The sequence below is a fragment of the Furipterus horrens genome, unplaced genomic scaffold (genome assembly GCF_987537825.1).
Source record: "Furipterus horrens unplaced genomic scaffold, mFurHor1.1.pri manual_scaffold_17, whole genome shotgun sequence".
NCBI lineage: Eukaryota > Metazoa > Chordata > Mammalia > Chiroptera > Furipteridae > Furipterus > Furipterus horrens.
Window position 1 is genome coordinate 22,791,272 of NW_028327187.1, and position 72,089 is coordinate 22,863,360.

Below are 72,089 nucleotides of genomic sequence, written 5' to 3' on the forward strand. Positions count from 1 at the left end.
CAGAGACAAGCCTATTTCTGTAATTAAGGGGTTAAACAGTAGCAGCTAGTCCCTGGGAGGGTGCTGGGAGTGTAGAGTGTCCCCTTGTTCCTGCTTTGGAGATAGAGAAAGAGAAACAGTTTTTATTTTGGTGATTATTGCATTCTTTTAATGTGCTTAAAAGTGAACTTTTTATTATTTAGAAACCTTGAAAGTTTACACAGAGGCTAGAGAAGGCAGGGGAGATAGCAAGGTTGGTACGGATTGTTCCTGGGACTGCAGCATCTAGGTTTAAAATGTACAGTGTTTTAAAGACTTATATGCTTACTTTTCCTTCTTATTGTTTTTACTTCCATTTCTATTCTTGAGGTACCCACTCAAATGTCCTTTCTTTCCATGCCATACACAATCTCTTTTCTTTATGCTTTCATTTTTTTTCAACTTGCACAGACCATCTATGACTTACTCAGACTTTCTGCAACATTCATAATTCTTTTGACCCAACATTCTACAAGAAACACAATAAATTTTTTTAAACTTAAGTCTAATTAGGTTGCTAAATTAGTTAGATTCTTTGGCGAGGACTTCATACTCCCCCTTTTTTGTTTTTTTTTAAGAAAAAATTTAAAGATATGATGGGCTATGTAGCCTTGTTTATTAGCAGTTTTTATTTGCTGTGGTTGACCTAAGAAATTAAATGTCTCGAGTTAATGTGCCTGAATATGCTTGGCCAATTTTCCTGCAAGAGCGGAGGCATGCAACACCTTAGAGTAAATATTTATTGATATATGTAGATATTTAAAATTTTTAAAGGGGGGTAATGAGTGATATTTGCTTGTCAAATTACTTGGTGGGCAATCCTTGAGGGTTGGTCCCACTGCTGGGTGATGCTGAACCCAGCATTTGGCAGTTTGTGCATTCCCGGGTAATTTGTTTAGCTTGAGAACAGGGAATGCCAAATTTTTTGAGAAGTGCTTGAGAATTTTGGTGGTAAAATTGATGAGAGGCAACTGCTGTTTGGAAAGTAGTTAATATACTGACTAAGGCATCAGTGCATTTTTTGCCTTTTGCCATAGGGCCTGGAAAGCCTGAATGAGAGCAAATATGGGTGAGATACAGGATGTACTTAGTTGCTGGAGTAATGTAAATGTGATAACCCTGATCCCATTGTTTCATGGGTAGTGGGTGGGTCCCTTTTCGTTGGTTTTGGTTTTGCCCCTTTCTTCTACCTCCTGTTTAAAGTGGACCAGTGATTTTCCTAATTTTAAACTAGGGATTAATTAGTGTAGTGGGTCAGAGTATGCTGCTTGTGAGGAGGGCTCCCAAGGGTGTCACGCCTTGGTTATCCCTACCTCTCTTACGTGCCTCAGTTTCTCTCCCAGTTGTCCAAAACAACTGGAAGGGCTTGGAGTGCTGAATGATCAGTTCTTATTTTGCATGTCCCCAGATGAGCCAAGAATTATATTACTGTGAGGGGAATATTCTACGAGGCCCCTACAAGTCTTGGGGATTGACCCCAGACACCTCTGCTAGGTCCCAACTCATGTAGGGACACCCGAGAATTTGGGCCAGAGGAAGGAAGTGCCTCTTGTCTTCAGAGCTCGATCATCACCAGAGACCTCATACAAATCCTATTTCTGGCCTAAAGTTTCTCTTGCTTTCATAAAATCCTATTTGGGGGGAGATGCCACGGGGTTGGGCAGTGAGTGCTTGTGACTGTGTTCCTGGTGTTGCACACACTTTGACTTGTAGCTGGCGGGAGCCTAGTGCTCTAACCCGGTCCGTGTACCAGCTTATCCTGTCATGGAAGACTTACAGCGGCAAGCGCCTTATCGGCTTTTAAGTGCTCGACCCATGCCCGCAGTTTTGTGGTGATTTATTGAATGAGAGAAGTAAAAATGGCCCTTCAGTGAGTGAGAGGAGACAAAGGTGAAACCAAAACCCCTGCCAGAGAGTGGCAGAAAGGAGAAAAATCCTCACTCTTCTATCTTAACCACACAGGTAGCCTTTTCCAGAAAGAGCCTGGGGCTGCACGCCCTTACCATGGGCAGAGGGCCAAAATTCCCATCCGTGCAGTGTGGTTGTCCGTGGTCAGGCTCCTGGCCCCACAGCCACTCTAGGTGTCACTTCTTTTGAATGCCCCTTGCCCAGGCACCAGATGAGGCCCCATGTTCAAGCACCAACTGAGGCTGACCTGCCCCATGTTTGGGCACCAGATGAGGTGGAATTGCCTCCAACGCCCTAGGCTCGGATGGAAACTACTCTGTCCAGCAGAGGTTTCACGACCACAGAGGAACAAATCTATCGAGGACACTGTATTTTGTCTGGGGGGTAAGGGAGGCGGCTGTTCCCTCTAGTGGAGAAAGCGCAAGACCTCCGTTCCTCATGCCTTTTACTGAGGAGGGTGTGCATGGGAGATACAAGGTCGAAATTCATGAATCATCAATAGCTTTTAGGCGCCTGGATTACAGTTGACAATAACAGATTACAAGCACCAGTTCAGAGGGCACAGTGACCACTCTGTGTCAGGGTCTATTAAACATCTTGATGCCACACTGGCATTCAGTGCAAGGTTTCATACATTCCTTGCTAGAGATTGCTTATACTTAACTAAGAGATAAGAAAAGCAGAGCAAGTTCTAAAGCATAATAAGCATTCTTTAAATCCAATTCCTATGGAAATCCTCTGAGTGGTTTTCAGTTATGTGTCCCGTGCAGCCTTGTTGAGACTTAAAGACAAGCCAGAGGGGTGGCAAGTTAGGCTCAGGCTGGGGCTACAATTCCCTAAACCACAAGGAGCGGTTCCCCACACTGGAGCATGGACAATACTTCCACTATTTAAAGAATAAAACAAATTAATTCACACATGGTGTTGACATCTAGCAGGCAATTCAAAAAATGGTTTTGACTGTTAAGTTAGTAACTTATAGTTATAATATATATAGTGCAGTATAGGAGGAAAAAGTACAGAACAATTTTTCTGTGTTCATTCAATAAATTTGTGTCGCTGGTTCGATCTTCCAGTCAGGGCACATCAGAGAAGGAAAACTCTGACTCCAAAAAACCTCCGCTGCCTTGCGGCATACCTCTTCAGGGGAAAGGCTAAGGGAGTAAACCCCGACAGAAAATCCGGAGCCGGAGTCCCTAAGGCGGTTTGACGTTGTAGTCAACACCGGCAACTCCTGCGGCGCACCTGAAACCAAGCTGTATTGACTCCGTCTTTCCCTTGGACCCTTCAGCTGCGAAGAGAGGGGGGGTCTGCTGCTTGGGCAACAGCAGACCCTCCATATCACCCTGCCCAGGCTCTGTAGCTTCAGCTTCACTGGAGAGGACACTCCAGCGTCATCACAGGATGTCGATTCAACACGGGAGGAGACAGATACCGTGTCACTCCCGAGTCGGACTGCACAGCCATTCTCGGCGGTGCAGATAGACTCTTAAGAAGCTACACCATCGTCTCTCGAGACGGACGGCTGCCGACGATTCAATAAGTTTGGGCTGGGAATCAAAGCAATAAAAGTCTATTTCCAAGACCATGAATAGAAATTTCTGACCAGACCTGCCACAGACTCATTGTAGTCCAGCAACCTCATTGTACAGGTGGGTGAATTTTGAGGCCCCCAATTCACAATGGTCATACAGCTAGTTAGTGGTACAATGGAAATCACTTCCTACTTTTGCAAAAAAAGTAAGTACTGTAGGCAATTAAAACTGCCTTCCCCCCCAAAACTGCCTCCTTTGTCTGTTCTGCCACCTGCAATTATTATTGCTATTACTTAATTTTTTTCCAAAATGGTAAGAATAGAGAGGAGAGAGGCTCTGGGCAAAGGCTTCCTAAATGGTATAGCAATGCCATATGTCTGAACAGTCTATACATCATACACAATGCCCTGTCTTGGAGATGCAAGGGTAGATAAAATAAGACGAAGTCCAGTCCTCATCATTTCAAAGACTAATGGGAAAATGATGATGACATAGTGTTTAACTGCTGTGAAAGAGGTCTTCCAAGAAAGCTGGGAGAACACTAAAGAAAGGGATCTAAAGCGAGTGTTGGTCTTTAAACCTAGGAAGTCATCAATTGGACTGAGGCAGTAAAGGCCCCTGTTTAACACTTCACCTGATATTTCAGATTGGCTGCAAGCCATAAAGTCTCAAGTGAGTTTCTGAGAGCTTAGGACAAGGACAAAGAAATCGAAGGGGAAGGTTTTGTCTATACTAGTTGTAGGTACAATTGTTGACTAAAGATTTTCCGCCCTCCTGGAGCCTTCTCTCAAGTTCTGTTCCATTTTTTAATTTTTCATCTTATTTGAAAGGCCTTTTCCAGAATGAATCCTAAACTAATTCTTCCTGATATGTGAATAACTGGTAATAGCATTGTCTTCCAGACTTGTTTGAGGATATGAATCACCTGGTGTCATTCTTATTTGTACTGTTGACCTTGTTTTTCTTCTGCTGTGACATTGTGATTTATAATAAATATATATTTGGTCTTATTCCTGTTCCTGGCACCTAAAACCCTCGGAATTTCCTAAGTGATGAAAGCAGATAAAGATGTCTGGATATTTTTTTAATTTAATGTTTATTGTATTTTTTCCATTACCATTTAGTCCCCTTATACTCCCTTTCCCCCAGCAATCACCACACTGTTGTCCATGTCCATGAGTCCTTTTTCCTTTTTGCTCAGTCCCCACCCCCCAATAGCTGTCATCCTGCTCTCCATCTATGAATCTGTTCCAATTTTCCTTGTTAGTGTTACTGAACAGCAAGTGGGGTCCTGCTGCCCACCGCCACCCTCTAGGCAAAATTCTGGAGGCAAAGGTTTGGTGATAAAGGAAAGGAGTCTTTATTCAGAAACTACACAATTTTGGAATAATGGCTTTCCACATGCATTAGTCACTTAAGCCTATCAATTAAGGCTAAACTCTTTAACTCTTTAGTTATAGCTTTAACACCTGAGTTCTCCTAGCATTTCCCCCCCCATTAGTTTTTAATTATCATATTTCTATAGGGTTAGTTTACAAATTACAACAACCTAAGATACAAAAGCTACACAATGGAAGAACGGCAGGCTTCTGCATCAGCGCTTGTTCCCTCTAGAGCACACAAAGAAGAATAACCTTGCCACCCTCTGCCAGGCCAACTGATCCTAGGCTGCACCTGGAGTTCCTTCCCATCCCAAATACCATCCATTAGAAAACACAGGAAGCTGCAGCACTAGCATCCAGGCATCCTTGAGAAAGAGGGACCAAGAGAGCATATCTCTGCTCTCTTTTATTTTCCTAGCTTTGTTTATTAATTAATTAATTAATTAATTAATTTATAGAAAGAGGGGAAGGGAGGGAGAAAGAGAGGGAGAGAAACATCAATGTGTGGTTGCCTCTCGCATATCCCCAACTGGGGACCTGGCCTGCAACCCAGGCATGTGCCCTGACTGGGAATCAAATCAGTGGCCCTTTGGTTCACAGGCCGGCACTCAGTCTACCGAGCCACACCAGCCAGGGCTGCCCTCCTTTTTTATTTTTATTTATTTATTTATTTATTTATTTATTTATTTATTTATTTATTTATTTAAAGGAAGGCCGACTGCCACGTGCAGCGCCTCATTTGGATGTGTCTGGAGTCTTGGAAGCTTGACTACCCTACGTTCTCCTACAAATGGACCTTGAGAGCTTGTTTGGAGGTTCTAGCAGGGGAACGCAGCTACTCGTATACCCTTGACCGAAGACCGGTCCTCTCCTCTAGTTGGGAAGGTCGTCCCCTCCTTTTTATGTTAAATCTTCTTGCCCATAATTCCATGTGCTCTGGAGGCATTCAGCTTCTCAGCCAATCCTGTCCTAGACTGTTTACCATTGCCTCAGGCAACTTCCTCCTATGGCCCTTCCATACTCCTCCCCAGTGATCTGGTCAGATTTCTCTATATCATTAGTTCAGTTTGTTCATTAGATTCCACATTTGAGTGAAATCATATGATATTTGTCTTTCTCTAACTGGCTTATTTCACTTAGCATAATGTTCTCCAGGTCCAGCCATGCTGTTGCAAAGGGTAGAATTGTCTTCATTTTTACAGCTGAGTAGTATTCCATTGTGTAAATGTCCCATTGCTTTATCCACTTTTAACCCCTTTCAGCCACACCTGAATTTATGACGAGGTGACTCTCGTACCACTCCTAAGGATGGGAGAGCTGATTGCCAACCACCTGACTGCACCAACTACATGATTGGAGGGTTGGAACTTTTAGTCCCACCCACCGCTGACCTCTGCAGAGTGTTAAGGGGCCCAGAGGTTGAATAAATCACCAGTGGTCAATGATTTCGTTAATCATACATATGTAATGAAGTCTCCATAAAACCCCCAAAAGACAAGATTTAGAGAGCTTCCAGGTTGGTGAACCAAAATTCTTACACATGCTGCCATGCTGGGCCTCAAAATCCACAGAGACAGAAGCTCCTTTGTCTTGGACGTTGCCTGTGTGTCTCTTCTTCTGGATGTTGATTCATATCCTTTAATATCCTTGGATGTAAACCAGTAATTTAGTGAGTAAACTAGTTTCCTGAATCCCGTGAGCAACTTCAGCAAATTAATCAAATCCAAGGAGGGAGTTATAGTAGTTCAGAAGTACAGCACAGGTATCAACCTGGACTTGTGATTTGCATATGAAGTGCAGGGCAGTCTTATGGGATTGAGCCCTTTACCTGTGGGAACTGATGTTATCTTTGGGTGAATATTGTCAAAATTGACTTGAATCAGACCCAGTGATTCCACTTCTGGGTATATATCTGAAGAAACCCGAAACACTAATTTGAAAGAATATATGCACCACTGTGTTCATTGCAGTGTTATTTACAGTAGCCAACCTATGGAAATAACCCAAGTGCCCATCGATAGGCAGGTGTATAAAGAAATTGTGGTACATATATACAATGGAATATTACATGGGCATAAAAAGAATGAAGCCTTACCATTGTGACAGCCATGGATGGACCTAGAGAGTATTATGCTAAGTGAAATTAGTCAAATAAAGAAGAATACCATATGGTTTCATTTATATGTGGGATCTAAAGAACAAAAGTAACATAATTGGTAGGAACAAAACAGAAAGGAGGATGTTAAGAACAGTATAGGAAAGGGAGAAGCCAAAGAACTGATATGCACAATCCATGGACACGAACTAAGGGGGAACTGCAGGAAGGAAGGGGGTACTGGGCAGAGGGGGGCAAAGGCAAAAATTCAGACAACTATAAAAGCATAATCAACAAAATATACTTAAAAATAAAGAACAAAATAAATAAACAAAATAGAAACAGACTAATATATACAGAGAACCGTCTCATGGTTGCCAGAGGGGAGGTAAGTTGGGGGAATGGGTGAAAAGGCAACGGGATTAAGAAGTACAAATTGGTAGTTACAAAATAGCCACAGGGATATAAAGTACAGTGTAGGGAAGATAGTCAATAATATTGTAATAAGTATGTATTGTGCCAGATGGGTACAGGAAATATAGGGGGGGGGACACTTTGCTGCAGACCTGAAATTAATACAAAAATAATATTGAATGTAAACTGTAATTGAAAAATAAAATTTAAAAAATCTAGTGGAATTGTAGGACATGCAGCTGGTGTCAAAAAATTGGTGGTGTGGACAAACTGCACTTTAGAATCGTTAGAGCAGAATCTTATCTGGAATTTTTTATTTGGTAGGTCTAGTGTAGATTTTAGGAATGTGTTTTTAACAAGGTCTCCCAGTGATTCTTATCTTCTGGTAAATTTGGGAAACCATGATTTAAAGCATTATGGCCAGAAATTTGCAGGAAAGGCTTTGATTCCAAATGTGGAATCTCAAATGCACATACCTAAGTAGTAGAGTGTAAAGGTTTTTAAAATTGTAATAATAAAACATACCTCATGCCCTGGCTGTTGTGGCTCAGTGGACTGAGCGCTGGCCTGTGAACCAAAAGGTCGCTGGTTCAATTCCAGTAAGGGCACATGCCTGGGTTGTGGGCCAGGTCCCCAGTTGTGGGTGTGTGACAGGCAACCAATCAATGTTTCTCTCCCTCTCTTTCTCCTTCCCTTCCCCTTGCTCTGAAAATAAATAAAATATTTTTTTTAATTAAAAAAAAACAGACCTTACATTTGAAGAGTACCCTATACTTACATTATTACACATGCTGTAAATATTACCACCATAGAATCTTTTAACAGGCTGGTAAACTGTTAACAGGGTAGGCCAAGGATTCTCGTCCCCATTTTAGGGATGAGGAAACCCTGCCAGGGTGTAGCTTGTAATATAATTGGAAAAAAATAAATATGCATTAAATGATGCAAGAACAACACAAATCAAGATGCATACTTTATAAAAAAGAATACCTTATAACACAGAATTCAAGGTCTGTAGGGATATAGAGCCCAAGGATAGCCTGGGCAAATAGGAGTCCCAAACCTCTCAAAGGTAGGAGTTATGTCTTCATGTGGAAACTCAGTTATTTTCTATGGCACGAGGGAAATTTTCTACACTGAATTCTCATGTGAACTATACCAGTTACATTTTCCACAACCACATACTATACCATAAACCAGTCTGACCTGCAAGGGAAGTACAGGCTTTGGTCCTTTTGTAATGCTCTGCTGCCAAACCAGTTTGTGTTTGCAAAATGACATGTTGGCTGGGTCAAGATGGAGGTGACCTAGGGAAGGGAGTGTAGTTGTATGACGCATGGTCTAAGATCCTTTCTGGCCCTACTTAGAGCCTCAGATACTGTGGAGTTGAAGGATTTCATTTCATCCAATTGTATTGATGTCTTTTCTGGATCAGGCATTGGTGCTGGCAGCTGAGGAATTCATAGTCTAGGTAGGAGAGAAAGGAAGACATTTATATGAATAGTGATTATGTAAGTCAGGAAAAATTGCAAAGCAGAATAAGCAATGTTCTATGGTGATAAAGCAGGAGCTAATAGAAGTTCCATTTGTTTATTTTTACTTTAGTTTCCCTTACTCAAGGGCACATATCAAAAAAGAAGTTACTCAGACTGATGTCAAATAATTTACTACCTATGTTCATAAAAAATATTTTAGTTATTTATTATTAGAAAGAGCTTTGGGAAGGGAGGGGGAAAGAGAGGGAGAGAAACAATCCATTGCCTCTCACACACCCCCAAATGGGGACCTGGTCTGCAACCCAAGCATGTGCCCTGACCAGGAATCAAATCAGCGACTTTTCAGCTTGCAGGCCAGCACTGAATCCACTGAGTCACACCAGCCAGGGCTACTTACCTATTTTTATTTCCTATGGGTTTTGTGGTTTCAGGCCTTATATTTAAGTATTTATTTTGAGTTTATTTTTGCATATGGTGTATAAAGAGTGATCCAGTTTCATTTTTTTGCATGTGTCTGTCCGGTTTTCCCAATAACACAACCTACTGAATGGAAGAATATATTCTCATGTCCAATAAGGATTTGATTTCCAAAATATACAAAAAACCCATACAACTCAATAAGAAAAAAATAAATAAATAAACAATCCAGTCCAAAAATGGACAGCGGACATGAGGAGACATTTCTCCAAAGACATACAGATGGCCAACAGACTTGAAAAGATGCTCAACATCACTAATCATCAGGGAAATCAAAAGCACAATGAGATAACAGCACCTCACACCTGTCAGAATGACTATTATAAAAAAGTCAACAAATAGCCCTGACTGGTGTGGTTCAGTGGGTTGGGCATCATACTGGAAACTGAAAAGTTGCCAGTTTGATTCCAGTTCAGGACAGAGACCTGGATTGCAGTCCAGGTACCCGGTCAGGACCATGTGAGAGGCAACTAACTGATCAATGTTTCTCTTGCACATTGATGTTTCTCTCTTTTCCCTCCCTTCTCTCTCTAAAACTAAATAAATAAAATACCTAAAAATAATTAAAAATGAAGTTAAAAAAGTCAGCAAATAACATGTGTTGGTGAGGAAAGAGAGAAAAGGGAACCCTTATGCACTCTTGGTGTGACTGCAAATTGGTGCAGCCTCTATGGAAAACAATACGGAGATTCCTCAAAAACTAAAAATAGATCTACCATAGGACTCAGCAATTCCACTTCTGGGTATTTATCTGAAGAAAACAAAACACCTGTGTTTATTGCAGCATTATTTATAATAGACAAGATATAGAAGCAAACTTAGGTGTCCATTGGTAAATAAATGGATTAAGAATGGGGCCATGCTAATCTTCTGTGTATCATTCCCATTTTAGTATATGTGCTGCCGGAGCGAGCACAGACTTCATTCTTTTTTATGAAACAATACAGAGAAGATTAGCATGGCCCCTGTGCAAGGATGACAGGGAAATTTGTGAAGTGTTTCATATTAAAAATAAAAGAATGAAATCTTGCCATTTGCAACAACATGGATGAACCTAGAGGGTATTATACTAAGAAGCAAAAGAAGTCAAACAGAAAGACAAATACCATATGGTTTCACTTATATGTGGAATCTAAAACAAAACAAAACAAATGAACAAACAAAACAAAAACAGACTCATAGAAAAAGAGACCAAAGGGATGGTTGCCAGAGGGGAGGATGAGGGAAAATGGGTGAAAAATGTGAAGGGGAATACAGGTAATTATATTTAGATAGGATTACATGGTGACAGATGTTTACTAGAATTAGCAGGGTAATCACATTGCAAGGTATAAAAATATTGAGTCACTATATTATACAATACATCTGAAACTAATATAACTAATATAATATTGTAGACCAACTATATTTAAATTTAACAACTAAAAAAGAGTGGGTCAAATAAAACTGCGGTACATTTACACAATGGAATACTACTCAGCAGAAAGAAAGAATTCCTACTTTTGAGACAGCTTGAATGGAACTGGAGAAGATTATGCTAAGTGAAATAACCCAGCCAATGAAAGACAAATACCATATGATCTCACCTGTAAGAGGCATCTAATAAACAAAATAAACTAACAAGCAAAATAGAGTCAGGGGCATGGAAACATGGAAACCAGAGAGGAGGTGGAAGGGGGCTAATGGTGGAAAGAAGGGGAAGGGACTAGTCAAAGAACATGCATGAATGGCCCATGGACATGGACAATGGTGTGGAGGTTGACTGTGGGAGCACAGGTTGGGCTGGGCAGTGGAGGTCAAAGGGGGAAATTGGGACAACTGTAATAGAATAACAATAAAAAAATATAAAATAGTTCTCGTAGAAGATCCCGGAAGGTTTATTTGAGGACATGGCATTTCCCCTGGGCCTGGAAAGACAGGTAGTATTCCAAAGGCAGAGACAGGCATTATAAATGGAGGGAATCTGTGAGCAAAGGCATCAGAAATCTGAGCCCAAGGAAGAGCTGCTGGCAGGTCATTGCTCAGGTGGGCAACTGGGGAGAATTCTTCGGGCCTTATACTTGCGGGGAGGGGACTCGTGGTAGCTGCACCTTACTCCTCTTTATCAACATTATTAAAATTTAATTAAAAAAATTCTATCGTTAATGATACTCCAAGGGTCCTGTGAATGTTACTGTCTGGTCTCCTTACAAGGGGGAGAATTTGAGGTATGAGTTGTCCCAGGCACTGCTGTCTTTAATGGGTGGCCAGTTTATTTTGTTAAGAGTATTGAGTACGTCAGAAAAGGATTGCGGAGGGCCTTATTAGCATGCTAAGGGGTATAGGTACTGCTGAGACAACGGAAGATTTTAAGCAGAAGAGTAACACAGTCACCTATACATCTTAGATAAATCCCTCTGGTTGCTGTCTGGGAGATGGGGGTAGAAAAAGGCAAGAGTGGAAGGAGAGAGTCCAAACAGGAGGCTAACTGAACAAAGGGTCATGGGGCCTAAACAGTGCCTGAAACACTGAGAATGACAGAGTGCAGAAAGGTGGTCAATAAGACATGTCTCAGAGGTAGAATCAAGTAGCCTTGAGTACTCACTACATCTGCGAGTGTGTAGGGGAGTAAGAAGGCGGAGGAATCAAGGGTGGCTGCATAACAAGTGCAAAGGCCTGTGGCTCATCTTTAAGTCTCCAGTCTCAAGGAGCGCTGGAAGAGGAAGGGAGGGGAGGGGAGGGGCAGGTCAGAGACAGGAAGAAGTTTGGAGCACCAACAAGGAAGAAACCCTAGAGGCCAGGTAGCAGTAAGGAAGCCACACCCTCGGCTCCAGCCCAGCCCCTGACTCCACCTCTTCTTCCTTTTCCACCCGTCCCCGAACAGCCGCTCGAGGGCGGAGAGAGGTGGCATTTGAGTCCTCCGGTATCCCAGCAGGCAGTGCAGCCTAGAGACGCTGACAAAGGACCGGAGGAGCAGTCGCAGCTGCTTTCCGCGGAGCTAGTGTTGCCAAGGTGAGAGTCCCCCACCGTCCCGTCACCCACTTCCTCCGACTTGGGGAAACATGGAAGTTACATGCTGAGATACCCCATGAAAAGAATGAGCAATCCCCAAACCCCGAGCCTGGCTGGGTGACTGACAGCAGGGCTCCGTGGCGCCGGGATGCGGGTGCGAAGTGGAGAAAAGGAATCAGATGGGGTCCTTTCTGTTCCATCTCTTGTCAGTTGCCCCGTCGTACGCGGACCCCAGCCCAGGGTCTGGCCGGTCAGTGTGTGTGTCTCTCGTTCCCAGGCGGAGGCAGCAGGCTTGGGATCCTCACTATGCCTGCCCGACAGAGTTCGGTTACCCCGGGGATGCGACTCCGGGGACAACTCTTCGGCGGATGTGTTGAGGAGGACTGCGGGAGGGAGGTTGACTCTGTTCGGGGTGACACCGTCCTAGCATTTCCTCCTTCCTCCAGCCCTGCTGGTCTCCCCATTGAGCAACTGGAAGGAAATCGGCGGGGCTGGGGCGAGATGTCTCGGGGTGGCTGGAGGGAGATGAAAGTGGGGTGGAGAGGCAAGGAGGGAGAGCGAACGCCTTCTTGGAATAATGGTAGGGGGGTGTAGGAGGTATGTGGCCTGTATGCTTCCCCCTTCCAGGACCTCCGCACGGATCCTGATGGTTGCACCAGCTGCTCGGCTGTAAACAGGCTCACATGACCGGTTTCACGTGGAGCCGGCCAGTGTGGGGATGGGGGCTGGAAAGGCTGGGCCTGACCCAATCAGGTAGAGCTGAAGTCCTAGGACGGACTGTTTGATACTCCCTCCCCTGCCCTCCCGCCCTCAATCAATGTTCTGCGGTTTCCCCTTCTGGGTAAAGTAACCGACATCTGTCCTCTCCGGACTATAATAACATTTCTGCACCCGTAGACTCAAAGAAACCTCTCATGTTGGAGAACAAGAGGGCAAATATTGGATTAAAACAGTCCCAGATATTTGACCTTTGAAAGGGAATGAGGTCTATGCAAACCTGAAAAATTGGGCCTTTGGATCTTGCCTACAAAGTGGTCTTGTTCTTTAGGAATGCATTACATTCTTAATGCGAATTCCAGACAGGGAAAGGTCTGCTTTTTCAGGCAGGGCACACATAGGGTTTAAAATATTCTTGATGGTGAAAATCATGTCGACGTTTTCTGTAAGTTCTGGGAAATCTCTCTAACTGTAAGATGCTATATATAGGATATTGTATAGAGAATGGACACCAACTTTTAGATTATGGTATATTTGGTATAAAGCAGTGGGAAGTTTGGAAACAGGGTCAAATGTGCCTTTCAAGTTGTTCACATCTGCAAACCCAAACAGAATGCAAGTTTAAACTAGTTTCTGAAGCATTTCTAAAACTCTCAAAATAAGAGGTTTACTCAAATACCAGGATATTTAAAAATGTTTAAGTTTTCAAATCTGTGAGGGGTAGTTATGGTAGATTCCCTTTACATGTAATATATAATTAAATATGATGCACAGTATTCAGTGTAGTTGCCCCTTTATTGGCAAAGAGAAAATAGAACAAATAGCTTATAAAATAATGCATGTTTGTCCCCTTAAATTGTTCATGCACGTTTTCTCCCTAAATATTTTTATTTTTTTTCTTATGGAGCATTTACTTTTAACTCCAATTCCTGAAAACATAAAACAAGAAACTACAAGAAAAGCTTCCCCATCCCAATAAAGTAAGTAATTTGCTATTCTTTTCTGTTTTAAAAAATTTAAGATGGAAAATAGAGGAACTTAAAGTTTTGTCTAAAATTTAAAGGAGCAGATTATCAGTGTTGCTCTTAATCTTGTTTTGTCACCTTGTAGCACTCTGGAGACTCTTGCCCTACAATAAACAGATTAAGTAATTTGCTCTTTGAGGCCCTCCATTTTTCCTCATCTGTAAAATGAAAAAATTTTTTTAACCTCCAGGTCTTTTAAAGTTCTCCAATTCCATAAAATAGTGCAGTTTTTGACTGGAAACTATTCTTGGCCAAGATAAGATGGTCAAATAAGCCAAGATATTGATATCAACTAAAAAAAAAAATGCAGTAAGTAGCAAGAGGTATCCAGAGTCCTAATAGAAATAGATATTGCACTCTGAAAAAACCTCATTAGATAAATTAGCCAAATAGGTTGATCTGTACCTCTTTTTCTCATTCTCTCCATCAGGTAATTGAGGATTGCTTCAGCAAAATCCTGCCTCCAAAATTAGAAATAATAGTCCCACTCCTGAAATAAATGGGCTATGTGATCAGTGGTGACATTAGAATAAAAAGAAGGTGGCTCTAGCAGGGCTTCACCTTGGTAGTACCTTGGTTAGATCACTAGAACCAATGTTCTTTTTTCTGTTTTGTTTTTTAGCTTTTTAGGGTTTGAAATTTAATTTTGCCAGCACATCCAGAAATTATCAGTCTCAGAATTGATTTACACTAACCACACTCACAAAAGATTTCTGTGTTAATATATGAATGCCAGTTTACTAACTTACAGTGAGAAGTAGATCTACGAAGCAGACCAGACTCATCTATAAGCCAGGGCACTCTTTGTTCTTGACACTGTGGGAACACATAGAAATTGCTCTTGACTTTCGCTTATTCTGTGGTCTATGTGGACCATTTCTTCCTTAAAACAGCTAGTGATCAATACATTCAACAAGAGTACAGTGTGCTTTTATGTAAAAACCATTACCGTCACACCTTTGTATGGATCTATCCTAGTCTCCTGATAGAACCTGGGCCACCTGAAAAACATCTGTAAAATCTGTTTCCTCTTTATTCCTACTTTCTTAGACTAGGCCCTAATCATCACCTCTCTATCCCACACTCATTCAGCACTTTCTTTTTTCTCACTATGACTACTCTGGTGTCAGGGGCTATGCTTGACTGGTCAATGGTAACCAGTTTCCTACTTCAGATTTGATCCAGTGAGTTCCCTGCTTAAAATCCTTTGGAGGATCTCTATTGCCTGTAGCAGTGGTTCTCAAGGTGTGGGATGTATCAGAATCACCTGGAGGGCCCCAAACCCACAATTTCTGATTGAGTAGATCTAGGGTGGGACCCAAGAATTTGCATTTCTAACCAATTCCCAGGTGCAACTGCTGCTATTCCAGCACCACATATTGAGAAACAATGGCATCCAGAATCAAGTCTAAACCCCTGAACTTGGCTTATAAGATTTATCTTCATCTGCCTCCAGCTTACCTTTCTCACCTTATCTCTTGTCACTCCTCCATACATACTATTTTTTAACTATATACAATGTCCCTTTTATGTCTCTACACATATCCTCCTGGAATTCACCCCCCCCTTTGCACTCCTACTACAAACTCCTGTTTAAGGCATACCATCTCTTTATGCTCCCAGAGTATTTTATATCTAACAGCATTTTAGCACTTTCCACATCGTATCCTAACTACTGTATGTATCTGTTTTCATGCTAGATGGAGTGTTCAAGGATGAGACAATGTTTTCATCTTTTCTCCACATTCCTTAGCACAGTGGCTGGTATATAAGTGCTCAGTAAATGTTTGTTGAATGAATTTATGATTCTAAAACATCTGAGCACTATATGTAGCAGCATATATATTTCTTATAATGAATTAATATGACTTGACTTAAGAATTGCACATACATAATGAAATAACTGAAGACATTGTGATATTATAAAACAAACATTGGAAATAACTAGCTTAAAATAAATGTTTTTAAAAAAGATATTACTGAAAGGCCACCTTATTTTTTATTTTTTTACTTTTATTTTTTAATTATTTTTAAGTATATTTTATTGATTATGTTATTACAGTAGTCCCAATATTTTTCCCTTTGCCCTCCTCTGCCCAGGATCCCCCTTCCCTCCAGCAATCCCACCCCCTTAGTTCATGTCCATGGGTCGTGCATAGAAGTTCTTTGGCTTCATCCTTACCTATATTATTCTTAACTTCCCCCTGTCTATTTTGTACCAACCAATTATGCTTCTTAGTCCCTGCACCATTTCCCCATTTTTCCCCCTTCCCCCTCCCAGCTGATAACCCTCCAAATGATCCCCATACCTATGATTCTGTTCCTATTCTGGTTTGCTTAGTCAGATTTTGTTTTTATTTTGTAGATTCGGTTGTTGATAATTGTGTTTGTGGTCATTTTTATGTTCAGTTTTGATCTTCTTTTTCTTAAATAAGTCCCTTTAACATTTCATATATTAAGGGCCTGGTGATGATGAACTCCTTTAGCTTTACCTTGCCTGGAAAGCACTTCATCTGCCCTTCCTTTCTAAATGATAGCTTTGCTGGATGGAGTAATCTTGGTTGTAGTCCTTGCTTTTCATCACTTCAAATACTTCTTGCTAGTCCCTTCTTGCCTGCAGAGTTTCTTTTGAGAAATCAGTTGATAGTCTTATAGGTACCCCTTTGTAGGCAACTCTCTGCTTATCTCTTGCTGCTTTTAAGATTCTCTCTTTATCTTGAACCTTTGGCATTTTAATTATGATGTGTCTTGGTGTGGTCCTCTTTGGGTCTAGTTTGTTTGGGACGCTCTGTGTTTCCTGTACTTATATGTGTATTTCCTTCCCCAAATTTGGGGAGTTTTCCTTCATTATTTTCTCACATAAGCTTTCAATTCCTTGCTTTTCCTCTTCCCTTCTGGTACCCCTATGATTCGGATGTTGGCACATTTCAATGTTGCCCCAGAGGTTCCTAAGCCTTTCTTCATTTTTTTTCAATTCTTGTTTCCTCATTCTGTACTGGTTGACTGTTTATTTCTTCCTTATGTTCCAAGTCATTCATTTGAATCCTGGTTTCATTCCCTTCAGCATTGGCTTTGTGTGGATTTTCCTTTGTTTCATTTAGCAGGGCTTTCACTTCTTACCTTATGCGTTTGCCATTCTTAAGCATATCTGTCAAGCCTGTGAGCATATTTATCACCAGTGTTTTGAACTCTATGTCTGTTAGGTTAGCTGTCTCCTCATCACTTAGTTTTCCCACTAGAAGCTCGATCCATTCCCTCTTTTGGGTTATACCTTTCTGTCTCCTCATCTCAGCAGGCTCCTGTGTTTGTTTGCCTCTGTATCTTAGGTTGAGCTGTCGCACCTGTTATGTTGTAAGGAGAGGAGCCTTAGGTATTCATCAGTATGAGTGACCTGTTTCACCACATTGTGGCACTGTATTTGGGGGGGGGTTCTGAGAGAGAACAATGCTGTTTGCTCAGCACTCGCCCCTTTTCTAGGCACTTCTCCCACTTGTGTATGGGACTGGCACCTCTCTAGCTGTTGCCCTGGCTATCATTCCCAGAGTGGGTGGGTCTGCGGACTTTCTAGGATCATGGGGGCTCTTTAAACAAGTGGACTCTGCTGAAACACCAGCAATTTCTTCCTCTGCCCCAACTCCCACTGGTTTGCACAGTCAGAAGCAATGAGGCTTTATTTTCCCCGGCTCTGGAACTGTGAGCTGTGCAGTCTTGTCTGGTGCTGGGAACACTCCCCAGGTGTCCCTCCCAACTGTTTAAAATGTGTGACTGCTTTTCGCCAGCCTGGCGCTGCTGCATCTGCTGCCGCCATCACACCGCATCCTTTCCGCCCCAGCTCTGCCCCTCCTACCTCTCTGGATGAGTAGTTCTTCTTTATATCTTTGTTGGACTTCCATGAATTTGATTTTCTGGAACTTCTGGTTGTCCCTAGTTTTAGGTACTTGTATTCCTTCTTAGTTGTGGAGGGAGGCACAGCGTGTCTGTCTAGGCCTCCATCTTGGTCGGAAGGCCAACCTCATTTTTTAAATGCTTAAAGCATGCAGCACTCATGTCGATTCAACACGGGAGGAGACAGATACGATGTCACTCCCGAGTCGGACTGCACAGCCATTCTCGGCGGTGCAGATAGACTCTTAAGAAGCTACACCATCGTCTCTCGAGACGGACGGCTGCCGACGACGACTCAAATTTACATCTTGAATATGTAATAGCCTATCACTACATAACATTTATAGCAGTCAATCACATGAGTAAGATACTAAATTATACCAAAAAAAAAAACAAACTAGCAACTATATCAAAACAAAAATTGCCTAATATTGAACATTGAACCATTTAAAATATAAAGCTAAAATTATAACATTACTTGTGAAAAGAGTTTACTTTAGGAACATACTGGCCATTAAAAATCCCAGTAGGCAATACTGGATATTCAAAGAGAAAGATAACTGAGTTTATGAAATGGGAAGGAAAGAGGTTTTAATACCATTGAGAGTAAAGCAAAAGAACTTATTACTGTTAACTACTTTGTATTTAGTTGGCCATTGGCAAGGACTGTATGTACCAAGTATGGAGGAAGACGATAACCCTTGTGCCTAGATAAAAGGGAGCAGACCTGGAGGTGGAGCTAAGAATCCTAATCAGAGTAAACAGAAGAGCCAGGAACAGGTAGTAGGTAGCTGGTGCTCTGAATCCAAGCAGATGGGTCAGTGGTTTCTGGGGAATTCTCTACTTTGACTCATCCCTGACTGTTTCAAACTTCGAACCACTTCAGTACAAGAATACCTAAGTTTCACTTATTTCATTTGATTTTTCTTGCAGCCTCCTCTTCTTAAAAAAGGAAGGGAAAATGACAATATGCTTTTAAAGTGGTTTCTGTGGTCTTTAATAGTCTCCAAGTTTTGAATTTATGGTGGTAAAAGATATTGAAACTCCCCTCTTTACCTCAGAGTCCCATCTTTTCCTTCCTCTGGTCGATCCAAAGTGAGAGAGACAGAAAATAATCTCACTTTTGGGGTACTGGTCTCTTTGGACTGATGGTAGAAAGTGAGGGTTTCAGCGCGGTTAGGCTTTTTTTGTGGGAAAGTAGTTTGCAAACTGGTCACAAGGTGGTGTACATACATAGGGTTTTCTTTCAAATTTCATTAAGGATTGCATTTCTGTGCCTTTAGTGTGGAGGAAAAGGACAAGGTAGTTTCCTGTAGCACCAGCCCCTAGCTGCACTGTTTCCTTGAAGGGTTGAGTATATGGTGGTCTGTTGGAGCCTCAGATTTCTAAACACTGCTGGCCCAGTTGGACACTGAAGAGCCAGAGGAGATGATCTGAGGGAGACGGGAAGAAAAGAGGGAAGGAGGAGGTAGAGTTGGCTGGGAGTGCTCATTGTCTTTTCTCCTCTTGCCGCAAGCCATGGAAAGTAGCCACTAAAGATTTACTGTTTCTAATTGGGATCCTTTGCCTATCTTCAGATAAATTATGTTCAACTACAGGGAAAGGCCATGTTCCTTGATGAAGGAGTCAATTATTAGTAGACATATGTAGACTAATAAGCTCAGTATCTGCTAAGAGCCTAACACTAAGCTTGGGTATATGAAGGATGAAAAAAAAAAAAAAAAAAAAAAAGAAAAACCCACAGGAAAACAATATGGCATTATCACTGAAGTCAGGGGAGTCAAAATTAACCCACACAAAACAAGTGTCAAAATAGCCAATCCGTACAATAAGTACATTAAAAATAATAAAGTTAGTGAGACCCATGTAAATCAGGGTAGTAGAAGAAGGCTGCAAGGAGAGGGAATTTGAACTAGGCTTTGAAGAATGAGCAAAATTTTGATGTCCAGAGAGAACAGATAAGATAAACCTTAGTTATTAATGCCCTAATGAATAGTTACTGACTGCCATAACTCTTTCATAATCAGGAAAAGAAAATGCACACAACTTAGTAACTGGAATTGTCTCTTGACTTTTTTCTTTATAAAACTGAAAAGAAAAAAACAGGTATCAAGACTTGAATTTTGGATCATCATTTGAGAACTCTGAAAAAGCTGGGAAATTTTCTAGAGAGGAGGGCATGTGTGGATGTCAGCATCAGGGAGCGGGACTTTTAAATTGAGACACGAAGGAGACTGTAGGGAAGGGTGAGTCTAGAGACCAGAGTCTTGCCACCAATACTCTGGTAAGTCCCTTACTCACCCTGGGCCTGCTTTCCTCATCAGTAAAATGAGAAGGGTCAGGAGTTAAAATTCTTTGACTTTGTGTATACTTTTATGAAAGCAACTTTATAAACAAATATGCAGTAAGCTTTTACTGGCTTAGTATATAATATCCCCCCAGAACTTTTGTGCCTTATCATTTTACAATATGGACTGGAACAAGGAGAAAGTATTAGTCTCTGGAAAACCATCAGTTAAAGGCAGGGTTTGGCTTCATTAGGTTTGTTGACAGAGTTTCCAAAATTGCCCTGGTGACCTGGTGCTAATTCCTCCCTAATTTCCATTGGTTGGAGTTTAGGAGGCAACTTATATCTTAGCCAAGATAAGCGAGAAATGGAAACAGGGATGTGAAAAGAAATAATAAACTGCTCAAAAATGATTAAACATTTATGGTGACCAAGAGATACACAGTCTATTCACAATTTGTGGGGAAAAGTGTACATATTCAACTGGTAAAGAGAAAGATTCAAAATTAAAAGAATAAAAATTTATACCAAGCCAATATATAAAGCTCTTTGGTATGGAAAGAATACTGGACTAGAAAGCAGGAGGCTTGCTGACATTTTTTGTCTTAGTCTGGTCTCTTCCTAATTTAATAATAACAACAAACACTTAGAACATGGCCTGGCCTAGAGTAAGTGATAAAAGTTTTACATATATTAACTCATTCAGTATATGTAATTGATGAAAATTTGCACCTTATTACGAATTATACAAATGTTAAATATTACATTTAAAATGTCCATAGGTCCTTTTAGCTCAGTTGAAAAAGCAACACTGTTATGAGCTACATGAATGCTATAAAATACATGTATATAAATTACCATGATGTTCTGAGAGAGCCTTTGGATTACAATCTTTTCAACATTTTCCCATACGTTCATGTTTCTGCTCCTTGGCTTATGCTGTTGTTCCCTAGGCCAGAATGCCCTCCCTACCAACACCCCCAGCACAGAAATCTGTATCCTTCTTTTTTTTCTTCTTCTTCTTTTTTTTTTTTTTTTACCTCTTGCACATCCCCAGCTGGGGACCTGGCCTGAAACCCAGGCATGTGCCCTGACCAGAATCGAACTAGTGACCTTTTGGTTTGCAGGATGATGCCCAGCCCACTGAGCTGTACCAGTCAGGGCATGTATCCTTTTTTTCTTTAAGGACTATGTCAAATGCCATCTCCTAGCATCTATTCCAGGTAGAATTATTTGTGTAGCCCTCTAATTCCCTAGTACTTCATATACAACAGTATGCATTATAATACAGGTAGTTTCAATATTTATTTTGTTTTATCAATGAGACTTGAGTTTCTTGAGGACAAGGCCTGTGCATTATTTATCTTTGTATCTTTGTACAGCTCCTGATATAGTGCCAGTCCTATAATAGGCTTTCAGCTGAAAGAAAAGGATAAACATTTGCATACATGACTATACAGTATCCTGTTTGATAAAAGTTGGAAAGGCTTTAATCAGAATCAGAGCACCTGTGCCCCAATAGCTGGTGAAACCAAAAATTTTAATCATTTGTTGCATTTCTCTTTGTGTGGGAACTTGAACGCAAAGTATTAAATGATTTATGGCCTATTTTAAAGGTATGATCTACAGGGGGAAAATCAGACATTTTCTGTAATTGCATGTTTAAGTTTTGCATTTTATTTGAAAAAAATCACACAGCGTGCTAGCTAAATAATGTTGTTCCTTAAAATTAGATTAGGAAATAAATACAGAAACATTGCACTAATCAAACAGTCAGACTTCTGCCAGTTACAGCTGTCTGGAACATATTCAAGAACCCCAGAAGGAATCCAGAATGATCTTTGAAGTTGGAAGAAAATAACTCACGAAGTCTGTGCACTTAACGTAGGAGGGGAGACACAGTGCCTCTTGCATGCCAAGGCCTACTTACTGACTTTGAATTTTCATAGACAACTCCATGGACTGCTTAGCAAGTTTGGATATTTGGCTTCCCTTCCAGACATTTTTGCTTATCTTGGGTTTCAATACAAAAAAGATTTAAAGAAATCTCTCATCCATTCTGTCTGAAGGCACCAACTAAAGTATTGTTGAAATGAGTGTAAAAGTGGTTCATATTTTTCTCCCATAAGTAATGGGAACTTTATATTTTTTAGTTTTTAAGAATTCTAATTGGCTCACATAAAATTGGGGGTGACAATACTTAATTTACTTTACTTAAAAAAAATCTGGGGTTTAAAAAGAGTGGTATCTCTTTGATCTCATTTCTTTGAAAGGGGGTGATTAATTTGAGGTAGAGAGCCTTTATTCCTTCATTTCAAGTATTAATGTTATTTATCATAGGTTGAAATCTTGAATGTGAAAGGAACATGTATAAATTTCTTGGCATAGTTTGGTTAGAGCCATATAAATAAGCCAAGAGGAAAAGTCAAAAGACATGTTTAAATCATTTGGGGGCCTATTTTAATGCATGCTGAACATGCTTTTTTTTTTGTGATGGGACAACAAATGAAAACAGATATCATTCAGTTTTCTTTCTTTCTTCTCTTTCTAGATTGCCAAAATGCTTTGGAATTTTTAACTGACTTTAAGAAAAATCTAAAATAGATTTGAGACTGTAAAAACAGAAGCTGCAGCAAGGGGGATTTAGTGCCAATGCATCAACAAAAAAGACAGCTAGAGTTAGTGGAAGGAAATCTTCCTGTTTTTGTGTTTCCCACGGAGCTAATATTTTATGCAGATGACCAGTCAACGCATAAGCAAGTGTTGACTCTATATAATCCTTATGAGTTTGCCTTAAAGTTCAAAGGTGAGTCTCCTAGGTCTATTTGATGAATTTTAACTAGTCCCTACTAATTTTTTACTTGTAGAGATTTAATTTTTTAAAAAACACTAACGGTCATTGTGACTCTTTCTTTCAGTTTTGTGTACTACTCCAAATAAGTATGTTGTCGTTGATGCTGCAGGTGCAGTAAAGCCTCAGTGTTGTGTGGATATGTAAGTCCCAATCACTTCCTGGTAACATGTTTTAGTGTGTTAATATTTGTGTTTAACTTGAAAAATGTTTTTTCTTGAAGCTGTTCCCACATAGGCCTTTATTATACTTTTTATTTTTGCTGAAAGTTTTAGTCTATCAAAATTCTTGGGAGGTAGGGGTGGTAAAGGGTAAAGGGGGTCAAATATATGGTGACAGAAGGAGGTTTGACTTTGGGTGGTGGGCACACAATACAATATACAGATGATCTATTATAGAATTATATATTTTAAGCTTACATTAATTTTATTAACCAAGGTCGCCCCAATAAATTTAATTAAAAAGAAAAAATTCTTGTTAAGTTTCTAAGAGATTCTAAACAGGTCAACCAAATAATATTTCATTATGTTGGAACTGAGGTGTGTGTTACTATTTCCATGAACATTTCCTCATTGTTGTGCTATTAGTCATAATGGACATTTATGAAGGTAAAGTTCTGACTTATTCCTTTAAATTTCTCTAGCTATAATAAGGAATTTAGCTTTCTTTGAAACCTCTTGCTATTATAGTGACATTGGGGAAGCTAATACCACACTTTCAGAACAATGGTAATCTAAATTCACCTGAAATGATTGAGCTAATAAGCTTGGAAGTTAATCTATACAAACAGGAAGCAAGGATGCTTATCTGTAAAAGATTATCTGAGCTCTTCCAGATAATTTCTTTTTAGAGTGTCAGATAAATGATTGTTTTTCCAAGCTGTTTGTATTTAATTTTCACTTTAGAACTGATGGTGACCAGATGGATCCATTGACCAGCCCTTAATTTAAGCCACCAAGTAAACTGTATTTGTTTAAATTTTCTGTGAGAACGAGAAGCAGAAGTTTTTTTTCTTTTGCATAGACTTGAAGTCTTAAAATGTTGTATCTTTAAGGATGTGTTTTTGCACATTTCTTTTGATTTTCATTCAGTACAAAATAAGCAAGAGCTATTCCAAAGAAATGTAGTCTCCAAATAAATGTGTTACCTTAGACCTAATTTTTCTGTGTTCTCTGTTAAGAATGAAGTAAAATATACGGAATTGTAGATAAGTCATAAAAATGAAAGTGCTTTATACTCTTTTCTCTTCAGAGATATATAGGTGTGTATTGTTAGCTTTCAGTTGGATGGTCAGAAAGGATTACTTACATAAATGCTTATTTTCATCTGCATTCATGGATTTCAATAAGTCCAGGGTGAGGTTTGTTAGTTGAACAATAAGAGACAATAGAAATTTATGAGTCTTTTGTGGGAGAACAAACAATTTCATATATCTTATTTAGTAAATAGTCCTGCACACAGATATCCAGAAAAAATGTCATTGTCAAAGGAATTTTCTTTACCTGTCATTCTTTTACTTAAGACTTTTATTCTATGTCTTAGAGTATGTGCTTTTATCAAATATTTCAGAATTACCCATTTCTTTTTGGATTTTACTGTAATTTTTAGCTTCATTATCAAATTTCTGTATTTGAGTATTTGGTTATAGTCACTTAATATTGTTTTACTGTATGAAATCTCTTGCTGAATTCTGTTTGACAGGCCCCCGGAAACCTAAACAGCATTTGTTATTTTTGAATGTTTTCAGTGTGATTCGTCACAGAGATGTCCGATCCTGTCACTATGGTGTAATAGACAAATTTCGTCTCCAAGTTTCCGAGCAAAGCCAGAGGAAGGCTTTAGGAAGGAAAGAGGTTGCGGCTACTCTTCTCCCTTCTGCAAAAGAGCAACAAAAGGAAGAAGAGGAAAAAAGAATAAAGGAACCATTAAGTGAAAGTTTATTTTTTGAGCAGTCATTTCAACCAGGTAATTTTGGCTTGTTTTTAAAGCCCTTTTGAGGGTCTTACACATTTCTAACTTTAATCAGGGAGCTAAGAATAATTACTAGAAAAATAATCTGTCCTTTTAAACCAAATCAGCTACTTCAAAACAGAACCTAGAGATCAGGTACCTAAAATTGAGCCTGAGACCCAGAGCTGGACATTCAGAGGAGAGGACTAGAGGATGATGTAAGGAGAGGGCAAATGTTGCCCTAACCTTTAAATCTATAAAACCTGAGAAAGTACTTTATAATGAGAGCACAATTTGGCAATTGTGCACTTTTGTTTATGTGACTTTCCTATATCCTTTCTCTTTTCATTAGTTCAAAGAAGGAGAGATTGTGTTTGGCAACAGGCCAAGCTTGGTGAACTGTTCATATTATTTTGAAAAAAATCTCATTAAAGTTGAAGTTAATTAAACTAAGTAGATTATAATATCCCCTGTGGGCTATTAATTGAATCCCTCTCCATTCCTCATTTCCTTCCAGCTTAGATATTCAGAAGTGTTATGATATATTTCAACATTGACACTATCCTCTTCTTCAACTCTTTGGATGTCTTTTTCCCCCTCCCCCTTAACTTCTCATTATCTCCCTCCAACCCTATTATAAAAGGAGGAAGATAAATTTTCCATAAGAAAACATGGAAACTTTTTGATAGTAGCTGTCCTTGAAATTGCCACATAAAGTCTACTTGTCATTATATTTTATCAGTTTGTTCATCTTAGCATGTTTATTTAAATAACGCAGGGAGTAATGCCCCTTTGATTTACTGTAGTCATGTCTTCTCAGTCCATGTAGAAAGTGCCCAGATTTTATGGTGATACCAAGACTAGGGACCAAGTAGTAGCTAGTAGATTGTTTTATTCTTAGCAATTTACTGACGGGATCAGCTTTTCATTTTTTGAAGCTGAAAAAGACCCTCTGTCAAATGTCATTTTGACCTCAGATCAATAGTAAGTTGACTTATAAATATTTATGAAATCTGAGATTCGCCTTTTGAAATGCCTTCTGTAGAACAAGAAAGGACATATAATGAATATTTGTTTTTTTATGTTACATTCATTGGAGGGCATTTTTATATTTAACAGAGCAGTTCAATAATCAATAATAATAAGAGTTAAACATTTAGTTATATTTTTTATCCTCTTATTTTTAAGTGTACTAGAATTCAGGTGAAAAATTATCCTGAAAAGCTAAATAATTACAATGTGTATTAATTGAGCATTTTATTCTTATTTTATTTTTCTAATGATCCTTTGGTATCTGAAGTATATTAAAATATTTCTCTAATTGTAAAATTGGAGTAGGTAAATAAATGAAGATAGGCGGTATTGGAATAACAAGTGGTGATCTCTGTTTTGGAAAAAAAATATTCTAAACCATCCATACCAGGAAGCTCAGTGAAAGCAGGCCTTCTATTTGTCTTGTTCACCATTATGTCCTCTCCACAGAGTACAATCATCCCTTGGTGTCTGAGGGTGATTAGCTTCAGGACCCCTCCCTTCCCAGCCCCAAATACTAAAATCCACAGATGCTCAAGTGCCTTTTTCAACCTTTTGTATCCATGGGTTCTACATCCTCCAACTGCAAATCAATGGTTTGTTGAATCTGTGGATATGGAACCTGTGAATATGAAGGACTGAATGTAGTTATATGGGAAATGTATTCAAGGGCTACACTAGAAAGGCTGGACTTCTTATTTTATAGAGTCTGTTGAGTTGGTTTTCTTTGTCTTACAAGGTTTCCACTGCTATGGACACTCTAGAACAAGGGCAGTATGAGAGTAAATTCCCACATACAGTCCTGGCCAACATGTCCTGTTTGTGGGTAGTTACCCCAATGTTTCTAATATGGAATTGAGTAAAGTTTTCTTCTTTAATAGAGTGTAATGGTGACTGTTTGAGTCTGTGTTGACAAAGTGATATTTTTAACTTATCCTGTTTATTATTTTAATGCAGTCATATGCCACTAAATGACTGGCATACATTCTAAGAAATGTATCATCAGACAATTTTGTTGTTCATTTATCACAGAGTACAATTACACAAACCAACATGGTGTAGTCTACTACACACATAGGCCATGTGGTATAGCCTATTGCTCCTAGGCTACAAACCTGTACAGCGTGTCACTGTACAAAACAACATGAAATTAAATCAAGCACAAGAGAGAATGATGCAATCGGAAGACGTGGAAAACAGAGATCTATGAGGTTGCTCTTGCCTGCATAACATGGCATAGTTTTTCACAGTGAAGTCAATAAGTATAAAGAATATACTGTAAAATAATGATAAAAAGTCTATATAGTATAGCAAATACAGAAACCACTAACATAGTTTGTTTATTATCATTATCATGTACTACATACTGTACACAAGTGTTTGTGCTATGCTTTTATATGACTGGTAGCTCAGTAAGTTTGTTTACCAGATTCACCACAGACAAATGTGAGTAATGTGCTATGACACTAGGATGGCTAAAATATAACTAGGTAATAAGAATATTTCAGCTCCATTATAATCTTATGGGACTACAGTTGTATATGCCATCTATAGTTGACCAAAACATCATTATTCAGCACAAGACTGTAACAAATTAATTATGTGTGCTTTCCAGTATGTAGCATTCTAAGGTTTTTCATTAAGTTTCTCTAAGCTAAAATGTTGAAACAAATTGAGATTGTTTTTTGGGAGGTTTTGAACTGCTATTATTTTTTATGTCTTTAGCTTGAAAGGTGTTTATTAGACATATTACAAGCACAAAAGTGTTGTGAGGCTCTGAGCTAGCTGGAAAATGGTCAAAGGCTATACTCATGAAAGATTCAGAGTTTTAAATGTATCAAGTCAGTAAAAATGAGAAAAATTTTCCTCAAGTTTATTGTATAAAGAAACATAGCAATAAAATTTTAAAAGAATATAGCCCCTATAATCCTATACACTTAACATATCTGGCCCTGGCCGTGTAGCTCAGTTGGTTTGGGCATCGTCCTGATACACCAAGGTTGTGGGTTTCATCCACAGTCAGGGCACATGCAAGAATCAACCAATGAATGCATAAATAAGTGGGACAGCAAATCTCTCTCTCTCTCTCTCTCTCTTTCTCTCTCTCCCTCTCTCTCCCAACCACCCCCATCCCTCTATCTTCCCCTCTGTCTCTAAAAATAATTAAAATAAAAATTTAGACAAAAAACAGATATAATATTCCATGTTACTTTCCAGGCCTTGTCTGTGCACATAAATATATATTTTTTTCATTTAATAGAAATTTAATCCCAGTAAGCATACTTTTATAAAATACCACAGCCCTGGTTATTAAAAAGATTTTAAGAAGATGCAGCTGAATTTTAGTGGGGTTGTCTTAATTAAATTACTAATGAACTATGTCTTTGCAGTGTTTGAGTCAATGCCCTGTGGCTTAAGAAAATTAGGCTCTTTATTATTGTTTATAATAATAAAAGATTGAAAATAACCTAAAAATCCATCAATTGGGAATTGATTAAATTTTGAATATTTGTGAGATGGGATCTGATAGAATGAATGATAGATGGTTATATATTGACATGTAAAGAGGTTCAAATATATTCCTAAGTGAGAGAAGAAATCAAGTTTAGAATAGTAGGTATAATGTAATCTCATTTATATAATAAACATTTTACATATTTATATGGGCATTAATGATATATGAAAGGATTTATACCAAGCTGTGAACAGTGTTATTTCCAGGAAGATGGGATTACACAGGAACCTTTATGATTTCCATATCTATAAAATTTTTACAACAATCAAAAAAAGCTATTTCCATTTAGAAAAATTTCAAGCATTTATGCAGGTGTTTTTGGAATTTCTCCAAACACTAAGGATTCCTTAAAACTATCTTTACCACTGGTTTGCACTGAGCAGTGTAATTGTCTTCAATAAATGTTTTCCTTGAATCTGTATCTTGCAACAAATATAAATATAAAGGTACTTCATTTATTAACTAAAATAGGACTTGCTTTTAGGTGTTTATGCTATTGTTTCACCTGAAGCAATAATAATTATAAAATTTGAATTTGTTTTCACCTACCTGGTTTTGGCGATGCTCAGTTAAACTTAGCACAACAGCTAAGGTATTAATAATTTAGAAAAGCTGCATTTAATAATAAAATGAACAGTGTTGTTTCATTAATAAAACACAAAAATTATGTTGCTGTTGGCTATTCCTTTTAATGAAGGATAGTGGGAAAGTCATATAACAGAAAATGCTGTTATTGAGTTTCTTAAAAAATGGGTATGAATATTATACACATACATCCAGAACTGTAGAAAAGCAGTCCTGAAAATAAATGTTTTATAAATTTTATTTTATCGAGGTAAGAACACTTAACATGAGAATCTACCCTGTTTACAAATATTTCAGTGTACAATACAGTATACTTAACTATAGGCACAATGTTTTACAGCAGCTCTCCAGACCATATTCATCTTGCATAATTGAGACTTTATGCCTATTCATTAGCAACTCCCATCTCAAACATCCCCAGCCCTTGGCAACCACCATTATATTCTCAGATTCTATGAGTTTGACTGTTTTAGACAGCTCATATAAGTGTAATCATGCAGGATTTGTCCTGTGACTGGTTTGTTTCACTTAGCATAATATTTGCCAAGTATTGTTTCTGCTGCTTTCTTACTTTGCTGTAAGTGGGGGTAGAGCAGAGAGCAAGTTTCCATAGGCAGCTTTAAAACACTCAAGTAGTGCCTTTTTGCTGCCCTAACATTTGCAAAAATGGTAGCAGGGTGCCGTGGTTATTAGGACCAAACTTTCCTGGAAACCTACCTAAGGTACTCTCAGAAGGTAGTGAGCTCTAATGCAGTGGGTTTCAGAAAGGAGTAGACACAAGCAATTCATTAGAGTACAAGAGGAAAATAACAGAATTTCAATGTCTATTTTTAGCCTGTTCTTAAAAAATTCTATTTGTATGTCTTATGTCAAGCTTAATAATACAGTATTTGTGCATATAATTCATAAACTTACACGGATGATACATGCTTGGATACACTCTGCTGATTATGGTGAGTTGTGTGGGGAGGGGTTGGGGAGGATGGTAACCTTTCAAAAGGAACTCATTACCTCACAGTGTCATTTCAACATTCCATTCTGTAATGACACAGAGAAGTTATGGGCTTCCAGATAAGTCCAGTAGATAAGTCCCCACGGAATGGGAATAATGAAGAAAGACTCAGAGAAATTAGACAAAATCAGAATCCTGGTGAGTGGTGGACAGTGTATGTGAACAAACTTCTGTCTAACTTGTTTTTAGAAGCAAGCTCAGGGATTTTTGTCTTTTTACAGAAAACAGAGCAGTCTCCTCAGGACCTAGTTTATTAACTGTCTTCCTGGGAGTGGTGTGCATTGCAGCTCTGATGCTTCCTACACTGGGGGATGTGGAATCGCTGGTGCCTCTCTACCTCCACTTAAGTGTGAATCAAAAGTTAGTGGCTGCTTATATCTTAGGTAAGTGTTTTAAAGATGCATTTTGGGGCATATGTGTAGGCAGTTTTTATAACTTGGAGGTGGTAGTGATGGTCTTATGGGTATGAGGTGATTGTGGTGATGGTGGTGGTTTTATTTTATTTTATTTTATTTTAGAAAATCAGATAAAAGATTCCTATAAAAGAAGGTTGAGGTCAAGTGCACTTTAAGATTTAATTCTTGGCTCACATTTAGTTCTTTTCAGTTTAACGAGTACCTAATACTATATTCATTCAATTATTTTCTTTTTGCTGACTTACAGTGGTATAAAACATGTGTAAAATACATATACTCCATGATACACTATTTTTACTTCTAGGAATTTATTCTAGGGAAACACTTAGATAAAGTGGACACAGTGATAAAGATGAATAATGAAGCCTTGTTTAATATTGTGAACCTTTCTCTTCAAACCAGTTCCCCTTTTTCCTATTAAGTCATTCTTTTGGTCATCCCGACTTGAAATCTTATAATTAGTTCAACTGAACATTTATTCAGTACCTACCTAATGTGTCAAGGATTATGGTTCTGGCAATGAATGACTTTTACCTCATAGTCTCTCACTTCTGAGATGCCATCTCTTTTCAGTATTCTCTCTCAGTATTCCTTGGTGCACTCTCTTCCTAATTTCAAAATTATTTTCTATTAATAAATTGTCTTTCTACCTTCTGTCTGTGTCCCTTCTCTTCCTATTCCTGTCCTCTTCCAATAATTTCCCCCTCAAACCATCTATTATATTGCCATCAGACTGCTTTCCATTCTGTTTTGGTTTCACCACCACTACTCCCTAGTCAAAAACTTTCAATGCTTCCCCATAGTCCATAGAATGAAGTATAATTCCATAGTTTGGTACTTAAGACTCTCCATACTCTTTTTGAGACATCCCTGAGCTACTCTTGTCTACTTGCTGCCTTACATAAATCCTTGATTAGAGCCATTAGATTATTTGTTGACCCCCAAAAAGCTCATCGAGAGTCCCAGTCTTCATAATCTTGCCTTTGCCCTCCCCTCACCTGAATGTCTGCCCATCTCATTGTTCTGTATTTTGTCCGTTCTTCTTTTACGCTTATTTCAGCTTTATCTTTTGGGTTATCTTCTGACTGCCTCAGTCCTACGTGATTACCCTCCTTCTCTGTACTTCATCACACACTTTTTTAACCACTAATTTAAGACTGAGCATATTATTAAATTTTTATGATTTTAGGTCTGGAGTTTCTTCAAAAGAGACAAGCCAAGCAAGAAGACTATGCTTCTGTCTCTTTGTGGCCCTAGGACCCTGGGATGCAAATAGGCCCACAGTGTTTTTGTTGATGAAGTGAACTGGCTTTACTGACCCTTTAAAATGACATGTCTGCCATTATTATAGCTGATGTAACTGGATAAAGTGGAAGGTATATTTGACAGTTAAAAAATTAGCTATGTTCAGACATTAGTGATTTAATTAAATCTGTCCAGTGGCTGCCCTTTGCTATCAATTGAATTTCTTCTATATAATATCAACTAAATTCGAATTGACTTCAAGGTATTGATAGAGTACCTGCCTATCTGCTGTATTTTATTTGCTCATTGAGGGCTAAACAATTGCTTATTGAATGGAAAGTTTTGTAAAATGCATGTCTTTAACTGTTCTCCAATTTTTTTTTTTCTTTCAGGTCTTATCACAATGGCTATACTTAGAACATGAGCAAGGAATTCAGTTGACTTCTGAAGTAAATTTATCTTAAAAATATGAATGTGGACTGCCTTTTATCTCTATTTCACTCCATTAATATGCTACAAATTATTGACTGATTTACAATGATTATAAATGTATAATATATATTTTAAATTACTCTATAATTTTATTCAAAGGACTCCAGCACATTATGTTACAGACAGCAAGATGCTTCTGAGTGGCACCTAGGAAATTCTCTTAAGAAATTCTTTTTATATATCTAAACCTATTGTGCAAAAGACTTTAATTAAAACATTTGTTATTTTTCTCATATTTTTTTCTAATTTACTTTAAATTTACTTTGTTAGGCTCATATGTCCTTCAAACTTCAAGGCCTAAAACAGCAAACTGACCAGCCTAAAAGTAAAATTGCATTTATTTCCTAGCTATGAACATCAATGTTACTATGTAAATTATACTGTGGCCTCTATCATAAACAGTTGCCATGGTGTTTCTAAGAGTTTTACAGTTACTATGTGGAGGCTTTTTTAAAAAGCACAAGGTACTGAGAAAGCATGGTTATCCTAGGGCTCACAGAAGACAGGGCATATTTAATTCATCTTCTGAATTAACAGAATAGATTGTGGTCTAGACACCAAGCATGTGTGGTTATTTTAAACCTCATAAAAGTAGGGCCATCTCTATCTGGTCTAAGAATTCTGAAGGAAGGTACACATGTGTTTAGTTAGTTGGTTCACCCTGGCTTACCTCTGAGTAATGCTTTATTTTAATAGGAGAAAAAAATCTCTTTATTTTTCTCCTTAGCCTCTTGCCTGAGTATAAGTGACTAGCCCAGATTGGGATTATCAGATTCTGGGTGGTTTATGTGGAGATAATATTTCATCTTTAAACCCTAAGCCAACTATAAAAAGTCCTTGATATCTTTGTCTATTTTATATCTGTCACTGAGACATTTTTTAAGTTTATATTTATTATTAAAACAACTTTATGAAAAAAGTCCCTGAAGCACAACTATTTACATTTCTTTATAGCCTCTTCTGATCTCTAGCATATATATGCAGTTTTAACTGTTATTGTCATACTTAGGATTTTTATCTGCGAGCACAATGCGTTCAGAATCTCTTGAAATTCATTTTTCAGATATTTTTACAGAATGAAATTATGCACTGCTACTGTAGTATTCTCAAGGAGTATATGTAAACACAAAATGTATGCCTGAGTTTGCTTTTTGCAGGAAATAGTACTTTGCTTCTAAGCTCAAAGCTTATACTCTTTCATAGAAAATCATTATTGGTTTAACCATTTGGGGAGCATAAATCATTAAATGAATCATGTCTGTACACTGTGTAATGACTGGAAAGTACATAAATGTTAATGTAATCTATTTTGAACTTTGTAAAAAAACTTGTTTGGAGGCTGTCCTTGTTTCTCTGTTCATCTCAAGTCCTGTGTGTGCGTGTGTGGACATGCAAGTGCACGCACGTGTGTGTATGTGTGATAACACATTGTAAAAAATTACTTTAAAAAAATAAAAGAAAATGGAAACCCAAGTGTCACATTGATTTACACACTTTTTGGGGTTACTCTGAGGAACTTAAAGTTTTAGCTCTCCTAAACCCTAAAGCTGTCTCTTTTTCCTGTGGGTTAAATAGGAAAAATAAGTGAAATATATGAGCTCAAGTATCTTAAGTTCCTTAATTCACCAAGGCAGTTAATTTTTTAAATTATTGAATGGTAAGTCATATGCTTCAGAAATCAAAAACTATAAAAAGGTATATAGTGAAAAATTACTCCTCTCCATCACTGTCAACTCAGCCCCTTCAACTGACTACTTTTATTAAATATGCTTTTATTTCTTTATCCAAATACATACATACCAGTGTCCCTTGCTTTCTGAAAGTTTGCTTTACACCACTCTCTTTTACAAAAGTTTTACATAGTACCTGTTTCCCCTAATCAAAAGAAATCTGAAAAGGATTTTCACTTTCATGAAAAAAGGCAAAAAGCAAAAACAGTGTTCAATGTTTGTCTTGCAGGGCACACCCTGAGCAGCAAGAGTAGCCCCACCAAGCTCCTTCCCTGGGAATTACACTCAGCATGTCAACAGCAAGCTGCCATAGCTTGGAACTCTGTGAGCATGTGTGATTTATCTTGCATCTGTTAGCAAGATGTATCCTAAGGCAATTGCTTCTTCAGTTTACACCATTTCAATGTATAAAAGGTTTTTTTTAGGAGTCATCTTTTAAAAGATTTTTATTTTTTAGAGAGAAGGGGAGGGAGAGGTAGGGAAAGAGAAGGAGAGAAACAATCAGTTGCCTCCTGTATTGTGCTGTGACAAAGACTAAACCCACAACCCAGGTATATGCCCTAACTTGGAATTGAACTGGGGAATTTTTGCTTTATGGAACAACAATAAAGGTTTAAGAAGGATGTGGTTCCTTAAAAGTATAAAAATGAGAATAGTTTTGGATAGGGGGGGAAATATTTTTATGCTTCTGTATAAAAAAATGGTAAAATGTTTTATATACAATACTGCACCTAGGGTTTTTTTTCCCTTCACATTATATCAATAATTGAACTTTCTATATCAGTAATTGAAGAGTATCTTCATTCTTTTTGTTACAGCTGCATAGTATTTTCTTGTATGGTGTGTAGCATAATGCATTTCATCAGTTCCCTCATGACCAGTTCTATCAGCAACGCATGAGTGCCTGTTTTTTCATAGTCTCATCAGCCATGTGTTTTCCAATCTGATAGATGAGAAATGGTTTCTCAGTGAACTTCCATTTTTTACTAATAAGTGAAGTTGAGCATATATTTTCATAGAGCTATTTATTCATCCCTCAACCCCAACTTTCTGGTGGGCGGGTGAGTTATTTTTTATTGACTTCTAGGATCTGTTTGTGATAGAAGTTGGAAATATTTCCTTTCAGTTTATAATTTTTCTCTTGACTTGGCTTATGGTGACTTCAGCATGCAACATTTATTCTGGGGTAGTTGAAGTTATTAATCTTTTATTCTGTGTTTTGAATCATAGGTAGAAAACCCTACCCCACTCCAAGGTTAAAAATCATGGATACATATATACACACAGACACCAGTTAGGAGATTTAATAATACAATACCCTAGGTTTAAAGTTTAGATAGCCCCCAAACCTTTAAACTATAAGACTCTTGGTGAACAAAAACCTAGTCTCTTTTTAACAGCTTTTTAATTTTTATATTTTTATTATATTTTATTGATTATGCTGTTACAGTTGTCCCAATTTTCCCCCTATGCCCCCCTCCACCCAGGACCTGCACTTCCTCAGGCAATGCCCACCCTTAGTTCATGTCCATGGGTCATGTGTGTAAGTTCATTGGCTACTCCATTTCTTATACTGTTCTTAACATACCCATGGCTATTCTGTAACTACATATTTGTACTTCTTAATCCCCTCACCTCTTCACCCATTCCCCCACACCCACCTCCCATCTGGCAACCATCAAAACACTCTTCATATACATGATTATGTCTCTGTTCTTTGCTTAGTTTGTCTTTTAGGTTCAATAGTTCACACTTATGTATTTGTTGCCATTTTATTGTTTATAGTTTTGATCTTCTTTTCTTAAGTCCCTTTAACATTTCATATAATAATGGTTTGGTGATGATGAACTCCTTTAGTTTTTTCCTGTCTAGAAAGCTCTTTATCTGTTCTTTAATTCTAAACGATAGCTTTGCTGCATAGAGCAATCTTAGGTGGAGGTCCCTGCTTTCCATGACTTTAAATATTTCTTGCCAGTCCCTTCTAGCCTGCAAAGTTTCTTTTGAGAAATCAGCTGACTGTCTTATGGGGACTCCTCTGTAGGTAACTAAACTGCTTTTCTCCTGCTGCTTTTAAGATTCTCTCTTTATCTTTAACCTTTGGCATTTTAATTATGATGTGTCTTGGTGTGGGCCTCTTTGGGTCTAGCTTGCTTGGGACTATCTGTGCTTCCTGGAATTTATTTCCTTCTCCAAATTAGGGACGTTTTCCTTAATTATTTTTTTCACATAAGCTTTCGATTTCTTGCTCTTCTTCTCCTTCTGACACTCCTATGATTCAGATATTGGCACATTTAAAGGTGCCCCAGAGGTTTCTAAGCCTCTCCTTATTTTTTTCAATTCTTATTTCTTTATTCTGTACTGTTTGACTGTTTATTTCTTCCTTATGTTCCAAATCATTGATTTGAACCCCAGTTTCCTTCCCTTCGCCACTGGTTTTGTGTGGATTTTCCTTCATTTCACTTAGCGTAGCCTTCACTTCTTCCCTTCTGCATTTGCTGTACTGAAGCCTATCTGTCAAGTCTGTGAGCATCTTTATCACCAATGTTTTGAACTCTTCATCTGTTAGGTTGGCTATCTCCTCATCGCTTAGTTCTTCCTCTGGAACCTTGACCTGTTCCCTCTTTTGGAACATACTTCCCTGTCTCCTCAACTTGACAGTCTCCTGTGTTTGCCTCTGTGTTTTAGGTAGAGCTATCGAACCTGTTATATTGTAAGGGGTGGAGCTTTAGATATTCATCAGTGTAGGGCAACCCGTTTCACCATGTTGTGGTGCTGTATGTAGGGGAGGGGTCTGAGAGGGATCAATGTCACTTGCTCAGTTCTTACCCCTTTTCCTGGCACTTCTCTCACTTCCCATAGGGGACTGGTGCCTCTTTAGGTGTTGCTATAGCTGTAGTTCCCAGAGTGGGTGGGCCTGCGGATGTTCTGGAACCATGGGGGCCCTCTAGACAAGTGAACTCTGCTGAGAGACCTGCAGTTTCTTCCTCCACCCCATCCCCCTCTGGTTTTCACAGTCAGAAGCAATGAGGTTTTGTTTTTCCCAGCACTGGAACCGTAAGCTCCGCAGTCTGGTCTGATGCTGGGAGCACAACCCAGGTTTCCCTCCCTACCTTTTTTAGTATCTTACTACTCTTTCTGCTAGCCTGCCACTGTCACTGCTGCCACCACCACAGTTGCCACCCCAATTCCTCTCTGCCCTGGCTACATCCCTGTTACTTGTCTGGATGAGTATTTCTTCTTTATATTTTTGTTTGTTGGACTTCCATGAAGCTTGATTTTCTGAAACTGCTGGTTGTCTCCAGTTTTGAGGTAGTTGTATTCCTTCTTAGTTGTGGAGGGAGACACAGTGTGTCTACCTATGCCTCCATCTTGGCTGGAAGTCTTAAGTTATATAAATTTAACATAATCCCTCCAATAAGAGTTTTGGTATCTTTTCTTTTTCTTTTTCTTTTACCTAGGTAAGTTGATTGTAGAGTTCATATGGAGAAGTAGGCATAGCTAGGAAAACTGTTCAAAAGAAGAGTAAAGAGGGAAAACTTTCCAGAAATTAAATCATTTAACTCCAAAATTCCAATTGAGTGGCAATTGCCCATGAATAGAGCAATGGCAAAGAATTAGGAGGTATAGAAACAGACCCAAATACATCTATGAATTTAGTATATGAATAGAGCTATCTTTCAAAACTGTGGTCAATAAACAGCATGAAAACAACTGTATAGCCATCTAGGAAGAAAATGAAGTTTGATTGATGCATTTCTCCAGGATAAACTCCAAAACAATAAAAATTTAAATGTATAAATAATGAAATTATAAAGGTGCTAGCCAACAATGTAGAACCATTAATTTACGTATAACCTCAGAAGGGGTTAATTCTTTTTTTTTTTTTTCAGATTTAATGTGTTTTATTGATTAAAATATTACATTTGTGCCAATTTCCCTTCCCTCTGCTCCCCTCCACCCGGTGGCCCCCCTCCCTCCAGTTGTCCCCCCCTTTTAGATTATGTCCATTAGTTGTGCATACAGTTCCTCCCAACCTCTCTCCGTCTATTCCATTCCCTCCTACCTTGATCCCCAATTCCTATATCATCTCCCTCCCTTTCCCCATTCCCCCTCCCTGTTGACCTCCCCCCAATATGCTTCCCGTACCCACAGTTCCTTTTCCACTCTCATTGCCTATTTAGTTTGCCTTTGTTTCATCTCCCTAGCTTCTGTTTTTTTAAACCAGTCCCTTTAACATCTCATATAACAGTGGTTTGGATCTAATGAACTCTTTCAGTTTTATTTTGTCCTGGAAACACTTCCTCTGTCCTTCTATTCTGAATGACAATTTCGCTGGATAGAGTATTCGTGGTTGTAGGTTTTGGATTTTCATTACTTTGAATATTTCTTGCCAGTCCCTTCTTGCCTGTAGGGTCTCCCTTGAGAAGTCAGCTGATAGTCTAATTGGGACCCCTTTGTACATAATTCTTTTCTTCTCTCTTGCTGCTTTTAAGATTCTCTCTTTATCTTTAATTTTTGACATTTTGATTATAATATGTCTTGGAGTGGTTCTCCCTGGGTCCAGTCTCTTGGGAACTCTCCTTGCTTCCTGGACCTGCAAGTCTATTCCCTTCCCCAAGTCTGGGAAGTTCTCCTTTATTATATTTTCACTCAATTTTTCAAGTTCTAGTTCATCTTCCTCACTCTCTGGCAAACCAATGATTCTTATGTTGGGCCTTTTATAGCTGTCCCAGAGGTTTCTGATCCTCTCATTGTTGCTTCCCATTTCCTCTCGCTGCATTGGTTGACTGCTTGTTCCTTCTCCATATTCCAGTTTGTTGAAATGAACTCTGGATTTTTTTTCCTCACCATCTGTCTCGTATGTGGTTTTGTTCCTTTCGTTATGAATGTTTTTCGCTTCTTTCTTATCTTTTTCCTGCTCTTTTGTGAATTCTGTAAGCCACCTGATAACAATGGCCCAGAACTGAGCCTCTGACAGGTTTCTTATCTGTTCATCTGTCAGGTTCTCTATCTGTTGCCTGGTGAGCTGTGCCACCGGGATTTCTATAGTTGTCTGCCTCATTTTGACAGATGCTTTTTGTTTTCTTGGGCCGGCTGTAGGGGGCAGTGCCTGTGTACGCGTCACAATTCAGCGACCGGCGCCTGTCCTATTTCACAGCCCTGTGGTGCTTTCTTTGGGGGCGGGGGTCCAAGATGGATTCACACAGTTATTCAGCTAGGAGACCGGGATCCGTCCTCCCGCCCCCCTGGGCCTCACTGTTCAAGGCGATGCGGTGGCTGCTTTCCCCAGCGCTGGGGTCGCGCACTGCCAGGGGCTTGACTGCCCCCGGGCTTTTTCGCAGCCCCGCCGATGACCGCAAACAGCGCTGCCCTCTTTAACTCTTACCTGCCCAAATGGCACCGCTGGTTTATAACTTCATATGTTGGGCTTCCGTGTAGTTTTATTTTCTGGAATTTCTAGTTATCCTTTGTTTGGAAGTAGTTATATTCCTCTCTAGTTGTAGAGGGAGACCTAGCGTGTCCGTCTAAGCCTCCATCTTGGCCGGAAGTCGGGGTTAATTCTTAATGACTCAATAACACCATTTCATATCAATGAGTAAAATTTTTAAAAGATTTTATTTATTTACTTTTAGAGATAGGGGAAGGGAGGGAGAGAAAAACTTCAATGTGTGAGCGACACATGGATTGTTTGCCTTTCACATGGCCCCAACTGGGGACCTGGCCTGCACCCCATGCATGTGCCCTGACTGGGAATTGAACTGGCAACCTTTTGGTTCATAGGTCCACACTCAGTCCACTGAGCCACACCAGCAAGGGCTCAATGACTAAATTTGTAACCAATCTCTTCCCTTGGCAGTTACTTTCCTTTCCTATTCTGTGTAATTTCCCGGTTTTGTAAAAGAGCCTCCACAAAAATTTCCGAAGTAGATTCCCAGAATCATAAAACAGTTGGGTCTTTCTATTAGAAATTACTTAATTCAACTCATTTAAATCTTTCCCTTTAATTCAAAACCTGCTGCATTTTGGCAGGTGGTAATAAACAAGAACTGGGTGCCTGGCAAGTGATCATACATTATGTGTCTGCGCTGTCTGCATTTATAGTCCACAGTGGAGCGTGTGATGGTGTTGGGGAAGGGCAGAAAAGAAAATTGAATTCAGACAGTCTCTGGTCCAATTTCATGCTAAAATGTGTGGCATAGTCCACAAATACTGTAGGAGTTGGGGGCGACCTAAGCTGGATCTTTAAGGGTGGGCTTGATTCATATACAGAAAGGAGGTGGGTTTACAAGAAAAGGCAAGAATGACTTGCTACAACATAAAAAGAGTTGTTTTGAAAGAGTTTCTAGGGAGATATTTGAGACTGTGATGTGTGTGCCATTGTTACCTCTTACTATGAAGAAAACTTTTTCCTACTGTGATTAAAGGGGCTGAACATCGGGTAGAGAGGAAAGAAACAAGCTTACTAAGGGGCCACAAGAATTACAAAGTTTGATCAAGGACAAGGTAAAGAGGTAGTTGTCATCATGAAAACAATTATGATTCATCCTAAAAAGGAGCTAGCAAACAGGAAACGCTCAGCAAGAGCCATGGCAATAGCTATAATTATCTGTCACTGCAGGTGTTTCTGCCACCTCAACATCGTTAGGCCTGCACAATTCTGCCACCCAAATGCACTTCAAAAGGAGTTGTACAAAGTCATTATGTAAAGTTCCAGCTTTCTAGAAGGGATACTGGAAACAAGTGTCTATGAAATAGTTTCATTCACCAAACAATTGAGTAGAAAAAATATATAGCATCCTCCCAGAAGACACATCCAGGGTTTCAACATGAAAATGGAAACAGAATGCTGAGGTTTTAAAACGTTGCTATTATGAAGGAAATTGAATATTTCAAGAAGTACCGAAAGTCCTGACATTTTGAGAGAACATGCCTAAAGGAAACAACCTAAAATAGACCTAAAAAATTGGAGGGGGATGGGACTGGAACCATGTTGCTACTCTAGAAAATTCCCCACAGAACCCACCTATATTATATTGTAGCAGAATGTCAAGTTAGTGATTATTTCATTAGAAAAATATTTGATACACCTATAATCTGGAGGTGATAAACAACATACCAGAGCAAAACATTACTCTCCAGGATTAAATACCAAACAAATGACAAGTGTTGACCCAGACTGTGAGATGAAGCCTTGTCCAGTTACCACATCAAAAACCCTTTAAATAAGCCATGTGCAGAAAAAAAGGAGGAATCAATTAGGACACTGCTTTGGAGAGTCTTTACATAATGAAGAGAAAAAAGAAGTGCAAATCAAACTCAAGCTGGATGTTTATTTTGTTTATTTAGTTTCTCTCTGATTTGCCCCTCTCACTTGGTTCACCAAAACATGTCCAAAAATTTAAAGTGATACCTACCTTGGGCTATGTCAGCCCAGTTCCTAATAAAAACTGGGCCCAGTCAGAAGAAAAAGGGGATGTTCAGATCAATAAATGCATTTTCCAATTAGGTGGGCAATTGCTTTGTGAATCACTGACTTTATGAACCTACAAGCCAGGAAAGTTTAGGATTTGATTAAGATAGGTGTGAAAATGCCCTGATTCAATGAATGAAATGATTCGTGAGGATATAGAGAGATTTTAGTCCAACAAGGTAGAGAAAACCAATGCAAAATCCATCTTGACAAAATGAAGTGTGAGCTGTGCTAATGTTAATGGAAAAAAATGTGCTATACACTGGGATGGATGGGTAAATTGCTTTTGCAGAACATGTCATGGGAGGCAAAGTTAGGAGTGGATTTATTTAGAGAATTGAAATGAAACCTCTCTCTGCCTCCCCTAATGAACAGGTTTGGGAGCTAATCACAGTACTAAGTAACTTGTATCTCCTGTTTTCGGGCTACTAGGAAATAGGTGTTATCTGTTTGTGTTTTTTTTTTTTTTTTAAATCCTCACCCAAGGATATGTTTATTGACTTTAGAGAGAGGAAGGGAGAGACAGAGAGAGACATTGATGTGAGAGAGAAACATTGATCAGTTGCCTCTCACATGCGACCCAACTTGGGATTGAACCCACAACCTGGGCATGTGCCCTGACTGAGGATTCAACCTGCAACATTTTGGTGTATGGGGTGACACACCAGTCAACTGAGCCACCCGGCCAGGGCTATGGGTTTTTTAACTTTGTTACTTAGAGCAGTTTGGGGTTCACAGCAAAATTGAGCAGAAACTAGAGAGTTCCTCCATATACCTCCTGCCCTCTCAAACACATTCATAGCTTCCCCCACTATCCATATCCAGAAGTGGTACATTTGTTACAATGTATGAGCCTACACTGACACATCATTATCGCCCAAAGTTCAGTGTATACTTAGGGTTCACTCTTGATGTTGTATATTCTATGGGTTTGGACAAATGTATAATGATATGTATACACCATTATAGTAACATACAGATAATTTTGCTGCCCTAAAAATCCTGTTGTTTTCTTTTTTAACTTAAAAAATTCATTATGGAAAATGTCAAACATGTACAAAAGCAGACAGGATATTATAATGAACCTCTCCCATGTACCCATTACCTACCTTTAGAAATTACCAACCATGGCCAGTCTCAGATATTTTGCAAAGACTATAGGAACATAGCTACAGGCAGATAGGTATTACTTTTGTGGAAAAAAGGGTTTCTTCTCAGTAATTTTTGAGTGATTGAATTATTTTGGGGTGACCATGTATTAAGTACTAACTGTGCTGGACACTTTACAATTGATATCTTAGAGCCTTGAGACTCCAAGTGTAGCCTGTTGACCAGCAGCATGGGAGCTTATAGGCAATGAAGATTCTGGCCTCACCCCAAACTGACTGAAATAGGGTCAGCAGTTTGAACAAGATTCCCAGGCTATCTGTATGTGCATTAAAAGTTAGGAAGCACTGACTGCCTGGCCCAGAGTAGACACAACTTCCCCAAAACCCTGCAACAGCACCTCAAAGTAGATATTATGCAAACTTTATAGATGAGAAAACTAAAGCTCAGAGATATTATTGGCCTAAGATCTCACAACTAATAAACTTAGATCTGTCTGGCTTCAGAGTTTATTGTTTTAGGACTTGTAGCATGCTGTCTCCCAGCTAGTTCACTTTTGGGGCAACTCAGTAAAAAAAACCCAAAAGGATATAGTATGTGTTTACACAACACAAAAACAACCAGTCATCTTGATGATAACAATAACAGAAAACCAAACTGCTGACATGCAAGCAATCACTTGCTCCACTGAAAGACCGTTTCACTCTTCAAGAAGTTATTATTGTATCATGTAGTTGGCTAAATATTTCAGAGCAGTTGTGACTAAAAACCAAACCCCAAAACTGGAGCGGTTATCAGTTACTCCCCTTGACAGTTGCTGTTGATCCAAATATGAGCCAAACTGCAAACCACAAGTTCTCCCAGAACAAAACGTTTTGCTGTAAACCAAAATAACTGGTCGTCGTCGGCAGCCGTCCGTCTCGAGAGACGATGGTGTAGCTTCTTAAGAGTCTATCTGCACCGCCGAGAATGGCTGTGCAGTCCGACTCGGGAGTGACACGGTATCTGTCTCCTCCCGTGTTGAATTGACATCTTGCGATGACGCTGGAGTGTCCTCCCCAGTGAAGCTGAAGCTACAGAGCCTGGGCAGGGTGATATGGAGGGTCTGCTGTTGCCCAGGAAACAGACCCCCCCTCTCTTCGCAGCTGAAGGGTCCAAGGGAAAGACGGAGTCAATACAGCTTGGCTTCAGGTGCGCCGCAGGAGTTGCCGGTGTTGACTACAACGTCAAACCGCCTTAGGGACTCTGGCTCCGGATTTTCTGTTGGGGTTTACTCCCTTAGCCTTTCCCCTGAAGAGGTATGCCGCAAGGCAGCGGAGGTTTTTTGGAGTCAGAGTTTTCCTTCTCTGATGTGCGCTGACTGGAAGATCGAACCAGCGACACTTAGCTCGCAGGCCGATGCTCAATCCACTGAGCCAAACCAGCCAGGGGGGAAATAACTGGTAAATGCATTAAAAAATCAGACCAGTTTGAGAAGATAGGCAGGAAGAGCAGGTAGTTGACTGCTATTTCACTTTCCAACCAGCTGGGGGGCGTCTAAGCCTATATAGCTCTGTTGCAGCGTGAATTGCTTACATTGGGAAGGAAGCCTTAAAAGCCTGAGCACTGCTGGGCAATGCAATAGGCACTTTTGTTTTCTGGGTAGCTTTTTAAAGGGGGTATTGCAGGGAAAGGTAGAAAAATCATAATTCCTGGAGCATGTCCCCAATTTAGCAGGAACTCTTTAGATCTCAGGAACTTCTCCCCTCTAATCCTGGAAGGTGGGGCCATTTCCTTCTTTCTGCTGCCCTAATGACTCTGGGGACCTGCATTAATGCATCAGCATAGCTACTTGGTTTTGCAATGAGCTAATACGATAACTAATTAGCCTCTAGCAGGAACCTGATGAAGTTCTCAGCTCAAAGCCCCAGAGATTCAGTTCAGGACTACCCACCCTCACACACACACACACAAAGGCCAGGTGAAAAGGCACACAAACTGGCCTGTGATAGGATGCTGCATGGAATATGATTCACTTTCTACTTTGCAACCAGATCACCTGGACACAACTTGCTGTTGTGAAGCATAATCCTACTGAAAAGTAGTAAATATACTGGTTCAATGAAGCTAATTGTCTTTATGTGTGAAATCAAATTCCTAGTTATCTTCTCTGCTTTATTAAAAACTATTTATCACTTTACTCCACATTCCTTTTTTTTAAATCCCACTTTATAAATGGGTGACAAGAGAAAAATTCTGAGACATCCTAAATTACAGCAGCTAGAGAGTAAGAAACAGGAATACTGTAGTGAAGCAGTTAATATAATAGCTGTGGAGCAGCTAACAAGACTGCTCTGTACATTCCTGAATGTCTGTTGGAGCTTTGAATCAATGTCCAGGCATCTATCAGCCAGCCACTAGATGCCACCACATCCTGTATAAGCATGAACTTTCAGGACTGTGGCCTGTAACCAATCAAAAGTAGTAAATATTTCTTCCTTAAGGACTGTGCCTCTACCATAAAACTGCCCCCTCTTCACCTTTTCCTGTCTCCATTATCTGTAGCCAATGTAAATTCTTTCAAAACAACATCTTTCTTTCCCAAAACATCATGTATAAAACAGTCTGCATCTCCAGGACAAGGGACATGTTATCTTTTCAATCTGGGCATGCTCCTGGTGGTTTAGACTAAATGCCCCAGGACCTAGTCCTTTACTGGATAGCACTGGCTCAATAACTTCTTTTTTTAAAAAGCTTTCGGCTCTAGAAGTTTATTTTGTTTAATGCAGATTTTATTATATTTTATGGCCAACCTTGTCCTCATGCTACAAAATATAATTAATACTAAGAATTGACTCAAAACAGGCCAGAAAAAGTCATCTATGGTAAAAAAAGATCCCATTTTATTTTAACAATGTTTTCCTAAATATTTAAGAAATTTTTATTTTTTTAATTCAAAAAATATTTTATTGTTTATGCTATTAGAGTTGTCCCATTTTTTCCCCTTTCACCCTCCTCTACCCAGCCCACCCCTCACTTCCATAGTCAGTCTCATACTGTTGTCCATGTCCATGGGTCCTTCCTATATGTCCTTTGACTAATCCCTTTACCTTTTCTCAATCAGTCCCCACCTCCCCTCTCCCCTCTTACAGCTGTCAGTCTGTTCCATGATTCTATGCCTCTGGTTCTATTTTGTTCATTATATTCCTCTTATAAGTGAGATCATATGGTATTTGTTTTTCACCAACTGGCTTATTTCAGTTAGCATAATGGTTTCCAGTTCCATCTGTACTGTCGCAAAAGGTATGAGTTACTTCTTTCTGCTTCATAGTATCCCATTGTGTAAATGTACCACAGTTTTTGAATCTGCTCATTTATTGATGAGCACTTGTTTCCAGCACTTGGCTGCTATGAACATATGGGTGCATAGGTTCTTTTGAATTGGTGTTTCAGGATTTTTTAAAAAATAATTTATTTGCTTATTTTATTTTTAGAGAGAGGGGAAAGGAGAAAGAGAGGGAGAGAAATATCACTGTGTGGTTGCCTCTCACTTGCACCCTCAACTGGGGACCTGACGTGCAACCTGGTCATGTGCCCTGACTGGGAATTGAACCAGCGACACCTGGCTCACAGGTCGATGATCAATCCACTAAGCCACAGCAGCCAGGGCTTCGTTTCAGGATTCTTAGGGTATATTCCCAGCAGTGGAATCACTGGGTCAAAAGTCATTTCCATTTTTAGTTTTTTGAGGAAATTCCCTACTGTTTTCCATAGTGGTTGCACTAGTCTGCATTCCCACCAAGTGCATGAGGGTTCCCCTTCCTCCACATCCTCGCCAACACTTGATTTTATTGATGATAGCCATGTTAGCAGGTGTGATGTGGTATCTCATTGTGGTTTTAATTTGCATCTGTCTGATGGCTAGTGATGTTGAGCATTTTTTCATGTTCCTATGGGCCCTCTGTATGTTCTCCTTAGAGAGGTGTTTGTTCAGGTCCTTTGCCCATTTTTTAATTGGATTGTTTGTCTTTCTGGTGTTGAGTCATGTAAGTTCTTTATATATTTTGGAGATTAAACCCTCATTCAACGTATCGTTGGCAAATATATTCTCCCATACAGTTGGTTCCCTTTTCATTTTTATGATGGTTCCTTTAGTGGTGCAGAAGCTTTTTAATTTGATATAGTAGTACCATTTGTTTATTTTTTCCTTTATTTCCCTTGCCCTAGGAGATATATTGGCAAAAATAGTTATGTGAGATATTTGAAATTTTACTGCCAATGTTTTCCTCTAGGATTTTTATGGTATCATGACTTACACTGAATTTTTTTTTTGTCCATTTTGAGTTTATTCTGGTGTATGGTGCAAGATGGTGGTCTAGATTCTTTTTCTTTTTTTTTAAATTTTTTTTTGCATGTACCAGTCTAGTTCACCCAATACCATTTATTGAAGAGATTGTCTTTACTCCATTGTATTTTCTTGCCTCTTGTCAAATATTAATTGAAAAAATATCGAACACTTCATGAATTTGCATGTTATCCTTGCACAGAGGCCATGCTAATCTTCTCTGTATCATCCCAATTTTAGAATATGTGCTGCTGAAGCGAGCACTGAAAAAATTTTAAAAGTATTTTTTAGTACTGTATTTGAATGTTTCAATCACTGTGAAACTTTCACAATGACTTAGTTCTAAGATTTGTTTATCTAATCTTTGTAGTGTCAGGAGGGCAGTTATTATTTATCCCTCTTCTGCAAATGAAGAAACTGAGGCTCTGAGAATTGAAGTTATTTGCCATACACAAGAAGGCCTCCCAGAAAGAAAGGGGCAGGGCCAAACTTTGCATCCAGATCACAACCTGACCCTGTCTTCTTTCCACTTAACACAGGTTAAAAAAAAAAAGATAGCACAAGAGTAGCCACACAATTACTCCCTAAAAAAAAGAAAAAGAAAAGAAAGAAAAACCAAGGCAGTTGAGAACATCTCAGGATTATTAATCAGTTGAAAAAATCTCTTCACTTTGGGAATTACAAATTGCACTTGGGTTATTTGGTGAGGGGGAGACGTTGAGACATGAATAGCTGCATTTGTCATGTATATTGAAGGCCTTTGGGTTGTAAACTGTGATATGGATCAAGAGGAATGGCGCTTGGAGTGGGGCACATAGCCAGCTGCATTCTCTCCTTCACTCTCTCATGGCTCCTCATCCTCTCCTCACCTATGGGGAAGTGATGAGTGTTCTGGAAGGAGGGGGCCCATACTCAGAAAGTAGGGAGCTGAAGTGCTATTGCCCCAGACTTCAAGGAGAAAGAGGGCATTCACTAGACTGCAGTGTCTTCTGGTCCAAAGTCAAATACACACCCCACCTCTATCTCTGGGGCTGGCTGTAGAGGGAACCATTAGTTTGAAGTCATTTCTTCTAAAGGGCACATCCTAATGGGTCTGAGTCTAGATTCATGTATGTGCTGCTATCCAGTTGAGAGTACAGTTTCCTTTGTGATATGAAGAGCAAGTTAAGTTCATGCAAAGTAGAAAGATTTCAGAATAGTCCAAAGAAGAGGAGGATGGGGTTCCAAATTAATCTTGCCATGGAACCCCCATGGCTTTACTTCTGCTAACCCCTCTGGTGTTGGTAAGACTTAGAGTATTTTCTGATGTTATGGGCTATAGAGTACCCTGTAAAGTTCTCTTTCCCACAAAGGAGACTTGAGAGTTGGGCTCCAGTTCAGATTATCTCAAGAAATGACCATTGTAGATAACACACTCACAATCAGTCCAGGAAATAAATTCCATACATGAACCACTTACACTTGAAAGGCCCCAATTGCTGAAGGCCAGACTATTTGAACTACAGTTAAGGAAAGAATTTCTGTAATTTTCTATGAGCCTTCCAGGTTTCCTGCATATCAGCTGTCTCACTAGGGAAAAGGCATAGAAAAGTGAGATGCGGTTTTTTTTTTTTTGGACAGAATAGGGTATGATGGGAAAATCAGTACTTGAGAGGGCATTATATAACATTTAATCTAAAGATAAGAGTTTTGCTAATTATTAAATAAGTGTATGGAAGGAAACAATGTCCTTGGTCTAAAATTTTTATATCGAATAGCTCAATACTCCCAAAATCCTGGATAAGGTTCTAGTTTGTGGTAGGGAACGGATGGACACTTGGAAGAGATATTATAGAGGGAATTTGGGCATGGGACAAGAGACTGGGCTGGAGAACTCACTAATTCAAGCCTCAGATTCTGTGAAAACTAAAGGTGCCAATTGATTTTCTTAAGGAAATTGTACACTTTAAAGTATAAAGTTATAGAGATGCAGAACAAATTAATGATTACTAAAAGTTAGGGACGGTGGGTGTGCAGTGGGTGTGACTATAAAGGGGTGCACTAGGGTGATTTTTGTGGTTATGGAATAGTTTTGTATCTTGAATGTGGTGGTGCTTTCACAAGTCTATACCTGTAATAAAATAACTATTCACACACATTGTATCTATGTCAATTTTCTGGTCTTTATATGGTCCTAAAATTATGTGTGATATAATCATTGGGGAAGACTGAGTGAAGGGCAACTTCCTGTAAATCTGTAATTATTTCAAAATAAAAAGTTTTTAAAATCTCAAGCACAATTCTGCATTTTTAAAGTGCCCTACAAAACCCTTCATTTATCCAGTTTTTCTCTTTAGAGAACCCTACCCACACACACTGTAACTCCTTGATTCTTCAGAATTAGAAAAACAGACTTAGGAATGAATTTTTCCTTTTTCATCTTAATTTATTAATTGGAGAAAAAAAGTCAGAGAACACAAATACCCTTCTTTAACTTTTATCAAGAAATCTGATGTTTCAGATGCTGGTATTTGATTGGTGATGCCTTGAGCAGACTGGAAAGGTCCTACATCTGATTAAGCCAGCATGTCCCCCTGTCATGGAAAAAAACAAACAAACAGAAACATGTTAAATTTCTTTCATGCCTTTGATGTGAACAGAAGCATTAGGGTAGGAAGGAGGGAGAGGGGTCTTGTGGTTCTGAAGTAAGAGGTACTGGGCCACCACCCGAAGGAGAGAGGCTCCTTTCAGCTCAAAGGGAACTGTGTTTCTGGGGTTGAGAAACGTGGAGAAATTGCCCCAGGAGGTCAGGCACTTGCAAGAACAACAATTCAGCTAGCTTCAGAGAGGGGGCAGTTTGAGTTGAATGTGGAAGTGTGAACCAGCTTTCCCTCTCCACCTCCCCAAGTACACCAGAAGAGGAGATGACAGAGCCTGAGCCCTTCAATGTGAAGGGGCAGGTTATAAAGGGATATGGAGGGGAGCACCTGCTGCAGACTGTCAGCTTCCTGACACTATCTCCCAGAGGCCGCACTTGGACTTCATAGATTCTATGCATTTCAATGGAACTTCTTTAGTACATCTCATCTGGCACATGAAATTGGGCACTTGACTATAAGCAGTCTCATTCTCTCATTTTGAGTCAGAGGGGCCTGGGTTCAAGTCGTAGTTCTACCACTTACTAGCTATGTGATCTTGAGCAATCTGTCTTAACCTCTCTTCCCTGCAGTTTGCTCATCTATTAAATAGAAGTGATATCTGCCTTACAGGGTTTGTAAAGTATCTGGCACCTAACAGGTGCTTAGCAAATGTTACCCTTATCTTTGTTTATTGTTTCCCTGGTGAATTCCTTGAGAGCTCTTCTTGCTGCTCTCTCCCCAACCCCTGCAGTACCTAGCATAGGTTTGGGCACATAGCATGCTGTTAATGAATCCTTGCTGGCTAGGCTAAATGGAGCTTTCCTGGCTATTTCAGTGATGTTGATGAAGACCCAGAAATAGTCCTAAGGGACTATCAACATTCCATTTAAAGATATGAAGGTAACATGCTGAATTCTTTACTTTCCTGATATACACTGGTATAATAAAACTTCCCATGTGATAAGGACTATTTTTGGTACAAATATAATTTTAGACAAATATTATGTAGCTCAAGTAAAATTAAAGTCAGTGACTTAAGTACCGTGACAAAATCGCTTCTTGATCAGCTTAGCAGGTGTAGAGCAGGAAAAAAAAAATCAATTATAGACTGATGTGTTTATAACCACAGAATTTAGAAAGTTAACAAATAGAGCAAAAGTCTGAATTAACCCAGTCATATCTATATTCCAGTCATTGTCATTGATACTATACTTTAGTCTACAGTCATTTGTGAAGTACAGTGGAAAGAGTAATGGATCAGGAAGTGAAGACCACAGCTATAGTCCCAGATTTACTTGTTCATTCACTCATTCAGCCAAGAAATACTTACTGACTACCATGGGCGCTCTATGTTTCACAGACATGCTTCTGTTCTGCATGGAATTTCCTATCAGTAGCTATGTGATCGGTGGAAGTCACCTCACCTCTATGTGTCTGATGCTTCCCTTCTGTCAAATGGTGACAAATATATTTATGTCATAAGTATGAGAATTCTATGAGGAATGTAGGGGCCAGAACCTTACAGGCTATGGATTGTTTTCTATTATTGTCCTCTATTTAATGGTTATATTTCCTTTATTTATTTATTTTTTAAAGAAAGAATGGAGCTGGTTCTGAATGACATCTGAAAACCTAGCTTTCACCATTCTTTTTTAAAAAAGATTTTATTTATTTTTAGAAAAAGGAGAAAGGAGGGAGAAAGAGGAGAGAAACATCAATGTGCCTCTTGCATGCCCCCAAGTGGGGATGTGGCCTGCAACCCAGGCACATGCCCTGACTAGGGATCAAATCTGCAGCCCTTTGGTTCCTGGGCTGGCACTCAATCCACTGAGTCACACCAGCCAAGTGATGTTATATTTCTTGAATTTGCTAACTTTACTTTGTTTATATAACATAATGTCCTTGTTCTTAGGAAGCACATTGAAGTAATAAAGGGCAAAGGAAAATCATGTCTGCAACTTACTTTCAAGTGTTTCAGAAAAAGGGTGTGTGGCGTGGGGTGGGGAGAGAGAATGAGATGCTAACAACATGAATCTTGGTAAAGGTACAGCAAAGTTCTTTTTGCTATTTTTGTATACAATTTTGAGTTTAAAGTATTTTAAATTTTAAAATATCAAATGTATTATTTTGAGCATTTAACCATGTGCTGGCTGCCATGTTAGGTGTGAGATATTCAAAGGAGAAGACAGAGTCTCTATCCTTAATCCTGGAGTGGGAGGGATGAATGCAGAGGTCAGCACAATTCTGTGTGATAAACGATGCTGTAAGAGGAGAGAGGAGGTATGCTAAACCCAGACTTCTAAGGGGAAGGAGGTCAGAGGAGGCTCTTTACTGAGGAGGTTAAGGGGAGGCTTAAAGTTGAGGGAACTAATTAAGTTTGTAATGCTAGTGGGACATTCAAGCAGAACTGACTGACAGATGTTGGGATACAGAGATGATGCCTGGGCCTGTAGGCAGCAAGAAGAAGCCACATGCCTCCTGAGGACAGACAACACGGCATGGATTAGCATGTGTCTGGAGGGTCAGGCCAAAGTCACCATAGCATTTAAGGTAACATAAAAACAGACACAAGAAAACAACTTGAGGCTGAAAGGCTGAATACAAGTATGCTTTCTGATGGCTTGGCATGAAATTTGTGGTGCTGTATACTGAATGTCCCAGAGACAACAGCCTTCATATTAAAAAATATAAGTAATGTGGATAAGGACATGACCCCAAATTAGTTATGATTACCAGTAATAGACTGTGAGGTAGGAAGAGAATGTCAAGTGAGCATAAGAAACTAAAGAAATGATTTCTCAATAACAGGATGAGTAGACTTCTAGTCAAAATGGCAGTATAGACAGACATGGCCTGCCTTCTTGCACAACCACATCAAATTACAACTAAAATATAGAAAAATGATGACTCAGAATCATCAGAAATCGAGTTGAATGGAAGTCTGACAACTAAGGAATTAAAGAAACCATATCTATCCATACTGTAAGAGGGGCACAGATGCAAAATGGGCTTGTCCCACACCCACCTGTGGTGAATAAAAATTTGGGAGAAATACCTCAGGAGTGAGGAGTCCCAGCTCGACACCAGGGCCCCCAGCCCAGAGTTCCAGTGCCACAAAGATATAAGTCCCCACAACTTCTGGCTGCAAAAACCAGTGGGGACTGACTCAGTGGAAGAAACTGCTGGAGCCCCAAATAGTTCCTCTTAAAGAACCCACACACAAACTCACCTACTCAAGACTCATTCCCCCTGAGCTCCAGCACCTGGGTAGCAGCTTGAAATGACCAGCAGTATACTGGAAGAAACTGAAGTGTCTGGCATCAAGACGAGCAGAGGCCATTGTCCATTTTCTAAAACCTCCACCCACAGAGCCACAGAGCCAGCAAGCTGGTGCCATATCTGAGACTCAAAGAACCTGCCTAACACTATTTGACCCACCTTGGAGATCCCCAGAGACTCAGCCCCACCCAACTTACAGGCCAACCCAGTCTGCTTTTCCATATCAATGGCTGGTTTTGGCTCATGCTATACAGCTTCCTAAATCCTCTCAAACAAGCAACAGCTGGCCTCAGTGAGCCCCAGCCCAGGCACTAGCAGCAGCCAGCCTAGATTCACAGCTTGTTTTTGCCTGGGAATCTCCAAGTCCAGCACAAGTAGCAGCCATCTCAGATTGCTTTATAGCTCAGGCAGAGTGCCCCAGGCAAGCACAAGTGGGGGCTGACTTTGGCCTGCACCACCAGGGAAACCACAGGGCCAGCGCACCCAGTGGACAGCTACAGACCATGTCAGAGCACCACCACCCTACCCTTGAACAGCTGATCCTCCACGGAGGATGAAGGCTGGTGGTCAGTGGTCACTGCCAATCCTTGCAGCTGATTGGCCTGGGTAAATTCCTCCCACTGATTTGCCAACAGCAATCAGGCTCAACTATAAGAGGAGGGTGTATGCTGCCCACACAAAGGGTGCACCTCGAGTACCCAGCTTGGGTGATAGAGAATGCTGTGCCACTGGACCCTACAGGACACCTAGTACATTAGGCCGTACTACCAAGACACGGAGTCAAAGCAGTTCTACCTAATACATAGAAATAAACACAGGGAGGCTGCCAAAATGAGCAGACAAAGAAACATGGCCCAGATGACAGAACAGATCAAAACCCCAGAAAAAGGACTAAACAAAATGGAGATATGCAATCTATCAGATGCAGAGTTCAAAACACTGGTCATAAGGATGCTCAAGGAACTGAGTGAGGACCTCGGCAGCATAAAAAAAAATCCAGTCAGAAACAAAGGATACACTAATTGAGATAAAGAACAATTTACAGGGAAACAACAGTAGAGTGGATGAAGCTAACAATCAAATCAATGATTTGGAACATAACGAACCAAAACAACGAATCAGAACAGTAAGAAGACAAAGGAATCCAAAAAAATGAGACTAGTATAAGCAGCCTCTGGGACAACTCAAGAGGTCCAATGTTTACATCATAGGGGTGCCAGAAGGAGAAGAGAAAGAGCAAGAAATTAGAAATCTATCTGAAAAAATAGTGAAAGAAAACTTCCCTAATTTGGTGAAGGAAATAGATATACAAGTCCAGGAAGTAGAGAGAGTCCCAAACAAGATGGATGCAAAGAAACACATCATAATTGAAATGCCAAAAGTTAAAGAGAGAATCCTAAAAGCAGTAAGAGAAAAGCAGTTAGTTACCTACAGGGGAGTTCCCATAAGACTGTCAGCTGATTTCTAAAAAAAACTTTAGCAGGCTAGAAGGGACTGGCAAGAAATATTCAAAGTCATGTAAAACAGGGACCTACAGCCAAGATTGTCCTACCCAGCAAAGCTATCATTTACAATCAAAGGGCATATAGCTTCCCAGACAAGAAAAACCTAAAGAAGTACATCATCACCAAACCATTATTATATGAAATGTTAGAGGCCCTTATTTAAGAAAAAGGAGATCAAAACTATGAACAATAAAATGGCTAAAATATGTTTTTATCAACAATGGAAGCTAAAAAACAAACTATGCAAACAAGAACAGACAGAATTATGGATACGGAGCATGTTTTGATGCTTGCCAGATGGCAGGGGGTTGTTGGGGAATGTGTGCAGAGACGATGTGATTAAGAAGTACAAATAGGTAGTTACAGAATAGCCATGGGGATGTTAAGAATAGTATAGAAAATAGAGTAGCCAAAGAACTTATATGCATGACCCATGGACATGAACAATGGTGGAGGGACTGCCTGAGGGAGTGGGTGGTGCTTGGTAGAGCAGGGGCAAAGGGGGAAAAATCGGGACAACTGTAATAGCATAATCAATAAAATATAATAAAAAAAAGAAAATGATCAGCTAAAGTGTGTGCTTCCTTCAAAAGATAATCCTATTTGACTTAGAGAATAAACTGACCTGACTTCCTCCAGAGGCTCCTAAAATTCTTAGGCATAGTTTCATATGACTTCCCACTTCTTTTATTTAACTTCAAGATAAACTCATAGGTATATCATACTCAGTTAAAGAGAAGCTATGTGCATGTTGCCTCCCAAACTCTGTCACTTACAGACAGAAGGGTCTGATTGTATACATATTTGCCAGTGCCCTGTTTGGTAGAGACTGGGTATCTAGAAAGCTATGAAGCATATCAGCCTTTGGATCATGGTGACAAGAAAGAAATATAAAACAAAGTGAAACAAAACAGTGGATGTACTTTCTCTATTTCACCATATCCAAGATCTAAGGGTTTATAGAGCATGTTACCAAGCAACAAGCTTTGTTAATGCTCCTTTACTAAATAACTCCAGCAGGAATCCCGGTGTGTCTGAGTCTGGGACTTTTCAAATGTTGGGCAGGGGAAGGAAGCCATTTGTGTACTAGAAAATGTGGTGCTACCAACTAGGCTATCAACTAAAGGCTTCTGATGTCTTGTTTCCTTCATTGTGGATCCAGGGTTCATAAGCTTGCCTTTAGGGATTTCTATCCCATCATAGATGGTCTGCACCAAACAGATCCAACACTGTTTTCCTCTGTGACATAGGACCCACATAACACATTACATTTGTGGGCTATGTGGGGTCATTAGGCAATGCCTGCCCTGCACCAGAGATCCTAACTTCTACTGCTCCTAGACTGTTTCAATGAGAAGTTTACTTTAGTCTCCAATTTTCTCTAAGCCTTTAAAAAATATTACTATTTACTCTAGACAAGGGTTCATCTTCTTTTTATAAATCAAATATTGAAGGACAGCACCAGTGTTCACATTCCAGGGTTATTACATTATATTGAACTTTTCTTGGTTGTAAGCCTTTCATGGAAACTGGGTTCATCTGTGTGACTTGTGGAATTCTCATTACTCAATGGTAACTGAAACCAGGAAAGATATATTTGTTTCAAATTTCTTCAGTTGAGTGGTTCAAAGTCCCATATTATTTCCTATGCATAAAAATGTCTTGTTTTAAGAAACAAAGCACACTTCTCAGGAAGTTGAATAGCAGTAGTATGCTTTGAGAGACTAAGCACATTAACAGAGCCTAGGTACTCTTTCTCTACCAATGTATTACTTATTGTACTTATATTCTGCTTCTTCTGCCCAAAGGACTTGAATTAGATAACTTAAGTTGATACAGTATGTTTTTCATTTCTTCCCTCCTTGTTTTCTGCTGCCTCCTTCCTTGCAGCTGCCCAAGTGCCAACCCTCTCCCAACCACTGGAATCTGCCCAGGTCTGCCTTCTTCCAAAAGATGCCAGGGCCAATGATCCAAAGGTGTATTTTCTTCTCCTCTTCTAATCAAAACTCCTATCCTAGCAAGTCTGAAATCCATCTGAACATTCTGATTAAAATTCACAGGAAAATTAAAGTGACTAATAACATGAAAAACAGAGTGGGGACTGACTGGAGGAATGGGTGATGAGATGGGGAAGGGGGGCAAAGGGTGAAAATTGGAACTATAATAGCATAAACAATAAAAAATGTTTAACTTTCAAAAATAAAATAAAGCTAATGAGGAAAACTAACAATTTAACTTTAGGGGGTGTTTTATTTTAAAGCAGTCATTTAGTTCTAATCTCAATTGTTGGAATTTGGGGGTAGTGGTCAGAGTTGATGAAGTAGCTGGGAACCTCTGTCCCTTTCTTCTCCTCCAAGAATGACATGGAGTGGGCAGAAGCCATGGGGACTTCTCTCCTATACTCCCATTATTGTTCTCATTTATTTAGGAGGAAACTGGAGCTTAGGAGGGTTAATCACTTGGTCAAGTTTCCTTCTAAACAGGTACAATAATGGTATTTACATAATAAGAGTTGTGAAGATAAAATTATCTGCTACATGTAAAACACTAAGCTACCTGGGAAATAATAAGCACAGAATTTTAAAAGGGCTTCCTGTTATTGTCCTTATTTACAAGTTGGTTTCTGAAAGGAAAAGGCCAGTCCTAGGTATCCTTCAGTCTTCCTTTCTAGTTCTACACCTTCATTGCATGCAACACTGGCTTTCCATTTATGCTGGTGTTAGAAAGCTTCCTTTAAAATACATGTAAGTAGGGCAGAGTAAGTTGATTTAAAGAAAATCATTAGACATCAGATATGAGGTGGCATGTGGATATGGCAAAGATGATGATGATGTAAGTAAATACCCACTCCAGTGATACCTCATTGCTAGAATAAGTTCAAACTCCATAATGGAGTGACCACTATTTAATATTGCACTGTGCAATATTAATATTAGTTATTAATATTAATATCCCACACTCCCAGCCTTCCTGATCCCTTTTTGCCTGCTCTGTTTCTTTTTTCTATAGGACTTATCACCTTCTAACAGTTTTTAATAGTTTAGCATTTTTATTGTTTGTCTCTCTTTACCAGTCCCCCTTCCCCGACAGAAACTGTTTTTTGTTTTTTGTTCACTAAGTGAACAAAATAGTGCCTGGTCTGTTGTAGGGGGTCACTAAATATTTGGTGACTGACTGAGTGAAAGACCAAGGCATTCACAGTCCTTCAGAATCTGGTCCCATTGTCTTTTTCAGCTTCACCTCTTGTCATTCTCCCCTGAGTGGCACTGATACTAGCGGTTTCCCATGCACATCATTTGCTCCCCCATCTCTGCCCTGATAAATAATCATGGATCTTTGTAAAGATTTAGTTGTAAGATTGTTCTCCACAGTCTAGGTTTGTATCAGTGAAAAATTTGAAACAGCCTTAATGGATAGGTTAGAGAAATCATGAAGGGTATGCGGCAACATCTATCAAAATTACAAATGCACACAGCCTTTAAAGCAGCAGTCCTGCTTTTAGGAGTTTATCCTACAGATAAACTTGCTCGTGTGCCAGATGAGTGTGTGTTGGTGAGTCACTGCAGTGCTTTAGTCACTCCTATTAAACACAGCAGTGACAGAACTCATTAAATTATTATGCAGAGCTATATTTATTGATGTGGGAAGATCATAATAGCTAACATTAATTCAACTTGCTATGTGTCAGGCACTGTGATGTGTTTTTATATATTTTTATCTCATTCAATCCTCGTAACAGCCCTGTGGGTAGTTACTTAAAATAGTCCTCATTTTACACAGGAGGAAATGGACTCAGGGAAGTTAAATTACTTACCTAGGGTCAGACAACTCATATAGCAAAGTTGAAATGTCTGAAATACATTATGACAAAACAGAATGCATACTATGATTCACTTTTGTAAGAAAAAAACACATATAGATATACTAATGTTTATATGTGCACATAAAAAGACTGGAAAAGAATATATCAAAATAGTAACAGTTGGATATGGGGTTGTGGGTGGTTTTTACTTCCTGCTTTTTGCTTATTATTTTCTGAGTTTTCTGTTAAATTTTGAGCCTGACTAGGAATGAAGAAGTGAAGTCAGCAGGCGTGAATAATTTGTGTAATTTTTAAAATAGCTAAATTTTAAAAGCTTGATGGTAGTATGGATCAATGGCACAGAAGGAAATGTGTTTACACTGAGAGGAAAAGTCTAGTGGGTGGGGAGAGCTTTCCCAGAGGGAAAAAGGATGGTTCCTGGGGCCAACTGCTAGAGAAAGCAAGACAACCTAGTGTCAAGGGCACAGGTGGAAGAGGCAACCTTGAGGAGGACGCCCCCGCATTCCTGTGAAGCTGAGGGGTGGGGGATGTGCAGGCATGAGCAAAAATGCCGAAAAGCAGAGAAGGGCAAGGCAGAGAGGATAATTCAGGGAGTTCCTGTTTGGTGACCTGTGTTCTGTCTTTGATAGCCAAAACTAGGCCTGCCACTGAGGGGTAGGAATGAGGATGGTGGGGTAGGATATCTGAGGAGAGGGAGAGGGTTTGGAACAATGCCTGAGAGAAGTTCAATACAGGTAGGTACACGAAAGGATGGTCTCTCAGACCTTGTACCCCGCTGAGGCTTGCTGGCCTGGATTTGTAGCAGAGCCAGTCATGACCTTCTCCAGCAAAAGTCAGCAGCTGGGGAGTGGGGAATGGAGAAAATGGATGGTGGAGTTTTCACAGGGATGAGGATTGGCAGAGCATATCCTACAGAAGGTCATAGGGAGAGTAAGTCCAGGGGTCCGCACTACTGTGGTTGATCATGAGGCTGACTTGGAAAGAAGAAAGGAAACCAGCAGGCTATGCATGGCCTCTTAGAAAGGAGTGGGGAGGGAAATCAGGCTGGTGGCTATGAGTGCCAGAGAGTGGTAAAAGAAGACCCATAGGAGGCTGAAGTCATAGGGAGGGGTTTCTGAATTTGTATGTTGAACTGGTCACCTAGGGGCTCTGGGAGTAAGTGGAAAGAAGCAGTAAGGAAACTGTGTAATTCATGGCAAAGACAACATTAACATAACTCCTAGCTGATGGATAGCAATTTGGAAATATCTATTAAAATTACAAATGCACATTCCCTTTCATACTACATGTCAGTAGTTTGCAATATCTTTGAAACTTATGCATAAAACATCTTCAGAAGGATACATAAAAAACTGTTAATATCAGTTGCCTCCAACAAAGGAGAGCTGTTGGCTAGGTGACAGGATTTGGAAGGTGACTTTTCACTTGCCCTTTTGTTTTGTACCTTTTTTTACTTTATGTAAGTATAATTGACAAAAAATTGTATATATTAAAGGTGTACAAAGTGACGTGTCTTTTGAATTTTGAGCCATGTGAATACATTACTTACTGAGAAAATAAACATGACTCCCATTGTGATTTGCTTCAAAGCAGTCAGTTTGCCAGAATAATGGGTGGGTTTTGGATGACATGAAATTAACCATGTGTCAATAATTGCTGAAGGTTGGGTGACAGGTATATGGGGGTTCGTTTTCATTTGAAACATGAAATTGCCATTTTTATAGGCCAAAGTTGGTCCCATTTTCGCAATTTCGCATGACTTAAGTTAATGCTGTTTTCATTATTTTTGTAAATTTTCCATAATATAAAAGTTTTCAAAGAAAGGGAAAAAATGAGCTCCCGCAAGGCCCTTGTTAGGAACATTTATGTACTTACTCATCCTGGCTCTTGTATCGCTTAATTGAGTGGAAATTCCCATTCCCCAATCAAGTTCTCAAACAGCAGTACCGCCTAGCTGATTTCCCTTTATTATGGTACCTGGTACTGTTCTCAGGATTTTTCCTGTTAACAACAATCTCTCTCCATCCTGTTGTGTTAATTGGGTACTACCTTACCCTTATTGCTAGTAAAGCTCATCTTGTTCTTTTTTAAAAAATTATATTTTATTGATTATGCTATTACAGTTGTCCTGATTTTTCCGCCTTTGCCCCTGCTCCACCCAGCATTACTGACGCCCTCAGGCAATCCCCCTCACCCCTGCCATTGTTCATGTCCATGGGTCATGTGTATAAGTTCTTTGGCTACTCCATTCCCTATACTGTACTTTACATCCACATGGCTATTCTGTACCTGCCTATTTGTACTTCTAAATCCCCTCACCTCTTCACACATTCCCCCACACCTCCCTCCCATCTGGCAACCATCAAAACTCTGTATCCATAATTCTGTCTCTGTTTTTCCTGTTTGCTTACTTTGTTTTTTAGAATTGTTGATAGATATGTATTTTTGCCATTTTATTGTTCATAGTTTTGATCTTCTATTCTTAAATAAGTCCCTTTAACATTCCATATAATAATGGTTTTGTGATGATGAACTCCTTTACATTTTTCTTGTCTGGCAAGCTCTTTATCTGCCCTTAGAGTCTAAATGATAGCTTTGCTGGGTAAAGTAATCTTAGCTGTAGGTCCCTCCTTTTCATGACTTTAAATATTTTTTTATTCTTATATTCTTATTTATTAATTATTATGTTATTTTCTATATGAACAACTACAAACCTACTTTTGCCTCGCCCTGTATATTCTGGTAGAGGATCCCAGATAATAAACAAGTTTTTTTTAATTTATTTTTTTCTTGCCAGTCCCTTCTAGCCTGCAAAGTTTATTTTGAGAAATCAGCTGACGGTCATATAGGGACTCTCCTGTAGGTAACTAACTGCTTTTTTCCTGCTGCTTTTAAAATTCTCTCTTTATCTTTAACCTTTGGAATTTTAATTATGATATGTCTTGGAGTGGGCCTCTTTGCATCCATCTTGTTTGGGACTCTTCTGTGCTTCCTGGACTTGCGTATCTGTTTCCTTCACCAAAATAAAGAAGTTTCCTTCCATTATTTTTTCAAATAGACTTCCAATATCTTGCTCTTTCTCTTCTCCTTCTGGCACCCCTATGATGCAAATTTTGGACCTCTTCAGGTTGTCCCAGAGGCTGCTTATACTACCCTCACTTTTTTTGGATTCTTTTTTCTTCTCGTTGTTCTGATTGGTTGTTTCTTGTTTCATTATGTTCCAAATCATTGATTTGATTTTCAGCTTCATCCACTCTACTGTAGTTTTCATATAAATTATTCTTTATTTTAATTAGTGAATCCTTTGTTCCTGACTGGATCTTTTTTATGCTGCTGAGGTCCTCACTAAGTTCCCTCAGTGATATATAACTGTGTGATCATTCTTAATGGGTGCAGGTTTCTATGGAATGAACATACTGTAATTTGTTTAACCCAATGTTTCTCAAAATGTAATCTGCATAACAGCAATCCAGTTAAGATGATCCTCCAAAAAGAGAACTTAGGTTAAACAGTTTTAAAATGTTCTACACCATATCCCCTTTCTTGTGTTTTCACCATGTTAAAGAAACAAGTTTAACTGAGTTTCCCAAACTTATTTGACCACAGACTGCTTGTGGCCGCCTTCTTCTTTAATTCTTCAGGACACTTATTTACCTTTTATAAAGTGTTCTGAGAAATGCTGGCTTACATGATCCTTTAGTGTTAGAGACTAGGTATTTTTTTTATATAAAACTTGCATTTTAGCCATTTTTAAGTTTACAATTCACTGGCATTAATTATATTCACAATATTATGCGACCATTACCATTTTATCTATTTCCAAAACCTTTTCATCATCCCAAACAAAAACTCTATAACTTCCTCTCTCCCCTCCCACCAGCCCCTGGTAACTTGTAACTTACTTTCTGTTTCTATGAAGTTGTCTATTCTAAATATGTCATATAAATGGAATCATGTGATATTTATCCTTTTGTCTGACTTATTTCACTTGGCATATGTTTTCAAGGTTCATTCATGTTGTATCATGTAACCATTCCATTCCTTTTATAGCTAAATAATATTCTATTGCATGGATATATACCACATTTTTATCCTTTCATCTGGTGATAGACATTAGATGTAGCAAGGAACACTGACATACTATTATCTGTTTGAGTCCTTGTTTCCAAGAGGACAGGTTTTGGATCACATGATAATTTTAATATTTTGAGGAGCTGCCAAACTGTTTTCCAGTCACTGTACCATTTTACATTCCAACCAGCAATGTACAAGGGTCTTTTATTTTTAAAGTATATTTTATTGATTATGTTGTTATAGTAGTCCCAATTTTTCTTCCATTTGCTCCCCCAATTTTTCTTCCATTTGCTCCCCTCAGCTCAAAACCCCCCTTCCCTCCAGCAATCCCACCGCCCTTAGTTCATGTCCATAGGTTGTGCATATAAGTTCTTTGGCTTCACCCTTTCCTATATTCTTAACTTCCCTCTATTTTTGTACCAAACAATTATGCTTCTTAATCCCTGCACCATTTCCCCATTTCTCCCCTTCCCCCTCCCAGCTGATAACCCTCCAAATGATCCCCATACCTATGACTCTGTTCCTATTCTGGTTTGCTTAGTTGGATTTTGCTTTTATTTTTTAGGTTCAGTTGTTGATAGTTGTGAGTTTCTTGTCATTTTAATGTTCATAGTTTTGATCTTCTTTTACTTAAATAAGTCCCTTTAACATTTCATATAAATGAAATGATGAATTCCTTAGCTTTACCTTGTTGGGAAGCACTTCATCTGCCTTTGCATTTTAAATGATAGCTTTGCTGGATAGAGTAATCTTGGTTGTAGGTCCTTGCTTTTCATCACTTCGAATACTTCTTGCCAGTCCCCTCTTGACTCAAAGTTTCTTTCGAGACGTCAGCTGGTAGTCTTATAGGCATCCTTTTGTAGGTAACTCTGCTTTTCTCTTGCTGCTTTTAATATTCTCTCTTTATCTTGAACCTTTGGCATTTTAATCATGATGTGTATTGGTGTGGTCCTCTTTGGGACTCTCTGTGCTTCCTGAACTTGTATGTCTATTTCCTTTGCCAAATTTGGGAAGTTTTCCTTCATTATTTTCTCACATAAGCTTTCAATTCCTTGCTCTTCCTCTTCTCTTTCTGGCACTCCTATGATTTGGATGTTGGCATGTTTAAAGTTGTCCCATAGGTTCCTAATCCTCTCCTCATTTTTTTCAATTCGTGTTTCCTCATTCTGTACTGGTTGACTGTTTTTTCCTTCCTTTTGTTCCAAATCACTGATTTCAGCCCCAGTTTCCTTCCCTTCACCATTGGTTTTATGTAAATTTTCCTTCATTTCATTTAGCATAGCCTTCTCTTCTTCCCTTATGCGTTTGCCATACTTAAGCATATTTGTCAAGCCTGTGAGCATCTTTATCACCAGTGTTTTGAACTCCACATCTGTTAGGTTGGCTATCTCCTCATCTGTTAGGTTAGCTATCTCCTCACCGCTTACACACTTGACCCTTGATCTGTTCCCTCTTTTGGGCCATACTTCTCTGTCTCCTCATCTTGACAGGCTTCTGTGTTTGTTTGCCTCTGTGTCTTAGGTAGAACTGTCGCACCTGTTACGTGGACAGGGGTGGAGTCTTAGGTATTCGTCAATATGGGGCAATCTGTTTCACCACGTTGTGGCGCTGTATTTGGGGGAGGGGTCTGAGAGGGAACAATGCCATTTGCTCAGCATTTGCCTCTTTCCCAGGCACTTCTCCCACTTCAATACAGAACTGGCAGCTCTCTAGCTGTTGCTCTGGCCATTGTTCCCAGAGTGGGTGGGTCTGTGGACATTCTAGGACCGTGGTACCCTTTAAACAAGCAGACTCTACTGAGAGAACAGCAGTTCCTTCATACACCACAACTTCCATTGGTTTGCACAGTTAGAAGCAATGAGGTTTTATTTTCCCTGGCGCTGGAACTGTGAGCTGCGCAGTCTGGTCTGGTGCTACGAGCACTCCCCAGGTACCCCTCCCTACTTTTAAAAATGTGTGACTGTGCTTTCCGCTTGTCTGCCACTGCCACAGCTGCTGCTACCACTACACCGCGTCCTTTCTGCCCCAGCTCTGCCCCTCCTGTCTGGATGAGTAGTTCTTCTTTAACTGATATCTTTGTTTGTTGGACTTCCAAGCAGCTAGATTTTCTGGAACTTCTGGTCATCACTAGTTTTGAAGTAGTTGTATTCCTTCTTGGTTGTGGAGGGAGATGCAGCGTGTCTATCTAGGCCTCCATCTTGGCTGGAAGTCATACAAGGGTCTCAATTTCTCCATATCCTCACCAACACTTGTTATTATTTATCTTTCTGATTATAGCCATCCTAGTGGGTATAAAGTGGTATCTCTCTGGTTTTGATTTTCATTTCTGTAATGACTAATGATGTCAAACATCTTTTCATGCACTTATTGGCTGTATATATATCTTCTTTGGAGAAATGTCTATTCATAAATTCTTCTGCCCATATTTTAATTGAATTATTTGTCTTTTTATTTCTGAATTATAGGAGTTCTTCATATATTCTGGTTTAAACCCTTATCAGATATGATTTACAAATATTTTTATCATTTTATTGGTTGTCCTTTCACTGTCTTGTCAATGTCCTCTGATCCACAAAAGTTCTTACATTTTGATAAAGTCTAATTTATCAATTTCTTTTGTTGCTCATGCTTTTGTTCCTATATCTAAGAATCTATTGCTAAATCAAAGTTAATAGAATTTTACCCCATTTTTCCCCTAATAGTTTAGTGATTTAAAGTCTTAATATTTAGGTCATTGATCCATTTTGAGTTAATTTTTGTATAAGGAGTGAGGTAGGAGTCCAACTTCATTATTTGCATGTGAATATTCAGTTGTCCTGGAATTTGTTGAAAACATTAGAGTTTTCACAATTATAAATAACATTACAGTAAACATCCTTTTCAACCTGTCCCATATTTTTCACTAAAAAAATTCCTAGAAGCATTGTTATACCAAAAATGTGCACATTTTGAAGGCTTTTGATATATACCACCAAACTTCCTCCAGAAAGGACATTAGGAATCCACCACAGTGGATTCAAATACCACTTTCCCCAGACTCTCAACAGCCTTGCATATCACAAAAACTTTTTAAATCTCTGCTAATCCATGTGACATGGGCAAGTATTCCAAATCAAGCTTAAGGGAATTTTAGTGAACTTCCCTCAACAGTCCCAACTTCCTAGCCTCAGCACCTTCCTTTCCAAAGACCTTACACTTATGAAAAGATTATCCAAGAATAGAACTCAAAGTAAACCACTGCAGAGTTTAATATAAGTCTAGTTAAGGAAGTAATCTAAACCTTTCCTCTCAGAAGAGAAAGACTAGACATGAAAAGTATAATTAGGTTTCTCTGCTGGATAATGTAATTTCAAAGTGTATTCTTCCTTAGCACAAAATCACAAACGAGCTGTCTGTGACTTTCAAATGTGTCCTTTTTCCTTCGTGTTCAATGGAGAATTACCAAGCGCAAGAGCCATGCCAAGAAATCAACTAAACTGAAATTGGAGTGTTTTTCTTATAGACAATTGATAATTACACCAAAGAAAAATAAAAAGCTATTTTTATGGTATTCTGCTTTTTAGTACTAGTTGAGTATTTCCAAATGTGTATTGTAACAGAATTTTTATAGTTGATGTAGGCCTGGCCCTCTCTCATTTACTTCTCTGAAACAAACATACCAAGTGTATCTTTATTTTGTTTTGTTTCAAGCTATAGTTACTGTAGAAGGAACATTTAATGATTAGTGGTTTGTCAGTGGAAGTTCCTATTAAAATGGAAATCCTGAGAGGATCATTTATCCACACAAAACAAGAAACCAGGGGGAAATTAGCTTTCTACATTTCATCATAAAGCATGTATAATTCATAGAAGAGAGGAAACAATTGATGAGGCTGAACAAAATGAGTTTCTTGTGTCAGAAAGAACAATCGTATTAGGTATAAAGCTCTCTAATTTCCTAAATATTTTCTTAAAGACTTTTGAAGTTTAATGCCATCATGGCTTTCACTGTCATACTAGCAAAAATGAAGGCAGATGTTTTTACAGAATCAATAAAATTTTAAGAGACAGAAGGGACCTTATAAATGTCTAGTCCAATTATACTTTACAGATTGGAAATCTGAAGCCCAGAGAGATGAACTGACCTGCCCAAAGTCATACAAAGCTAATGACAGAGCTGGAGCTACAAGTCTGGTCTTCTGACTTCTGTACTCACTAATAATGTAGCCTGGCCACTCACCTTAAAGGCTGACATGAATAATTATGTTACCAATTTACTTTGCTGTCAGTAATCCACAGAGATCTTAAATTTCATACATCTTAATGTTCAATATATAGGATTCAGTTAATAACTGTATTAATTTAATGCATTTCTTTTGAGAGAACATGGTCATTAAGTGTGCCACGGTTAAGAAAGTTGAGCAAGTTTCCAATATTCCAATATGATATATTACTCTCTCCACCTGTACATTACAGATATTTTTAAAAAATCAATCTTATTTACTCTTGGGTCAAGAGCCATATTTTGAAACACAGCTTGCCTCCTCACACAAACACCTCAAAATTACAACTAAAATACAGACCAACCTTCATTCAGAACCATCAGAAATCGAGTAAAATGGAAGTCTGACAACTACAAAATTAAAGAAACCACATCCATCAAGACAGGTTAGAAGAGACAGAGATGCGAACAGCCTTGTTTCATATCCACCTGTGGTGGATAAAAATTCAGGAGGGAAATCTCAGGATCAAGGAGTTCCAGTCCCACACTAGGCCCCCCAGCCCAGGGTTCCATTTCCAGGAAGATAAGTCTCCATAATCTGGCTGCAAATACCAGGTGGAAGAAATTCCTGGAGTCCCAAGCATTCCCCTTAAAGAATTCACTCACAGACTTATTCAGACTGACTTCCTCTGAGTCCAGCACTGGGGTAGCAGATTGAAAGACACCTGTGACATACCCGGAGGAACTGAAGTGTTTGGCAACAAGGCAGGAGCTGTGGGACAGTTTTCTCCCAGACAGAAAGGCAAGCAGAAGCCACTGTCCCTTTTTGGAGACTTCCCCCAACAGAGCCAAAGAACTGGAAGGTGGGTGCCATATCTGAGACTCCATCAAACTGGCTAACACTATTTGACTCACCAGAGACTCCGTGCCACCCAACTTATGGGCCCACCCAAACTGTTAACTGTGACTTTTCCATATGCATGGCTGGTCCTGGCTTATGCTTCACAACTTTTTAAATCCTCTCAAACAAGCAACAGCTGGCTTCAGTGAGTTCCCATCCCCCATACCTCTTGCCAAGTGGCCCAAGGCCCAGCACTAGCAGCAGCCAGCCTAGAGTTTGGCTTTGCCTGGGATCTCCAAGCCCAGCACAAGTACCAGCCAACTCAGATTCTTTATATGTCAGCCAGGGTGGCCCCACGCAAAACACAGGTTGGGGCTGACCTTAGCCCACACTTCCCAGGAAACCCCAGGGCCTGCAAACCCAGTGGACAGCTACAAACCACATTGGAGCACCTGCACAGTTGATCCTCTATAGAGGGTGGAGGTTGGTGGTCTGTGGTCACAGCCTTCCTTGCAGCTGACTGAACTGGGTAAATCCCTTTCATTGACTTGCCAACAGCAATCAAGCCTTAATCACAAGAGGAGGGTATACTCAGCCCACATAAAGGACACACCTTGAGTACCCAGCTTGGGTGATAGGGGAGGCTGCGCCACTGGACCCTACAGGACACCTACTACATTAGGCCACGCTACCAAGACCGGGAGTCAAAGCAGCTCTACCTATACAGAGAAACAAACACATGAAGGATGCCAAAATGAGCAGGCAAAGAAACATGGCCCAAATGACAGAACAGATCAAAACTCCAGAAAAAGAACTAAATGAAATAGAGATAAACCATCAGATGCAGAGTTCAAAACACTGGCTATAAGGATCCTCAAGGAACTTAGTGAGGACCTCAGTATCATAAACAGGAACCAACGATTCACTAATTGAAATAAAGAACAATTTATATGTAAACAATAGTAGAGTGGATGAAGCTGAAAATCAAATCAATGATTTGGAACATAATGAAACAAGAAACAACCAATGAGAACAAGAAGAAGAAAAAAAGATTCCAAAAAAAATTGAGGGTAGTATAAACAGCCTCTGGGACAACCTGAAGAGGTCCAAAGTTCGCATGACAGCATGCCAGAAGGAGAAGAGAAAGAGCAAGATAGTGGAAGTCTACTTGAAAAAATAATGGAAGAAAACTTCTCTATTTTGGTGAAGGAAACAGATACGCAAGTCCAGGAAGCACAGAAGAGTCCCAAACAAGATGGATGCAAAGAGGACCACTCCAAGACACATCATAATTAAAATTCCAAAGGTTAAAGATAGAGAGAGAATTTTAAAAGCAGCAGGAAAAAAGCAGTTAGTTACCTACAGGAGAGTCCCTATATGACCGTCAGCTGATTTCTCAAAATAAACTTTGCAGGCTAGAAGGGACTGGCAAGAAAAAAATAAATTAAAAAAAACTTGTTTATTATCTAGGATCTTCTACCAGAATATACAGGATGAAGCAAAAGTAGGTTTACAGTTGTTCATATGGAAAAGGACACAATAATTAATAAAGAATAACATAAGAATAAAAAAAGAAATATTCAAAGTCATGAAAAGGAGGGACCTACAGCTAAGATTACTTTACCCAGCAAAGCTATCATTTAGACTCTAAGGGCAGATAAAGAGCTTGCCAGACAAGAAAAATGTAAAGGAGTTCATCTTCACCAAACCATTATTATATGAAATGGTAAAGTGACTTATTTAAGAATAGAAGATCAAAACTATGAACAATAAAATGGCAATAAACACACACCTGTGAACAACTGAATCTAAAAAACAAACCAAGCAAGAACAGAGATAGAATCATGATTCTGACGATTGTCAGATGGAAGGGTGGTGTGTAGGAATGGGTGAAGAGGTGAGGAGATCAAGAGGTATAAATAGGTAGTTACAGAATAGCCATGGGGATGTCAAGTACAGTATAGGAAATGAAGTAGCAAAATAACTTATATACATGACCCATGGACATGACCCATGGTGGGGGGATTGCCTGAGTGAGTGGGGCGGAGTGCTGAGTGAAGTGGGGCAAAGGGAGAAAAACTGGGATGACTGTAGTAGCATAATAAATAAAATGTAAAAAAGAACCATAGTTTAAGAAATATGTGCAATATCATAGGATTTAATGGAACCTTACATTTATTTTAGTACTTATATATATACAAGGGTTTATAAACCCTTCCCACACACTTATAAACCGTTCCCAGTCCCTTATTAACCTTTCCCACTCCCTTATGAACCTTTTCCCCACTTTTATAAACACTATTTATGTCCTTAAACATATTCTATACTCTTAAACCATAGTCTCTTAAGCTTCATTTGTACGTATGCAAAAATATCAACATTATCTAAAACTTCCCCCTGTGATTCTAGGAGTTCCCAGAGATCCTCTTACATGCAATGAGGACCATACAAACATGTATTTTTGCTGTGTTTGCTACTGTCTCCTCATCAAGGTGCTGGCAACCACCTTGTTGCAGGTGCTTTCTCTGCAAATGCTCCTTCACTGCTAGGCATCTGGCATCTTCCAAGGGAATGGTACTTTCAGTTTCTTCCCTTCATGCATCAGGTTCAAAACCAGTGCTCACCACTGGGCAGCAGTGGAATAGGAACAACTGGGGCCACCTCTTCTCTTCAATTATTCTTATCTTCCCTGTTCTCCTTCCTGGTCCCAGCACAAAATCTCCTTTCCCTATTTTAGTCACTCCCACAAACAAACAAACAAACAAACCCTTAACCTATCATCTCACATAACTATGTTTCCAACATGATTACCAGGTCAACAGCTCTCCAAATAGTGCAATTCAGACAGAAAACTATTGAAACTGAAAGCCTCACTCTGCATTTACATATAGATAAATTAGGTGAACAATATATCTCAAACACTATTCATGAAAAGTATGTCAAACAAATATGTAAGTAAACCAACCTATAAAGTAATTGGAGGCAAGGAGTTCTGAAGTATTTTATTTAAATACTAAAGGAATTCATCCTTCTTATGGTTGGAGAGGTCACAGAGATTAAGCAGGGTGCTCAAGGTCGGATCACTGTTTATCAGGAAGATGAGAAGAGGTTCCAGTTTTGCTGACTCCATTGCAAAGCTGGATTCCCCAGCTTCTGATGTGTATGCTTGCTACAGCTGTTGTTATTGTCTTAAGTACTATAATTACTTTAATCTCCTTGGGGAGGGAGAAGAAGAGACACAGCTACTTTTTAGGCTGATCTTTGAATTCATTTTTCTAAATTACCTGTAAGATTTACAAATTATACTAGAGATATCAGAGAAGGAAAACTCTGACACCAAAAAACCTCCGCTGCCTTGCGGCATACCTCTTCAGGGGAAAGGCTAAGGGAGTAAACCCCGACAGAAAATCCGGAGCCGGAGTCCCTAAGGCGGTTTGACGTTGTAGTCAACACCGGCAACTCCTGCGGCGCACCTGAAGCCAAGCTGTATCGACTCTGTCTTTCCCTTGGACCCTTCAGCTGCGAAGAGAGGGGGGGTCTGCTGCATGGGCAACAGCAGACCCTCCGTATTACCCTGCCCAGGCTCTGTAGCTTCAGCTTCACGGGAGAGGACACTCCAGCGTCATCGCAAGATGTCGATTCAACACGGGAGGAGACAGATACCGTGTCACTCCCGAGTCGGACTGCACAGCCATTCTCGGCGGTGCAGATAGACTCTTAAGAAGCTACACCATCGTCTCTCGAGACGAACGGCTGCCGACGAATGGAAATAAGGCAACCTTTTTTCAGAGTACTTATTGTTCTCTGGATATTTCTAAATGCACAAGTTCAACTATTTGACAGTGAAGTGTACTTTTGTGATCTATTTCTCGAGCTCCACTTTTAAGATCTAAAATATTTAAAAACACTTCAGGCAAATTGTAATTAGTTTTCTCCATAGATATCCAAAATACCATACATGCATTTTCATCATGGATATTTATATATAGTTGCCTCTACGTGAATTTTAAAAATTCATTTAGGAGATGAAATTAAAAATATCCTGTAGTGGAAGTACTAATAATTCAAGCAGCAGGGATGAAGATTAATGAAGAATTAGAATCTTAATTCATGAGGTTTTAATAGCTCATTTGATTTTCCTCAATTCTGAAGAGCCAATAAAACAGGCCACCTAACTACAAATTCTAACCCCACACACCCCTTTTAACCTAAGAGCTTTCTAACAGAGTTGTCCAATAATACAATGAATTGTTATGTGAGGGAGTTGGCTTATTACTACAAGATTTCAAGCTAAGGTAAAGAATAATCTGTCTGGAATTCTTAAAAGGATTCTTGCATTGAGAGACAGGTTAAAAGACTTCAAAAATCCTTTACACTCGAAGATTCTGTGATTCCCATATTGTCATTCTCCTACTTTTATACCACAAACAAAACAGAAATAGACTCATGGATACAGAGAACAAACTGATGGTTGCCAGATTGGGGGCGGAGGGCACTAGGTGAAAAAGGTGAAGGGATTCAGAAGTAAAAATTGTTAGGTACATAATAGTCACGAACATGTTAAGTACAGCATAGGGAATATAGTCAATAATATAGTAATAAATATGGTGTCAGACAGGGGTGCTATACTTATCCAGGGAATCACTTCGGAAATTATATAAATGTCTAATGTTTATGCTGTACACCTGAAACTAATATAATACTGAATGTCAGCTGAATTTTAAAAAATTTTAAGTATTTTTCTAAAAAATAAAGGCCATGTGAAAATAAAGACACAGCGAGAATCCC

The 72,089-nt window shown here is 39.3% G+C and overlaps 1 protein-coding gene, 1 long non-coding RNA gene, 2 other non-coding genes and 1 pseudogene across 6 annotated transcripts; 2 read left to right on the plus strand and 3 right to left on the minus strand.

The window, feature by feature from the left end:
* Positions 1-5,567: 5,567 nt before the first annotated feature.
* On the minus strand, positions 5,568-12,023 carry LOC149990674 (uncharacterized). Its single transcript, XR_016508583.1, has 4 exons — positions 11,910-12,023; positions 8,559-8,819; positions 7,878-8,057; positions 5,568-6,489 (listed from the first exon to the last, which is right to left on the minus strand). It is a non-coding gene; the product is annotated as an uncharacterized LOC149990674 (long non-coding RNA).
* Positions 10,179-10,241, minus strand: LOC149990675 (U6 spliceosomal RNA; annotated as a pseudogene).
* LOC149990676 (U6 spliceosomal RNA) lies at positions 10,231-10,335 on the plus strand. Its single transcript, XR_016508744.1, has one exon. It is a non-coding gene; the product is annotated as a U6 spliceosomal RNA (small nuclear RNA).
* A 183-nt stretch (positions 12,024-12,206) lies between the features above and the next one.
* On the plus strand, positions 12,207-33,801 carry MOSPD1 (motile sperm domain containing 1). Of its 3 annotated transcripts, XM_090264304.1 has the most exons (8): positions 12,207-12,316; positions 12,944-13,069; positions 13,941-14,013; positions 22,782-23,036; positions 23,149-23,224; positions 24,829-25,046; positions 30,397-30,558; positions 32,229-33,801. In XM_090264304.1, exons 4-8 carry the CDS (start codon positions 22,883-22,885, stop codon positions 32,258-32,260), a joined length of 642 nt encoding a protein of 213 aa, XP_090120430.1. In that variant the 5' UTR covers positions 12,207-12,316; positions 12,944-13,069; positions 13,941-14,013; positions 22,782-22,882; the 3' UTR covers positions 32,261-33,801. The 3 variants fall into 3 exon arrangements, with proteins under 3 accessions (XP_090120430.1, XP_090120431.1, XP_090120429.1); XM_090264305.1 differs by lacking the exon at positions 12,944-13,069; XM_090264303.1 differs by lacking the exons at positions 12,944-13,069; positions 13,941-14,013.
* Positions 33,802-47,117: 13,316 nt separating this feature from the next.
* On the minus strand, positions 47,118-47,224 carry LOC149990678 (U6 spliceosomal RNA). Its single transcript, XR_016508710.1, has one exon. It is a non-coding gene; the product is annotated as a U6 spliceosomal RNA (small nuclear RNA).
* Positions 47,225-72,089: the final 24,865 nt, after the last annotated feature.

Excerpts from the sequence above, each read along its gene's own strand:
- MOSPD1 (XM_090264304.1), top strand. The coding sequence starts at position 22,883 with ATGCATCAACAAAAAAGACAGCTAGAGTTAGTGGAAGGAAATCTTCCT. Across the intron at positions 23,225-24,828 it reads CCTCAGTGTTGTGTGGATAT|TGTGATTCGTCACAGAGATG; the intron begins GTAAGTCCCAAT and ends GAATGTTTTCAG. Across the intron at positions 25,047-30,396 it reads TGAGCAGTCATTTCAACCAG|AAAACAGAGCAGTCTCCTCA; the intron begins GTAATTTTGGCT and ends GTCTTTTTACAG.